At 34.9% G+C, this 72,089-nt stretch overlaps 4 protein-coding genes across 4 annotated transcripts; 2 read left to right on the top strand and 2 right to left on the bottom strand.

Annotated features, from left to right (window-relative positions):
- Nucleotides 1-28,693: 28,693 nt before the first annotated feature.
- LOC141717342 (uncharacterized) lies at nt 28,694-29,601 on the bottom strand. Its single transcript, XM_074519424.1, has one exon. It carries the CDS (start codon nt 29,552-29,554, stop codon nt 28,889-28,891), a length of 666 nt encoding a protein of 221 aa, XP_074375525.1. The 5' UTR covers nt 29,555-29,601; the 3' UTR covers nt 28,694-28,888.
- A 9,356-nt stretch (nt 29,602-38,957) lies between these two features.
- On the top strand, nt 38,958-39,347 carry LOC141720186 (uncharacterized). Its single transcript, XM_074522538.1, has one exon. The coding sequence runs from the start codon at nt 38,958-38,960 to the stop codon at nt 39,345-39,347; it is 390 nt and encodes a 129-aa protein (XP_074378639.1).
- A 1,089-nt stretch (nt 39,348-40,436) lies between these two features.
- Nucleotides 40,437-41,938, bottom strand: LOC141720187 (uncharacterized). Its single transcript, XM_074522539.1, has 2 exons — nt 40,795-41,938; nt 40,437-40,663 (listed from the first exon to the last, which is right to left on the bottom strand). Exons 1-2 carry the CDS (start codon nt 41,936-41,938, stop codon nt 40,437-40,439), a joined length of 1,371 nt encoding a protein of 456 aa, XP_074378640.1.
- Nucleotides 41,939-70,323: 28,385 nt separating this feature from the next.
- LOC141721792 (MFP1 attachment factor 1-like) lies at nt 70,324-70,976 on the top strand. Its single transcript, XM_074524908.1, has one exon. The coding sequence runs from the start codon at nt 70,396-70,398 to the stop codon at nt 70,828-70,830; it is 435 nt and encodes a 144-aa protein (XP_074381009.1). The 5' UTR covers nt 70,324-70,395; the 3' UTR covers nt 70,831-70,976.
- Nucleotides 70,977-72,089: the final 1,113 nt, after the last annotated feature.

A 72,089-nucleotide genomic window follows, 5' to 3' on the forward strand; every position in this document is an offset into this window, starting at 1 on the left:
ATTCACTATACTTTTTAAAATCAGCAGGTGTATCGTTGTGAAATGAAGTGTTTCTAATGAATGTTTATTTTATAGAATGAGTTGCACAATCAAGCATCAGAAGGTTCATGGACTCCACAAGGCCATGATGACTTATTAGCACGTGCACTTGGGAATAAAGAGGACGGAGGACGTGTTAGAGACATTGGTGGAGGCGTGAAAATAAAAGATGTATTTAAGTCAGGGCCAAGGAGACATAGTGGTCTTGTATCGACAGATGAATTGGCCACCATTACGGAAGAAATCAGAAAAAAAAGTTCAGAAAGAGTGCGAGGAAATGATGAATTCAAAATTGGAAGGCATCTTCAATCAGTTGAAGCAGATGGGTGTGTCACTCGAGGCTGATCAATTTGTAAATAATGCTGGTGCCCGAAAAGTTGATAATGCTTGAAGCAGTTGACACTCGGTGGATCCGGAAGATTATTTCTCAACTATCAAGGTATTGTCAACATAATTTTGGACTATTAAATCTCTTGATTAGTTGGGTTGAACCCGTCAAAGAAAGTTGTTCCTGCTTAAGATTGTGGACTTGTGATTCTTTTTTCATATTAATTCAACACTGATTCAGATCAAAATCCCGACTCAACTCGAAAATTAGTGAAATTTCTACCGTATAGATTCACAGGGGCCAGTGAATCAAACATATAGTACTTACTATACGACTGAATTATTTTGTGCTCTCAAAAGACATGACTTGAACCTGATATAAAAATCTCTTTCTAATGAAAAATTCTTTTAAATATTGCAGGTTCCAACACTTTGTCGGCTATGTGTAATACATGTAGAAAGAGGAAAAGTTGTTGCAGCTAGAGGGACTCTTTTCCCAACCAATCAGGGAGAGATGATCCATAATAACCCGATTGCCCCTCAGAATGTTAGAGTATCAGTTGATGATGTTATAACTGAATACCAACTTACTTCACTTCCTGTTCCATGTTACGAACACGAGACAATAGGAAATGCAGCTGGTAGCTTTGTTCAATGTCCGAAGGACCTTGTGATGTTGGGACAGGTATATCTTATTTGGTTCAATTATGAAAAGTTTCCATTAAATATAACCCAATAAATATGTCTTTGATTAGGATCCTATATTGGAAAAGAAAATACTCCATGAGATGACGCCAATTCAAAAGTCATCAAAGGTTGAAAGTAAAGGGTCAGTGACTCCCCTGAAGCAAATCCCTCAAGTAGTTGGTGATGACATAAATTTGAGAGATCACTGTGCAGGTTTAAGTTTCTTACTCAAAAAGAGGCCCCCTTCTAAAAAATCTGATGCATTCATTTTTGAGGAAAATGGAGATGGTCCAATATATATCACACTCGAAGATGTCAATCAGTTTTTGAGAATGAGTTGGTTAAACATACCCATTGTGGAATTATTTGTAAAGTAAGACTCGGTCTTTCTTCCTAATTCACTTTAGAATCTATTAGCACACACATATATTATGATAAATAATATTCGTAGGTATGTTAGCAAGTTGTGCAAACAATTGAAGGACGATAAGTTTGCATTCATGTTGCCATCTAGACTAGCAATACCATATAATCATGAGCAGCAAAAATGCAAGGACAAAGCAACTGATTACATGGCAAGTCTTTTGGTTGCTAATAAGGATAAACGTTATATCCTAGCCCCTTACATCCAAGAGTAAGAATAAAATCATAGTAATTGTCATGCTATATATACTATATAATTATATTTCGGCTAATATATTATATATATTTTTATTGTAGAGATCATTGGATGTTGCTACTTTTTTGTCTCAATGAAAATGCTATATACGTGTTTGATTTGTTGAAAAAAGAAAGGAAGATACGGTTGACCACACCTGCATGAATGTATGTTAAAATTTCAAATTTTATGTTGTATAATTACTATATAAAACCTAGTCCTATAAGTGATGTGATGAAAGTATACGTATTTTATAGGGCATTTAAATTATATGTACCTCAAGGTGGATTGATGAATAACAGAAAAGAGTTTATTTGGCATCACACCGAGGTTCAGGTATAACTTACTTTGGTTTGTTTATTTCACTTATATTATATGCTCCTCACTTTTTAGTTATTATTTATAAATCTTATTTGTTTATGTGTAGTGTCCCCAACAAAAAGGAGGCACAGAATACGGTTTTTTCGTGATGATGTACATGTATGACATTGTCATGCTTTCTCAAAAAAATGCCAACATGAATTGGAAAGTGGTAAGGAAACTAAAACATCGTAAATATTGGTTTACAATTTTTAAAATCAAGTAGTAATATTTGAAGTTTGTTAAATTTTTGGTAGGGTCTTGGTTCTAGAAGCTATGGTAGAAAGGAAATTAGCGAGATACGAGAGATTTGGGCTCAATTTTTTACTCTTGAATGTCTATAGTCATGTAATTTTTTTCAGTACATGTCATTAATTCATGTTCATAATAAATATTGCCATTTATTCATGTTTTTTGAATAATTTATTCCATATATGATTTTATGTACTAATATGAACTTCTTTTTTCAGGGCATGGTACTGGGAGATACAAGAAGAGAGTGCAGAACAATTACAAGGAGTCTAGATATCATCAAGAATCGAGTTAGTCTGAGGGATTTGTCATGAAAATATTAGTTTTGGATGAATATTTGTAAATATTGGGTTATAAATTAAAATTATGAACAATTCCAAATTTATTTTAATATAATTTGTGAACCTTTTTTAATTTTTGGGTGTACCTCTGTTTTTAATATGTGTAGTAAACAAGTAAAAAATGATCAGGAAAAAAAAATTGATCAGGCAAAAAAAATGCAATTATAGACCTAAGGCGTCGGCATTTTAGGACCCGACACATTTGTTCTACAACTTTTAGCGTCGGCATTTTAGTGAAACCGACGTAATTGATAAGCACAATAGCATCGGCATTTTAAGAAGACCGACACAACAGGTCTAAGATTTAGCGTCGGTTGTTTAATTGACTGACACTGTTTGTAAAACTATAGCGTCGGTTTTCTTGCCTTCTGCGTGTGTTATCTAACCGACGCTAAACAGTTTTTTACGTCGACCATTTAACCGACGCTGTAGGCATTTACCTACAGCATCCCCTGCATTTACTACGCTAAAAAACCGACGCCTTAGGCCTTTTTTGACCGACGCCTTAGGTCTTTTATGTACTAGTGAGACATTATCTATATGGAGAAAAGTGTGAGATTTACACGGATCACCAAAGCTTGAAGTACATATTCACACAGAAGGAGCTTAATAGGAGGCAAAGGAAATGGTTAGAATTGATCAAGGATTACGACTGCTCAATTAATTATCATCCCGGTAAAGCAAACGTTGTAGTAGAAGTGTTGAGTCGGAAGGAAAAGTTAAATGTATTATCAGTACCCGAAGAGATATATAAAGAATTTCGGAAACTAGAATTGGAGATTAGAGTTTGCAAACCTGATGAAGCAAAAATATATAGTATGACCTTCCAGCCGCAGTTGTTAGAAAAGATAAAGAAGTGTCAGGAAGATATAATGGATCAAGATATAAATCATTTGGTAGGTGAAGAATTGTGCACGCAAAAGGACGATCAAGGTATTCTTAGGTTTTCTTCTAGAATTTGGATTCCACCGGTGACGGAGCTGAAGAATGAAATTTTACAGGAAGCTCATAATTCGAGGTATTCAATTTATCCAGGGAGTACCAAGATGTACAGAGATTTAAAGGAGAATTATTGGTGGCCAGACATGAAGAGGGAAATTGCGGAATGGGTTAGCAGGTGTTATACATGTCAGAGAGTTAAAGCAGAACATCAGAGACCAAGTGGATTGCTACAGCCATTGGAGATTCCAGAATGAGAGTGGGAACATATTTCCATAGATTTCATAGTTGGATTACCAAGGAAAAGGGCTAATCATGATGCCATTTGGGTTATAGTGGATAGACTTACCAAGTCAGCTCATTTTCTGCCTATAAATGAAAGATTTTCGCTCGACAAATTAGTCCATATGTACCTGAAGGAAATTGTAGTTTGTCATGGAGTTCCTGTGTCCATTGTATCGGATCGAGATCCAAGATTTAATTCAAGATTTTGGAAAAGTTTTCAGGAATATTTGGGAACGAGAGTGAATATGAGTACAGTTTACCACCCACAGACGGACGACCAAAGTTAAAGAACGATCCAGACGATTGAAGATATGTTGCGTGTTTGTACTATTGATTTCAAAGGATGTTGGGACGAGCATTTACCTCTGGTAGAATTTGCTTACAACAACAGTTATCATGCTAGTATTGGGATGCCACCCTATGAAGCCCTTTATGGACGCAAATGCAGATCTCTAGTGTATTGGGACGAAGTAGGAGAACGCAAAATACTTGAACCTGAATTAGTGCAGCAGACAAAGGAAGTCGTTGAAGTAATCCAGAAAAGATTGTTAGCAGCACAAGACCGTCAAAGGAAATATGCAGATCAATCAAGGAAAGACATGGAATTCGAAGAAGGAAGCTTAGTATTACTAAAAGTATCACCGTGTAAAGGACTAACGAGGTTTGGAAAGAAGGGAAAGCTGAGCCCAAGATATGTCGGACCTTTTGAGATTCTAAAGTGCGTTGGCAAAGTAGCTTATGAATTGGCATTACCTCCACACATGGAGCACATTCACAATGTCATTCACGTATCAATGCTTAAGAAGTATAATCCAGACTCCAGGCATGTAATAGAATATGAGCCAATAGAGCTTCAGGCAGATTTGTCATATGTAGAGAGTCCGATAGAGATTTTAGAGGAAAGAGAGAAGGTATTGAGAAATAAAGTGGTAAAGCTAGTAAGAGTATAATGGAGAAACCGAGAGGTTGGAGAGTCAACCAGGGAATTAGAAAGTGATATGAGAGAAAAGTACCCTCGTTTATTTTTTTAGGAGATTCTGAGGACAGAATCCTTTTAAGGGGGGAAGGATGTAATATCCGGGATATATCGTGTAATTATTTTTGCTAATAAATAATTATTATATGTGTTCAGTATCTATTCTGTGAATTATTTGTTAAATGTTAAATGTGTTTGGATGTTTAAAAATATTATTAATTGAGTATTTTAATTTTTATATGTCCAAATTAAAATATAGATAATTGTCATATCTTCATATTTATTTTTATGATGATTTATGAATTTATATGAATCATATGAATTTTATAAAATCTTTTTCCGGGTATTTAAAATCTATTTTATAAAAACAGGAACCAACCAACGTCATCCGTTTTTACGTTTTTAGAACCCGAAACTCTTCCGAGAACTCCTTCCTAACCTAATTGCAATATTCCGAGCATTTTCCATGTTTCGACTTTTTCGATCCGGCGTACGGTTTGTCCTGCGCGGGTCCCAGCGCAAGATTATTGATACAATATTTGTTTCGGTAAATCAATAAAACTCTTATTTTTGAGAAACGGGAGCTTTTTATTAAACTATCACAATTATCACCTCGTAATACGTGTAACCAGGCGCTGAGACCAAGACCGCAGTACAAATTGTACTGATTTGGATAATTATCTCGAAAACCGATACCGTTTGGATCAGTTTTAATAAATAAACGTACCGTTTTATATCCGGAATGATCCAACGGGATACTAATTTTCCGTAATTATAAATAGCCTTTTACCGTATTTTATTTCGTATCAAAATCATTTGCAGACAGTTAATTATATAATTTTTCAAAGAAAAATCCTAAATTCATAAAACCTTGTGAGAATCAAACTACCATTTCAAGGTGTTATTGAAATCAGTTGGAAAAGTTGGAGTAACCAAATTGAAGGTCTCAAGGAGTACTATCAGATTCTGTGTTCCATATCACTGCAGAAATCAAGGTTTATTTTCTGAAAATTTATTTATTTTCGAATTATTTTTATTAAAAATATGAATTTTTATTCGGATGATTGTTTGAATGATTTGATGATTTCATGTTGTAGAGCTTGTTTTCCTGATGATTTTCATATGTCATACGTCTGATTTGGAGTTCAATAACATGCTCAAAAGTGGGTTTAATTCTCGAATTTTAAAATTAGGGTTTATAACCCGTATGAATGTTTTCAATTGAAATTTGGGGCTTTTTGATTTAGGGGTTATTAGATGTTGATTTATAGTGGGTTATGTTCCTTATGAAATTTGCAATCGATTGGTATATAGCTCGTTAACAGAGGATTAATGAATCGAAGGGAGTTGTCTTTTTAAGTTTTCGATGTTTGCCGGAAACCTGCGATGTTCTTGGCCAATTTCCGGCCAGGACAGGGATGATTGATGTGTTTTGATTGCACGAATAGATTCCTGGTGTTGTGTAGTGTAAATCTGGAGCAGATGGTGAGGTGAGGGTGCCGGAATCGAGTTCTCCGGCCACTCCTTTATTTTCCGGCGACGGGGAGTGTAAAATTGCAGTTTAGTACTTGGACTTTTGGGGACGATGAAGTTTGGTCCCTGAAGTTTCCAGAGTTTGCAAATTTAGGATTCCTGTTTTAAAAATATTCAAAAATCATATTTCCTATTTATTTTTATTATAAAAATTTGTTCTTAATTTCTGAAAATTCCAAAAATTATTATTTTAATTTCAAAAATTATTTTTAATTCAAAAATAAATCTGAATTAATTAGTTAATTAATTTCAGTTAATTTTTAATTGATTAATTAGTTAATTAATTTGAAAATTAATTGGTTAATTAATTTAATTCATTATTAATTGATTTTAATTAATTATTTAATTAGATTTAATTATTTAAAAAATGATTTAAAAATTCCAAAAAATATTTTCGAGCTTTAAAATATTATTTTAAATTGTTTTCAAGGCTCGATAATTATTATAAAATTGTTTTGAAGCCAGAATTGGCCAGCTGAACCCTGTTTATTACTCCAAAATTGATCCAACAATTCATTTTAATTCCAAAAAATGTTTTAAAAATCATTTTAAATACCCAAAAACATGTTTATGACCCGAGACTTCTTTATAAATGTTATATCATTGATTATGTGACGTGTTATGTGCTATATGTGACTTGTTGGTTAACTGTCGATCTATATATTCGATCTTTACTTGTTTATTGCGTAACTTTCAATCCGTTAATCGGATTTGGGTAAAACGAAGGGTAGATAGAAGTATGTTTCGAATAGAATCATAAGAGTTGAATATTGATAAATGCTTATGATATGTGAGCAGAAGAGGCAAGGCATAAAAAAGGAAAACAGGTAGTCGAGGAGTAAGACAGTGGTGATTGAAAGTTAGAGAAATATAGCAAGCTAATACCAGGCAAGTGTTCTGAACTTTCTCGAGATATATTGTAGTGGATTGATAATCCTGTTTTATATTACAAGGGCTTTGAAGCCCTGAACCCAAAACCCTGATTCCAGTTATTGATCATGAGCCGTAAACCTTATTCTTTCTAAACCGTTGATTGTTGTACACCCAAATACGAACCACAAATATACGATACAACTCCACAAATACATACAAACTAAATACCAAACACTGAATCGAATTACTTATATACTCAAACCATTGTACCTTATGATTTGAAAGATCAATTCCTGGTAACCCTGAAACATTGATTCCTTGGTTATCCAATTCTTTCATTACCTAACATCCAAGCTTTGAAAATGCCACACTGATCCTTATGAAGATTGAAACCATTTCATTATTAAACGTCAAATGTTGTTAATGATTCTGTTTATTGCTTATTACTGTTTATTCTGTTATTATATTAGAATTGGATAATTTTTATAAAATTATGGACCAGATTTATGGTCAGACCATATGATGGTCAAGTTAGGCCAATGTGTGCCTTGGATCCAGTAGTTAGAGCAGTGTTGTGTGCTTTGCTCGGGGTTAGTGCGTGACTGATCAGCAAGCTAACCTTGGTTTTTAAAATGAAAGTATAATATCCAATTCTAAGTCATAATCTATTATTCACTTGATACCATAACCATTTTCACCTGATGATCATTATTCTCAGTTTTATCATTGTGACTTGCTGAGCTAGTTAGCTCATTTGTGCGATGTTGTTTATGTTCTTTTCCAGTTAAAAAGGAACCAGTTGGTAGCGAGGATCCCCAGTCCAGCGCGAGAGCTAGGGGTTCAGGTTGATCAAGTTGAGCTAGTGGGCTTCTTTTGGGATAATATAAGTTTGTAAAAGTTTGTAATAATATTTAACACTCAGTTCTGAGTTTGGATAATTAGGATTTGAACGTTTGTAATATTAGTAGGTGTGTTTGGCTTGTGTGCATACTTTAACCTGTTGCGGTCCGTGGTAGCTGGTAAGTAGGGTCACTGCATATTATTATTATTATCTTTATTATTGTTATAAGCAGATTATAAATAAGGTGTGTGTGTGGACCCCAAACTTCTGACCCGGGTTTGGAGGGCGCCACAACCATCATATCCCTGACCCGTCATATTATGAATGCTCAACTTATTCCGTGTAAGAACGTAAGTTTTTCTTTCTTAAGAGTTGATGAGGTAGTATCAGCTACATTAACAATATCAAAAAAGCGCTCATGAATAATACCATGAACATCAACAAACCGAATCATAATAGCCATTTATTCTTTATGTGATGCATTTGTTGATTCATCAATTAAAATGTAAAACTTAGAATCTCCTACTTCTTCACGAATTTTATTTCTTACTTTAGAAGCAAGTATATGCAAAATATCTTTTTATACCTTGGGATAAGTATATATGGCATTTTTTGGTGCATTTTCCAAGACAACATTTGAAATATCAACACTTAGTCTACCAAAAACTTTGATCATCTCAATAAGATTACCTATGTTACGAGAAGTTAATGATTCATCATGACCCTGTAATGCACATGCTTGCAAACTCAAGTATCAGACAGCCTCTATAGTAGCTCTCAATCGCAGTCTATTCTTCTTCACATCTTCCAACGATTGAGAATTTATGACCTTGTCAATATGTCTTGTAACATTGGTCAACCCGTCAAGAGAACTCATTGCTTTTTTATGCGGCGAATTACCTTTTCCAATATGCACCAAGAAAGGACATTTCTCATTATCATTAACTCTTTTCCAATTCTTGAATCCATCAATAGTAAATGCATGTTGTGAAGATGAATCCTTTCTAAATAGAAAATACAGAAAACAGAATGCAGCATCTTTTGAAACTGAATACTCTAGCCAGGGCCATGAGTTGAACCAAGATGCTTGAAATCGACCATGTTGATTCCCAAACTCGGTAGGCGGATATTGACCTTTGTGTAGTTTAGGTTGGCATGCTCCAAGTCTTATATATTCATGCCTAATATCATCCCGAACATTAGGTGGATACTTCCAAATAGGACGACAAAGACCAGGGTCGCGTTCAAGAGATGTAAGATCAATAGTACTAGTTGTATATGTAGGAAGAGCACTAGGAGTAGATGTAGTTATGGCGGGAGCACTAGGAAGATCATGACTAGTAATACGTGTAATATTGACAGTAGCTATAGGATCAACGGTAGCAGTACAAATAACTGTAGAATTAGGAGTAGTTGTGGGAGTAATATTAGGAGAAACATTAGAAGTAGCTACAGCACTAGGAGTATTTGCAAGAGTAGCATTGGAAGTAGGAAAATAAAAAAACAATGTCTTTCTTTTCTGACCTTGATTCCTGCAACAAAATTAAAATTCTTTAATAGAATAAATTTAAAATGTCTTTAATTTTAAAGAGGGCATAAATACTAAAATATATATTTTTAAATTCACCATGTCCATGTCTTAAATATATAATTTCAGGGTGTTAGTATCCGATCAAATTTAGATTTTAAAAAGCACCGGTAACTAAATTTTTTTCCAGCAACAATCACTCATTCCAAATGTTGACATTTTATCTAATAAGATTAACCTATTTAATTTAATTACATATGACGTATTGACAATTGGTTCTCACAATTAACTACTTTATTTCAATTTATACCTTATATAATTATAAACTAAAAGAGAATATATACATATAAATAAACTAATAGACAAAGTTAAACTATATAATTAACAAACTTACATTGATTTTGTTAAAGAAAAGTAAATCAGCGGGGGCGTGGCAGGGAAAAAAAAGAAACAAAAGAAGTCCTAATATTTAATCAAGGATGGTTTAATCAAGGATGGGGATTATTTTTAAAAAGTAGAAGGGTTTGTATTTTTTAAGCACGAGAGCAGTCACACCACGTGGTTCTGTAGTTGTAGTGCTTTTGCAACCCTTCTTCTGTTTTTTTAATTATTAAAGTGGGCTGCCATCTTTTATAAACCTGATTCTTAAATATTTGTTGGGTTGCTTATGTTTATTAACTGGGCTTTAAATAATTTTACCTGGGCTGGATATACAAGTATCTAAAATCTATATTAAAAATTAAATGGGCTCTAAAAATTTGACCTGGGCTGGAGCGAACCCCAGCCCAGCCCACGGTCCGGCCATGCTACCAATTAGTCCATCATCAAACAAAGTCTAGATCTCACAACTGTTATTTTTATATCCTCTCCCTCTCACTCTTGTTAACTTCTTTCTCCATTTCCTGGACAAACTAAACAAACATATGTTCATTCATTACTACTTTTATTAATTATATATACTTATAATCTCTTGTTTTATATTATTATTTGTATTCATAAGCTTATAATTTTCATTTTATTTTGTAGTATCTTGTGGTGTATTATTCACATGTATACCATATTAACTTCTTCTTCCTTATAAGTAATAATGCTTAACAGTTACTTATTTTCTTTTTACTTGACCTTATTTCAATAGCAATTGTTGAATATGATTCATCAAACATCTGTCAATCTTAAAATATAGTTCAGTTATTTTGGGATCCTCTAAGTACTACCGATAATCACATGTTATCTTATCTATTTCGGTTGATGTTTATTTTTACCTAAAAAAATTGGTTTTTAAAACCGAACATAATTAACCGATTTTTTTGGTTTGGTTTGGTTCAGTTTTTGTTACTAATACAGTTCTATTCTTTTAAAAAAAATCAATAATTTGGTTTTCGATTTATTCGGTTCGATTCGATTTTGGACCGAATCGATCGAATACTAATCCCTACATATTTCACGAAAGACTATGACGAATTGCGAACAAGAAGATGAAAGAGAATTCATTATGTTGAAAAAATAACTTTGATTGAAACTTTAAATGAATAAAAAAGTATGTAAAATAAAACTCATAGACATATATACCAAATATTCAAACTATAATTTTCTAACCAACTTAACAACTCATCTCAGTTCGATCTCATGGTGTTGTGCCCACTAACTACTTACAGAATAAAACTAAATTATATAATATGTCTACAAATATTTACAAACTGATTTTTTTACATAAATCATGGCTTGTAATATGTTCCTTTTATATTTAAGTAACTCGGATTTCATGACAATGGTTTTTGATTAAATTGCAGTAAAATTTTGAAGTGTCTCACTATAACAAATATGGTCATTTGTGAAAAAAATTTAGATTGAATAGCCCAATGCTCAATTGAAAATAGAAATTTTTTGTCGTTTTTGCTGAAATCTTAAGTTCATATTTTCGTTATTAGAAGCAATTTAGTAACAAGTAATCATTTTGTCAGAGGAATATATTTAAAAGTTCTGTATCAATTGGTTACATGCTTTTTCTCTTACAAATTTCAAGAAAAATTCAACCCCTTTGATGTATTCTTCCATGAAACCACAACCACCGAGAACAATTATTTTAGAGATCCAACTAGTAGCATTAGACATCTACAAATGTAGAAATAATTTAAAAATAAGCTACACAATCGTACACACATAATATGTTAAACATGTATTGAATTTAAATCTAAATTACATAAATGGATAAAAATAAAATATAGGAGAGTGGAACTAAGTCCTTACTTTGATGAATATTGTTAGTTGTTATGTGATGTTATGTTTGATTGTTGGATGTAGTTAGACTGCCTGTCAATCTTGAATCTTTTGTTTTTCTGTATGATGAGCATCATTCCGGGGATTCATCATCATCGTGAATTCTTCTATTCATCTTCATTGATTTAAGGAAGTCATTTTCCTTTATGAATTTGGAGGCCAAGGCATGGCAGATGCAAAACTTTGGGGATCTCTATAGATTAAGTCTTTGACATAGCATTCACAAGATACCGGGTTATAAATTTCTTCGGAAAATCTTCATAGCCTCCTTCTCTTCTAGGTTGGAGAGTTGATTAACCGCTTCCTAGAACATTTTGATAAATTCGGGGAGAGACTCTTTCCTCCTTTGTTGGATTATTTCCAAATGGCATATTTGTAATTCATTGACATGGTTGGACCAGAATATTTTCAAGAATATTTTCCAGAAGTCTTTCCATGAATCTACACTCTGGGACGGGATCCGGCTGAACCACTTCTAAGCTCCTACCATCAGTGTTTATGCAAGGAAACAGCACCTTGTGAGGTCACTATAGTCTCTTTCAAAATTTGTTCGAAGTAATTAAGATGTTCCTTTGTGTTAGGAATGTATGTGCATTAGTTTGATGATATGTTTAACAAAATACTTAAGTAGAAATTTAGTGTCTGTAGCCTCAACGGATAAGACCACTTTGGCTATCCGTTGATGGTGTAGCTTTACTTAGAAATAAGTCTAGTGTTGTAGCATATTTCAGTCTCTGTATTTAAAATGTAATTCTTAGAAGTTGAGAGAAACTATGAGTCATGTTGACTACTAGATGATATGCAGATAGGAAGGCCAATTGTAAATACTTCATGCCTTGTAATTTTGTATAAGTGAAGTGGTATCAACGGATGACTTAAAGACCTTCAACGGATGAGAAGCTAAGCTTCAACGGATGTCTCTAAAGCTTCAACGGATAAAGTCATCAACGGATAACATCCTTCAACGGATGAGTGCATCAACGGATGAAAGCTTCAACGGATAACATCCTTCAACGGATAAGTGCATCAACGGATGAAAGCTTCAACGGATGTTCTGATGATTAGCCGTTGATAAGTGGTAGTTGTACTTACAAACAGAGGCACATGGGTTGATAGAGACAACTGAGATGTGGAAGCCGAATTTCAGGAACAACAGAAAAAGCAGCCGTTCTTCTTTAGTACAAAGATGCAATAGTCAACAAAGTACTGGAGTGAACAGGAAAAGAAGCAAGTGAAGAACTTATTTTATTACTGTATTTTATATTGGTCCTCACTTGTACACTTGGTAATATATAAACCAAGTAGAAGCTAGTAATTAGGTGTGAGATTTTCCAGAGCTGTTTAGAAAAATATTGAGAGAAAATTCATCTAGTTTGTACTAGGATGCAGCTGTGATCAACATTGTTGAATCACAGATTTTCTAAAACACCATCTCTGGTGGAACAACAAATCCACCAGAAAAGTTTTTAAGGTCTGTTGTGTTCTTTACATTTGTGCTTGAATATATATTTGTCTGTATTAGCTTAAAGCAATTCACACACTTGTTCATCTTGAACACACAACTTTCATAAACTGCTCAAAACTTGAAAAAGTTTTGAGATTTACATTCAACCCCCCTTCTGTAAATCTCATTGTTAGTCCACTAGGAATAACAATTGGTATCAGAGCAGGCTCTTGACATACAAAGAGTTTAAAGATCTTGGAATCTAACAAAGATGAGTAAGAAGGATATTGGAGTAAAGATCCCAGTTCTTGACAAAGACAGTTATCACCATTGGAAGGTGAAAATGCACCTTCATCTACTCTCCCAAGATGAAGGTTATGTAAACTGCATTGAGAATGGTCCTCACATTCCCCACAAAGTAGCCACAGTTGCTACAGCCACAGTTGCTGTTGGTCAATCCATTCCAAAACCTAGAGCAGAATGGACAATGGAAGACACAGAAGAAGTCCACAAGGATAAGAAGGCTATGAACATTTTGTTTAATGGTCTTAACATGGATATGTTTGATAATGTGATAAATTGCACAACTGCCAAAGAGGTTTGGGACACAGTTCAACTACTGTGTGAAGGTACAGAACAAGTGAAAGAAAACAAAATGCAGCTTCTCATTCAACAGTATGAATACTTTCATTTTGAAGAAAATAAATCTTTAAATGAAACATTCAATAGGTTCCAAAAGCTGTTGAATGGACTGAAGCTGTATGGAAGAGTGTACCAGGTGAAGGATTCAAATCTTAAATTTTTAAGATCCTTGCCAAAGGAATGGAAACCCATGACTGTCTCCTTAAGAAACTCTCAAGATTATAAGGACTTCACTCTTGAAAGATTGTATGGAATCTTGAAGACTTATGAACTAGAGCTGGAACAGGATGAGGTATTGGAGAAGGGGAGAAAGAAAGGAAGCTCAGTTGCATTGGTAGCTGAAGATGAGAGGAAATGCAGACAAGAAACTGTGAGATCTACATCAAACTCCAAAGATGGTATAAGAAATCAGGAATCAAGCAAGGGGAAAGAGCAAGTTGCTGAAAATGAAGACAACTCCAGCCAAGATGACTCAGATGGTATTGATGAGCATCTTGCATTTCTGTCCAGAAGATTTGCAAAGATGAAATTCAAGAAAAACACTAGAGCCACTAAACCTCACAAAAACACTGTGGACAAATCCAAGTTCAAGTGTTTCAATTGTGGTATAAGTGGACACTTTGCAGGTGAGTGCAGAAAGCCAACTTCTGAAAAGAAGAAATTTGAACAAGTAGATTACAAAAAGAAATATTTTGATCTGCTCAAGCAAAAGGAGAGGGCTTTCATTACTCAAGAAAAGGACTGGGCAGCTAATGGAGATGAAGAGGATGAAGATGTGGAGTATGTCAACCTTGCTCTCATGGCTGATTCTGAAGAAAATGAAGTTAGTTCATCAAGCAATCAGGTAATCACTACTGACTTAACACAGCTTACTAAAGAAGAGTGCAATGATGCTTTTAATGACATGTCTACTGAATTGTATCATTTGCGTGTGTCTCTTAAATCTCTTGCTAAAGAAAATAGTAGGATTAAAGAGAACAATCTGTTTTTAAGTAATAGAAATGCTTTGTTAGAAGATAAGTTGATTGACCTAGAGAAAACTAAGTTGCATTGTATATCTGTTGAAAATGAACTAGCTGAATCTGTTAAGAAAGTAGAAATACTTTCCAATCAATTAGAGAAAGAGCAAGAGGTGATTAAAGCCTGGAAGACATCTAGGGATGTAAGTGCTCAAATTGCTAAGGTCCAAGGAATTGAATCATTCTGTGAAACTGCCTGGGATAAAAATAAAAAGAAACTGGAATTAATTGATGGGCTGTCAACGGATGTGGAATCAACGGATGATGAAAGTTATCCGTTGAAGGAAGAAAAGGAGCATCCGTTGAAGGTTCCTCAATCAAAACAGGCAAATGTTTCTAAAAAGGAAAATCTAAAGAAACTCAACAAAAAGTTTGGTTCAACTTCAAAGAACTTTGTCAAAGAAGAAGCAAGCACATCCAAAGATGTCAGTAAGGTGAATGTAGGGCACATGACCTTAGAACAGTTAAATAATAGGCTCAAGATGGTTGAGGATAAAAAGGAATCTAAAAGAAAATCCAACAGAAATGGGAAGGTAGGAGTTAATAAACACAACAATTACACACCTGATAGGTATGCTCCTAGAAAAAGCTGTGTGCATTGTAGTAGTGTTAATCATCTATCTGCAAATTGCAAATCCATTAAGAAGACTCCCATAACTGTACCCTCTTCCATGCCTAATATGTCTGCATCACCTCTGCATGCTATGCCTGTTATGTCTCAACAAAATCCTTATGCACATTTTGCAGACATGCCATATTTTAACAATCCTTATCTTGCTGCATTTAGTATGCCTCAAATGCCATACAATATGCCCATGTGGAATAACATGTTTGCACAATCAATGCCTAATAATTTTACAAATGTGCTAAATGATTCTGTGACTAACCCTACACCTCAACCAACTACATCTAAGACCAAGGTTGACTCAAATTTACCTAAGTCTAAAGATGCAGGAGGAATGAAGTCTAGGAGAAAGGCTAACAAGAATGGACCCAAGGAAACTTGGGTACCAAAATCAAATTGATTGATTTTATGGTGTGCAGGGAAATGGAAGAAATCTATGGTACTTGGACAGTGGTTGTTCAAGACACATGACAGGAGATTTCTCCCTGCTCACAGAGTTCAAGGAGAGAGCTGGCCCTAGCATAACCTTTGGAGATGACAGCAAAGGGTTTACTATGGGATATGGCTTGATTTCAACAAGGAATGTCATCATTAATGAGGTTGCATTAGTTGATGGTCTCAAGCACAATTTACTGAGCATCAGTCAACTATGTGATAGAGGGAATACAGTTTCCTTCAATTCTGAAGCCTGTGTTGTCACCAGTAAGAAAGACAACAAAGTGGTTCTAACTGGAGTTAGAAAAGGAAATGTGTACATAGCTGACTTCAACTCTACAGATGCAGAATCCATTACTTGTCTCTTCAGCAAAGCAAGCACAGTTGAAAGTTGGCTATGGCACAAGAAGCTATCCCACTTGAATTTCAAGACAATGAATGATCTAGTCAAAAAGGACTTAGTTAGAGGAATCCCTCTAGTTGAATTCTCAAAGGATGGTTTGTGTGATGCTTATCAGAAAGGCAAACAAAGGAAAGCATCATTCAAAAAGAAGCTTGAAACAACAATTGATGAACCATTACAGCTGCTACATATGGATTTGTTTGGACCAGTCAATGTATTGTCTATTGCAAGAAAAAGATATTGCTTAGTGATTGTAGATGATTTCTCAAAGTTCTCATGGGTCTATTTTCTTTGATCAAAGGATGAAGCAAGTGAAATCATTATCAATCACATCAGGCAAGTCAACAATCATCCTGACTTGAAGGTTAGAAATATCAGGAGTGACAATGGAACTGAGTTCAAGAATTTGACATTAAGGCTGTTCTGTGAAGAAAATGGAATCATGCATGAGTTCTCAGCTCCAAGAACACCTCAGCAAAATGGGGTTGTTGAAAGAAAGAACAGATCTTTAATTGAAGCTGCCAGAACAATGCTTGAAGAATCAAAGTTACCAACATATTTCTGGGCTGAAGCTGTTAATTGTGCCTGCTTCACTCAGAATATTTCTTTGATCAATCAAGCTAAAGGCATGACTCCTTATCAGTTGTTCAAGAGAAGAAAACCAACTCTAAACTTTCTTCATGTCTTTGGATGTAAATGCTTTATACTGAGGAATCAATCTGACCATAAAGGGAAGTTTGATGCAAAGGCTGATGAAGGGATATTTGTTGGTTACTCAGCTGGAAAATCTTATAGGGTCTACAATCTAAGAGCCAACATTGTTATGGAATCTGTGCATGTTGTGTTTGATGATAAAAAGATTGATGGACTAACAGATGAGGGACATAATGAGAGACTCAAATTTGACAACATTGAGATATATTGTGATGATAGTGAAGAGGAGACTGATGGAGATGACACTTCAAAAGGGATTCAAAACATGCCCTTGGATAATGCACAAAATACTGCATCCATTGATAGAGGTAATGCAGTATCCGTTGAAAGACATAGTGCATCATCCGTTGAAGTACAAAATGAAGCATCCGTTGATCATAGTTCATCAACGGATAATCGATTTACATCATCAGTTGATAGAACTCCAAGTTCCCTGCAAAGGACCAAAAACTCAGGGGGAGTTTCAACTAGTCAACACTCTGTCTCACATCATGACAATACTGAGGCCACCTCATCTAGAGCACATCTTCCACCACAAAGGAAATGGACCAAGAATCATCCCTTTGAACTGATCATTGGTGATGCATCATCAAAAGTGCAAACAAGAAAAGCTACTCAAGATGAATGTCTGTATAGTAGTTTTCTGTCTCAGGAGGAACCTAAGATAGTGGAAGAAGCTCTATTGGATCCAGATTGGATATTAGCTATGCAGGAAGAGCTGAACCAATTTGAGAGAAACCAAGTATGGAAGCTGGTACCCAAACCAAAGAACAAGAGTCCTATTGACACAAAGTGGGTATTCAGAAACAAGATGGATGAAAATGGCATTATCATAAGGAATAAAGCCAGACTGGTTGCTAAAGGCTATTCTCAGCAAGAGGGAATAGATTTTGATGAAACATATGCTCCTGTTGCAAGACTTGAAGCCATCAGAATATTTCTAGCCCATGCAGCCCATGCCAATTTCAAAGTCTATCAAATGGATGTCAAGAGTGCATTTCTAAATGGGAAATTAGAGGAAGAAGTCTATGTAAGTCAACCTCCAGGATTTGAAGATCCAAATTTTCCAGACTATGTGTATTATCTGTTGAAAGCACTCTATGGACTGAAGCAAGCACCTAGAGCCTGGTATGAAACCTTATCAAAATTTCTTTTGGAGAATCACTTCACTAGAGGTACTGTTGATAAAACTCTCTTCTTTAGGGATGTTAATGGCTCTAGTATACTTGTTCAAATTTATGTAGATGACATAATATTTGGTTCTATAGATGATAAACTTTGCAAAAAGTTTGCTAAGCTAATGCAAAGTAATTATGAAATGAGCCTAATGGGAGAACTAACATATTTTCTTGGTTTACAAGTTAAACAAGTTAGTGATGGAATTTTCATTAGTCAAACTAAATATATTTATGATCTTTTAAAGAAGTTTGACTTAATGGAATGTTCATCTGCAAAAACTCCCATGGCCACTGCCACCAAACTTGAATTAAATAAGACTGAAAGGTCTGTGGATATTACAAGTTATAGAGGCATGGTTGGTTCACTTTTATATTTAACTGCTAGCAGACCAGATATAATGTTTGCTACATGTCTATGTGCTAGATTTCAAGCTGATCCTAGGGAGTCTCACTTAATTGCTATCAAAAGGATTTTCAGATATCTCAAGGGTACACCAAATTTAGGTATTTGGTATCCTAGAGAATCTGGCTTTGATCTAATTGGTTATTCAGATGCAGACTATGCAGGTTGCAAAATAGACAGGAAAAGTACAACAGGCTCCTGCCAATTCCTGGGAAACAAGCTTGTATCATGGTTTAGCAAAAAGCAAAATTCAGTCTCTACTTCTACAGCTGAGGCTGAATACATTGCTGCTGGAAGTTGCTGTTCTCAAGTGTTATGCATGAGGAATCAACTCCTTGACTATGGACTTCATGTTGATAGAATTCCTATCTTTTGTGACAACACAAGTGCCATAGCCATAACAGAGAATCCTGTGCAGCACTCAAGGACCAAGCACATTGATATCAAGTACCACTTCATTAGGGAACATGTCATGAATGGTACAGTGGAACTACATTTTGTTCCAAGTGAACAACAAATTGCTGACATATTTACCAAGCCACTTGATGAATCAACATTCACAAGATTGGTAAGTGAGCTAGGTATGCTTAATTACTCTTAAAATTCATGTCTTTATTGCAATTTGATTTGAAGCCTGAAATATATTAGTTGCTAGAACAAATTTGACTTTTAACATAGTTTATTCCATCAACGGATGTTCCCTATCCGTTGAAAGTCAAAATTGCTCTATCAACGGATAGTCATTATCCGTTGAAAGACAAATACATTTCTGGAATTTTTATCCGTCAACGGATAAAACTGAAGTACCTTTCAACGGATGACAATTTGCCTTATCCGTTGAAATGTCACATCAGTCGATTCAGGTGTTTAACAGCCGTTGATTCTATTCTCTTAACCGTTGATACTCATACATACATCTGTATGTATTGGTTTTAAAGGTAGTTTTTAGAATACTTACAGTTTATTCTTAAACGGCTGAAATTCACTAACGCATATTTATTGATAAATCTTTCATTTATATTTTTGTTTATTTGAGAAAGCATATAAGTCCTTCTGATTGTTCATTTTTACTTTACGCTTTCTTAAAATTTCAAGCATTTACCATTTTCTCTCTGCAAAAACTTCAAGTTATTCTCTGCAATTTCTACTCACAACAATGGCACCAGTCGTGAAGATTATGTCTCAATCTGGGTTCATCTATGAAAAGAACAATTTCATAGCTTTGGTAGAAAAGAATGAAGCCCACTCAGACTATCACAAAATGATGGACTTCATCAAAAACTGTAAACTTAGCTATGCAATGCTGGAAGCCCCAACAATTTTCTGTGAAGTAGTTGAGGAGATTTGGACAACTGCTGAGTTCAACTCCATGGATATGACTATCTCCTTCACTCTCAAAGGTAAAACTCACTGTATTAACTGTGATGATTTACAAGCATGTTTTAAATTGCCTGAGAACAATGCCATGACACCACACACTGATAGTGATGTATCCAGCATGTTAGATTCCATAGGTTATTCTCTTAACTCTGCTAATTTAGGGAGTATTAGAAGAAAAGGCCTTAGGAAAGAATGGAGTTTCCTTGGGGATGCCTTTATAAAGGTTTTCTCTGGGAAAATTAGTAATTTTGATGCCATAACTTCATCTCTGGTTAATATGCTCTATATGCTTGTTTCTGATAGGTATTTTAACTTTAGCAACTACATGATGCTAGAATTAGGTACTAGATTAGGTAACAAAGCTAATAGACCTAATAACATCTATTATGCTAGATTCTTTATGTTATTGGCTAACCATGTTGCTGAAGGTTTAGTCATAATCAATGAGAATAATAAACTCAAGTGCTGGGCACAAGAGAAAAGAGTTCTTGCAGACTTGATGAGAATGGATCTTAACAGCAGTGTGCCATTGGTATATTTACCAATCATGAATGCACCTCAGGTAGGTGAGGTAATTGCTTCTACAACTCCTACTTCTTCCAACCCCTCTATTTCTTTATCTTCTAGTGTGGCCATGAAATCTGTGATGCCCCAACAGATTTCTACCAAGGTCACCAAAACTAAACTTTCAAAATCAAAGACAAAGAAATCCACCTCTGTTGTTTCTCAAAAGACAACAGTTGTAACACCAACTATAAACCCTGAGGTGAGTGAACAGGGTGTGAGTGGTGAGGGGAGGGGTGAACATCAAAGAAACCCCCAGGATAAGGAAGGAAAGTTGAGTGCTTCCCAAGCTAGCCAAGCCACAGTTTCTCAAAAAGCTGTGGTGGTTGAAAAGGTATCTAGCACATCCCTAGTAGCATCCTCCCAAAAGGATGTTACTATTGAAAATAGTTCCCAACCAGGAACACAGAACAAACGAGGGAGGGACACTAAAGCCAAACACTCACCAACAAAAGCCTTTATTAGAAGAAAGAAGGCTAGAACCCAATCTTATACACAGGGTGCACACACTGCACAGATACATCCATCTGTATCTATGCATTCTCAAACTCAGTTTGATGTGACTCCAATAAATGTGGAGTCACAGCCCCATTCTCTCACAATAATCACACATCAATCACCAAACACTTCATCACCATCTCTGGATATGGATATGTTATTCCCATCAATTCCTGATTCTCCCTCTTTACAACTCAGGGAGAAGCCCCACTCAAATACAGGTGATCATCATCTCTTAGATGATTTGTTGGATCACCCGCAAATTCTTTCAGATATAATTGAAGGATCTGTGTCACCACATCTCAAATCAATCTACACAGATTCAACAGTTATATCACTTTCAATTTCAACTTCTTTTCCTTCTTCAACGGATATCACTCATCCGTTGACAAGTGGTTGTTCTTCAACGGATAAGCTTAACAGCAGTTATCCGTTGATAACATCAGTTTCACCTTCAACGGATATTCCACATCCGTTGACAGTCTCTACACAAATAACTGAATCAATTCCAAGTGTAGAAGACATGAATACTGTGCAATCACTCTTAGGATTGAGGGAAGGGAGTGACAATTTGAGTGAGAGGCTGGGTTGCTCCCAGGCAAAAGGAGAGATTGAGAGCTCAAAAATGCATGTTATTTCTTCCAGCATGGCAAAAGTAAGTGAGTGGAGTACCACCTTAGTAGGTGAAGGTGAGGGAGTGAGTTGTGTGAGCCAGGGGGAGCCCCTGATGCAAGAACATAGAGAAAAAGAGAGAAAAGCAGGTACAGTAGATACAAGGGTGGAACCAGCCATTGCTAATGAGTCAATGATTGTGGATGATGCTGAAAAGGAAAGACAATTTCAGCAACATTACAAAGCTGTAATTGATAACATTTCCTTGGATGCTGACACTTTTACTCATCCTGTGACAGCCTATCAAATGTTGGCTGCTCAGGGCAATGAGGAGGCAGAAAGGTCACTACATCTAGTGCACACAACAGAATCTCTTCAAAGGGATAAAGCTGCCATTAACAAAATGCCTTCTACAGCTGGTGAGCCATCTGAGGAATTTGGAGTAAATTCTGATGATGATGACTCTATTTCTTTTGATGGAAGCATGAACTTAGGGGGAGATGAAGGCCCTAGTTCAATTCCAAATCTACCTAAATGGGCCTTGACTAAGGAGTATAGATCAGGGGAATTCAATGTCTCTTTAGTCAAACAAATCAACACTATTCAACAGGCCATTCAGAATACTTCACATGCAAGTATCAAGGCTATCCTTCAAGCTCACCTGGACTCACTGCATCTCATGAAGCTGCAGCAAGTGAAGCAGAATCTGAGTATGGATGATCTCAGGAAGGATATTGCTGACTTGAAAACCTACACTTCAGAAAAATTGGATTCAGTCATGCCCTATGGTACATTGCAGGACTTGGTTTTGAGATTGAAGAAAGAATCTGTTACTGAAAAACGGTTGGCCAAGTTAGAAGACAGAGTTCAAGTTATTGAAGATTCTGTGGCCACCATTCTTCACAATCAACAATCTCAAACCAGTCTCCTAATGCAGCTGGCAAAAGCACAAGGCTTGACCCCTCTCCTTGCTGATAACAAAAAGGGGGAGAGTAAAAGGGAAGGGGAAGGAGAGCCATCTACAAAAGTCAACATATCTAAAGTGCTAGTTTCTGCCATCACTACTTCTCCAATCATTCAAATCAAGGGCAAGCCTGATGGAATTGATTTGATTCAGCTAGCAGCAGCTGAAATTCAAGTGAAAGAGCAAAGGAGGAGAATTGATGAAAGGTTGCAACTGTTGTTTGGTTCTACACAAGATAAATCAACATCTGTGAAATACAGCACAAAGATTGAACCAATCAACATGGAGCTCAAGCCAGTAGGGAGTCATAAGGATGGAGAAGCTTCTTCCAAAGAACTACAAGCTATAATTCTCAAGCCCAATGAAAGATCCAATAAGGACTCAACAAAGAATCCTTTAAAAGAAGTGGACTTTCCTCCTCCAAAAGCTGATGAGAACAAGATTTTAAGCAGGAGTATTGCTTATCTCAAAAAGACCATGGATGAGGCTGTAAGGAGAAATAGAGCTATTATCATTAGAGAGGGAAAGAGCATATGTGTGATGCAAGGACATCCCAAATTCTCAATAGCCAAGAAGGAAGAAGCCAAGCAATTAAAGGCTGACAAAAGAGCACAAGCAAAGCTTGAACAACAGCTAAAGTCAAGTCTAGTTGAAAAAGAAAAAGGGATTGAAGTCAGGGGTCAAGACAAGACTACAAACCTAGATGAGGTTTTAGGGAGTATATTTGGTGAGAGTATGGAAGAAAGAGAGGAATGGCAGAAGGGAAACAGAAGAAAGGCCAAGGCACATAGAAGGAGTGAAGATAACACTGAAGTAACCAAATCTATATCTAAACCACTACCTTCCATACCTGAACCCCTTGTTGCTGATCCCACAATAAACATCCATGGTGAACCAATCATTCCAAAAGAGGAACCTATTGATTGGGACACTATCAAATTGCCTACCTTTCTAACCACTCTTCCACTACCAAAGAAACAGAAAAGAAAACCAAAATCTACACCTCCCATAACCTCTAAGAAATTCACTCAAAAACAAAAACCTAAGCCTAAGTCACCCATTTCTAAAGATGATTATGTTCACATCTGTGATATAAAAGAAATTTCAGACATTGAACTCTATCTGGATGAGCTGGAGGATGTAAGGGGAATAGCTGCCTACAGACAGCTACCAGAGAGATTAGTGTTCAGATATAAAGGAGCTGGGGAAAGAACATGGCCTCTCCACAGGATTCTGGATGAAGGCTACTCTACCTTGATTAGAGTCTTTTCAGCTATACAAAAGGATTCTGGCTTTACCAGAACTGCCAAGACTGAAATTCTCAACAAGATAGCCAATATAAGGAAAACTTGGAGGGAGCCCAATGCTTTACCCAGGACTTTACTCATTCAAGAAAGGGAAATGAAAATTCACAAATCACCTCATTGGTTGATGGAATTTAGAGATGATAAAGGAGTCAGAAGATTTTTCAGACTTGAAGACCAAGTCAAGATTGCCAGCAATGAAACTCTCAAAGAAATGCAATCTAAGTTGGATGTCAGTGTTGAAGATGAAGCTGAATTCTTCAGACAACTCCAACTCCAAATTGAGGAAAATGACAAAAGGCTAGGAAAGAAAACCAGGGAACAAAGAAGGAAAAGATGATTTGCTCAGACTAAAGGAGTGTCCTTGGAAACACTGTAAATCTTCAATTACCTCCTAGTACATACACTTTTGCAGCATTTTTAAATTTCTACTTAGTTTCAATTCATATATCTGTTAAGTGTTTTGTTATCATCAAGTTAACCCTGAATTTATGCCTACAATTCTTATAGACATAAATAGGGGGAGATTGTTAGGAATGTATGTGCATTAGTTTGATGATATGTTTAACAAAATACTTAAGTAGAAATTTAGTGTCTGTAGCCTCAACGGATAAGACCACTTTGGCTATCCGTTGATGGTGTAGCTTTACTTAGAAATAAGTCTAGTGTTGTAGCATATTTCAGTCTCTGTATTTAAAATGTAATTCTTAGAAGTTGAGAGAAACTATGAGTCATGTTGACTACTAGATGATATGCAGATAGGAAGGCCAATTGTAAATACTTCATGCCTTGTAATTTTGTATAAGTGAAGTGGTATCAACGGATGACTTAAAGACCTTCAACGGATGAGAAGCTAAGCTTCAACGGATGTCTCTAAAGCTTCAACGGATAAAGTCATCAACGGATAACATCCTTCAACGGATGAGTGCATCAACGGATGAAAGCTTCAACGGATAACATCCTTCAACGGATAAGTGCATCAACGGATGAAAGCTTCAACGGATGTTCTGATGATTAGCCGTTGATAAGTGGTAGTTGTACCTACAAACAGAGGCACATGGGTTGATAGAGACAACTGAGATGTGGAAGCCGAATTTCAGGAACAACAGAAAAAGCAGCCGTTCTTCTTTAGTACAAAGATGCAATAGTCAACAAAGTACTGGAGTGAACAGGAAAAGAAGCAAGTGAAGAACTTATTTTATTACTGTATTTTATATTGGTCCTCACTTGTACACTTGGTAATATATAAATCAAGTAGAAGCTAGTAATTAGGTGTGAGATTTTCCAGAGCTGTTTAGAAAAATATTGAGAGAAAATTCATCTAGTTTGTACTAGGATGCAGCTGTGATCAACATTGTTGAATCACAGATTTTCTAAAACACCATCTCTGGTGGAACAACAAATCCACCAGAAAAGTTTTTAAGGTCTGTTGTGTTCTTTACATTTGTGCTTGAATATATATCTGTCTGTATTAGCTTAAAGCAATTCACACACTTGTTCATCTTGAACACACAACTTTCATAAACTGCTCAAAACTTGAAAAAGTTTTGAGATTTACATTCAACCCCCCTTCTGTAAATCTCATTGTTAGTCCACTAGGAATAACACTTTGGGTCGGCCAACCTGTCAAAAGAATCAAAGTTAAAGTTTTTAAGTCCGTACTTCCGGGGAATGGACTCCAGCTTCCTGGTGAAGGGGGTGGCAGCTGCACCTACTTCCATGTCATCTTCAACTTTTCTTTTAAGGTCACGTAGGACCCGGGAAAACTGTTCTTGCTTTGATTCTTTTTCGGGCTCGGAGTCCGAAGAAACATGGATTATGTTGGCTTTTTTCTTCAATTTTTCTTCTTCATCCTGAATCCTATTTTCAATGATAGCTGCACCTACTTCCATGTCACCTTCAACTTTTTTTTTAAGGTCACGTAGGGCCCGGGACAGTTAATCTTGCTTTGACTCTTTTTCGGGCTCGGAGTCCGTAGAGACATAGATTATGTGGGAATTTTATTCAATTTTGCCTCTTCTTCCTGAATTTTCTTTTCGATGATTGATTTGGCTTTAGCTTCCTCCTCTTTCTGAATCCGATCCCGGAGAGTGGCCCTTCAAATTTCATCTCAGGCATCATTAGTTGACATTTTCATATTTTTGGCAATTTGATTCAAAACAGAATCGCGAGTTTCTCCGTGGTGTTCTTCTTCCTGATCTCTGGGTCAAGTTTCGGGTTCCGGATGGTTCTTTTCTTTTTACATGTTCATTGCAACTTGGATTTGTTCCGGGATCATGTTTCCCCAAAGATTTGCAGAAGTTTCTGCATACTTATGAGCTTCCTTTTTAATAGTTAACTTCTGATCTTCTGGTTGGAGAGGTGAGCATGAGGTATGGGTTATGGGGATCCCTTCCTCAATATAATCTATGTCACCGTCCCTGGGCGGGGCGATTAGAGGAGGAACCAGGAAATGGCAGCTTTGCTTTTTCTCGTAGTGATCACTCTCAATAATATGTAAGAGTCACAGCTAAACACGGTGTGTACTCGTGCAACAATACATAAGGCCAGATCTAAATATGTGGTAATCACAGCTATAACCCACTATATGCTCACCTATTATGACAAATATGGCTAAACAATATCAACTAACGACACGCTAAAAGCTTAAGCATAGAACAAAGTAGATCTAAAAAAATCAAAATAGTAATCTTACGGGGGTGAAGGACTCTTGTCTCATGTGAGGAGTAGAAAGATCGAAAACAACAACATCATTGAGAGGAGGTTCGGCCCCTCCTTCTAGCGCCAATGATAACTCTAATCTCTACAAGGGCTCCTCTCGCCTCCTATCTGAATCGAGCCTCCATTTTAAGCAGGAAAGAGTGAACAAGTTGTTAAGCTGTAGGTGGGGCTCCTGCAAAATAGAATCAGAGGGGAGTGGCGTCCCCTCGGCACCTCTGGTGTGAGAATGATGTAGGATTTTTGAGAAGAAGGGTACGATAGAAATTATACGGGTATGTGTATAAGTGTGTAGCTGAATAAAATTCAGTCACCCCACAACACCTTTTGGTTAGTTATTTATAGGCTTCCCATTAGGGTTTGAGAGTTTGTACTTTAAATCTTGACCGTTAGTGTGTACTGGATTGAGGAAGGCGTGGACTTCAGTGATGGGCCTACGTGTCTCCGGATTTGGATCGTTAGAAGGTTCCAGATCCGGGAAACGATCCGGGAAACGTGGACGCTGGAGATGTTGCCACTTGTCCGGGTGTCCTTCCTCTACTGTTATTCGGGCCTTGGGCTCTTTTTATGGGACTTTTTCCTCGGTCTAAACTGATATGGACTATCAGTTATATTAAAATTTAGTCTTTTCATTCAAAGAAATTTATCCTCTTATTTTGTAGAGCCAAATTATAATTTTATTGTAGTGCCTAATTATTCGATAGAATTGTGTTTTTCATCCGATGAAATTTAGTTCTATGTAATCGGGTGATTGCTGAACCTAAATATATAACAATAAAGAACAAAAAAGAATTGATGAACAAAACTGTATGTATGATCCTGATCTTCCAAGCTAGTAATAGTCCTACCGAACAACTGAAAAGTTTCTGTATTTATCAATAACAAAGCATAAATATTCGAGCACCAAGTAAAAATAATAATTGTAAACATAGCTAGTAACTAGTGTCCTTCCCCTCCTGGTGCTGGTCCTGACTCTTTCCTCTCCCCAAGAGTTTCAGCATTGGTAAATTCATGTCCTTCCCCTGCGTTAGCTCCGTCAGATGGTCCGATATCGCCTGGAGTTCCCAGGTTAGGAACTTCATGTCCAACCCCTCTTTCACTTGGACCTCCAACAGCTTTTATTCCAGTAATGTATAAACCACTGGACAAATCATCATTAGTCACCTCGTCAATGTAGTGCGCAAGGTTTACATCGTTAAGAGGATGAGCATCAAGAGTAAGAAAAACTGCGGCGATGAAAACGAGAAAAACTATTGCGAGAGAGCTGAGAGTTCTGGTCTTCATTTTGATAATTGCGAGAAAGCTTGAAGTAATTTGTGTAGTTTGTGTATTCTGCCAAAGGACTTGAGGTAGAAAACATATTTATAGGACTTGATTGCTAAAGTTAAGATGGAAAAGAAGCGGCCGGCAAATAAGACACTGTACAATTGACTGAACCTAATATAGAATATCGCATCTTTAGCTAAAATCAGCAGTACATGCCGACGGTTATTAAATACAACTACAGGTTTTTGACATGTGTCGAAGAGTAGTAGAATATTCTTATAGTTATTCAAAGTTTCAAAGTTGGAGCCGTGCAATTGCTTAGACTAACAAAACTAAAAATTAAAACATAGATTAAGAAAAAAAATGCTCTTCTTGGTGCCAGAGAACAACACAGCAATAGTTCATATTTATATTATTATATTAAATACGAAACATTAAAATTTTGTTTGTTGGTCCCCTAGTCATTCAATCTAGAGCGGTCATATCAAATTCTTGAGAATCGTTAGATATAATTTTAAAAATTATTAATCCAGTGATATAAAATCGAATCCTACAAGAAACATATTGATAAAATTATAATTTATAATATATAATGATAAAAACGACCGTGCATCACACCAGTAATACAATATGAATGAACATTGACATACATATATTGTAGAAGAATAAATTAATATAGACAACACTTAAGTTCTTAACGAATAAATTAACTTAAAAAATTAAAAAATATTAATTAAAAGAAATCAAAAATGAATATTGTACTCCGAACAAGAGGCATGCCTACTAATGCTAAGGACAAAGTATCAGTGTCCTTTGCCTCTAGGAGATGGTCCAGCAGTGTTCTGCTCCCCCAAAGTCTTGAAATCGTGTCCCTTCCCTCCCGCTGAAGGTCCGGAATTCTTAGCCCCTTCTATTTCGGAATTCGGAAATTCATGGCCTTTCCCACCAGCAGATGGTCCAGAATGTTTCATTTCTTCTGTAGTTTCTGCATTTACAAATGCATGTCCCTTTCCTCCAGCAGATGGCCCAGAATTTTTCCTTCCTGTAATTTTCGCATTTATAAATGCATGTCTTTTCCCTTCTGCAGATGGTTCAGAATTCTTCATTTCTTCCCTAAAATTTGCGTTAATGTCTGCATGTCCCTTTCCTCCGGCAGATGGTCCGGAATTCTTCATTTCCTCTGTAATTTCTGCGTTAATGTATGCATGTCCTTTTCCTCGAGGAGCTGGTCCGGAATTTTTAATTTCTCCGAAATCTACACTGGTTGTAGAACTGTGTCCTTTTCCTTTAGGACTAGGACCTGCAGTTTTCACTGAATCTATGTAGAAGTCCGAGAACATATCTCGAATCGCTATGTTCAAAAAACTCTCCCCCGGCTTCGAATCAACAAGGGGCCTAGCTTCACTAACATAGCTTAATGAGGTGACTAGTGAGAAAATAACAAAGACTGAAATACAATTTGTTGCCATTATATTTTAAAATTTGATTATGAGTGAATGTGAAGAATACTTGAGATGTAGTTTGCAGATGAGAATGTGCTTAAAACTGGAATCAGAATATCTATATATAGTGCATGCATGCAAACAGAGCTAGTGACGTTTGGATTGTTTGACAAGGAGTTAAAAAAGTGCTAGAGTCAAATTTGCTGGTCAGATCGAAGCAGCCGCCTTTTATAAGCACGCAGTTTTTAATTAGGCAAACCTGGTCAGGTGTTTTGAATATCTGTTTACTCAATTTTTTTTACAGTGTTTTGGCATGCCATTTCTAAGTGTTTTGATTGTGTGATTTAAATATTAATTTTATTTTTTTTAATATATTATTTATAATTTTATTTATTAAAAAAAATTAAAAAAAATTATTTTTTATTAAAAAATACAGTTAAAATAAAAGAGAGGGAGTATTCCACTTCATTATCATTAACAGTAGTAACTGAACCAGTTTTTTTCTTTTTACCAAGTAAATCAATTCTGTTTGTTTATAGAATTATTAAGAAATGAAACTGATAAATTTTATACATAAAAAGAATTAGTGATTTCAATGTGAATTAAGATCACTGTCACTTTGTGATTTGCGTAAAGTTTAAGTAGTCAACTCACCTATGCTTAATAAATAGCATATGTAGATTCTTCTTAAGATTATTATTATTATTAACTAAGGTATTTCATTATTATTATTTTACTAATATTTAATTCTAAAAAGCCTCAAATAATGCACATGTTTGCCTTTGATCAGTCAATAGTCGTATATATTGGATTAGTTACGGAAAAGTCTAATCAAATTTTGAATCATAAAAGAGACTAAATTGAAATTTATACCGATATAAATTAAGCAGACTAAATTGAAATTTTTATTCATTTTTGTTGATGGACGTGTTGCTTGGAAATATCATGTGTTCTAGACATCCAATATATGCTATACAAGCTACATTTTTGAATTTTTAAAGTGAAAAATATAAAAATAATTTTCAAGTATTAATGGTAAAATAAAACCAATATATACTTTCATCACTGACACTCCTAATAAGAAACTTTGTCCGTATAAACACGAAATGAATTTGCGAAAAATGCTTCATTCTTAAAGTGTGAGTTGAAGTAAAAATGCTTCATTTATATGCCTCATTATGAAAACAAAATTTCTGTGATCAACTTATATATTATTAATTTGAACTTTCTACCGTTGATGTGAATAAGTAGTACTCGAACATCACCTATAATTGAGATTGAGATATAGGAGCATACTATGTTTAAAATTGTCATGATATAAGAGATTGAGGTATGCTCCAATACTATTTGGTCCTACTTTGAATATTTTTGTATAATGATATATATGTCGAACACACTCGACCTTGCTTCTCGGTATGAAACAATCAAATTGTTTTTAATATTTTAATTTTTATTTGTATATGTATATTTAATACAAAATTAAGTTGCTGATTCAGTTACATATTAGTTATCATTTTTGTTCTTCTTTTTGTTTTGTTAGGATTTTAAATTCTCGGTTGATATTTTATCAAATACAATTGCAAACATATTTGAATGTCAGTAGTTTCATTTTTGTGTAAATAACTGAATTATTGATTGAACTTTAAATGAATTAAGAAATAATTAACATGTTCAACATTTTGGATAGTGTAAGCCCATTCTTGTCTGAAAACGGACTGGGCTTTATCATTTTTTTTTAAAAAGGTATGTTAATAGGTATAGTATCATCCATATTGAACCTTTTCAGGACCCGTTCAATATAAACCTGATGTGATAACCACAACTTCCAAGATGTTCTGTCACGAACAATCTTCAACCCTAGGATTTGCCTTGCTGGTCCTTCATATTAAAGAACTTGGACAAATCATCTTTCAGTTTGCGGTCATGTTAGCATCTTGGACGACCACTAACATATCGTCAACATAAAGCAGCAGGATAATGAAGTTACTGTGAGGAAACCTTTATACATAAGCACAGTGATCGGATGCAGTTCTCTTGAACTTATGATTTCTCGTGAAGGAATCAAACTTCTTGTACCACTGTGTACCGTTGTCTCGACACTTGCTTAAACCCGTATAAACTCTTCTTGAGTTTACACATCATGTGCTCCTTCCCTTTCACTTCAAATCCCTCCAGCCTGTTAGTTTCATTTTTGTGTAAATAACTGAATTATTGATTGAACTTTAAATGAATTAAGAAATGATTAACAATATGTTCAACAGTTTGGACAGAGTAAGCCCATTCTTGTCTAAAAACAGACTGGGCTGTATCAAATTTTTGTTGAAAAAAGATATGGTTGAACTCTCGACTAGCCGGCCAACTAAAATAAAGTTTGGATCAATCCATGGTCCTAAGACTAGCATAAACCAAAAAGTGCAATTACCAGAATATCTTCTAAAATAATATTTTTATGATATACGGGTCATGTTTTAATTAGTAGACTTATCAGTGATATTTCTTGTATTTATGAAAAAATAATCAATATTTCATCGTAAATTTACCCAAGGTCCTTTTCGTACAAACACCACTACGCCACCACTATCGTCGGTGGTGGTTTTTTCCAATTGAGATTCATTTTCAATATAAGAAAATAAGGCTAAATATCATTGTACAAATACAACCACAGTAAAATTCGACTACTATTGATTGAGTTTAAGAACACGGCTATATTCAACCACATGCGGTCGTATTTATATACGATCATATCTACACGGTTGAATTTAGTAACAAATTCGAGCATATATGTTAAATTTAGATCTGCTCCTAAATTCAATCGCATCCGGTCGAATTTAACCTTACCAACAAAATGGAGGGCATTTTTCTGCTAGGCAATTTTTTTGACACTCCTAAATTTAACTGATTTCGGTCGAATTTGATATTTGAAAAGGGTAAAACATTTTGAAAAATTAGTTGCAAAAGCAGGGGGAAGGTTTCCCGCACTTCTGTAAATTGTAATTTCAGTATAAATGGATTGTATTTGTCTATTATGACCACATTTAGTTGTATTTAGTATTTTCAAAAATTTTCTTTTAAAAAAATATTTAAAGGTTAGAAAAATATGTATATAATAGAGAATAAAATTTATACAAATATTAAATTTTAGTTCTTGCAAAAAAAATATCATGGTAAGAGCATTTCCTAATTTCTTTTATTTGTTGCATAATAAAAATTGGAAATTATCAAATTAATTTGAAAAACTGTAAAAAAAATGAGAGTACAATGAAGACATAGTACATCAATCATATATATTTTTTAGATAGTTTCAACGAGAAATAAAATATAAATTATTAAATTGTTAAAATAACTATATAGGGATTAAAGGTTAGGGTTTAAGGTGTTTAATATTTTGCTTCTGTATATTTAGTTGGTGGAATTGTTAGTGAAATATGTAATGCTTTTACGGGTAGAAAACAACTTGTATTATCTTGATAGATTGAAATTAATAAAAAAATTGGTCGAATTTGTCGGTTTAATGTTTTCTGTCATAGGTTTATTACCGCTTTATCTAGTCATAGAAGCTATAGACCTGAAATTTGTTAAATTAGTTTTCCATTGTTTGGCTTCTTTGTAGTTTAATCTGAAATGTAAATCAGTTGAGTTATCGATGCTGCTTTTAGTTTATTTTTTTGATTCTGCGTGACTGATATTGTGTTTGTGTGTGTGGGTAGGGCTGGGCTTCTATGGTAAGATATTTTAAGTGTCTTACAAAATTATAGCCTACTTCTGGGTCTTATCTAGCAATTCTACATTTTTTTTTGCTAAACTTTGTATATTAGAGAAAAACAGGAAACAAAAAAGGGAAGATGCCTAACTCTATGACAAGCCATACATGGGACTATCTATGATCAATTAAAAAAAAGATTGAAAATAGAAAGTAAAAGGAGGCGCCACCCTCAAACAAGCTAACTAGCTATAGTATCTAAACAATCATGTTTTACAAGTCAACTAGAGTTAGTAATACGAGTTTTAATATCTACAACTATGGCTGAGATGATCTTCGAAGGGCCAAAATTTCCTTTGTTATGAGCTCTTGTATTCCGTTCTCGCCAAATATGGTAAGCAAATATTTCAGCTGTCAGCAAGGCTAAGGCTCGATGACCTGGATGTTAAATGGTGCCCCAGTTACTTAAGAAGTCAAGCCAGGTAACGCCTCGTATACTTGTGTGGATAATGACAGATAAAGCTTGAATAACATAGTTATTGTAAGGGCACTGGAGAAACAAATGATCCACATGCTCAGTCCCTCCAACACACAGGAAGCAAGCAGTAGTGATGGGCAAACCAAACGCAACAAGACGGGTTAGAGTAGGAAGCTTGTTAAAGCAAACCAACCATTCATAGTGAGCATACCTAGTGACATGAAGCTTATGCCAGACCCATTTAAACCAGGGAATTCGAAAAAAGTCTGAATCTGATGGAATCCCAGATGTGACGGGCCTTGAGCTTGGAAACCCTGAAGTCATTCCAGTAAATGGCATCTGATGTGTTTAAGTCAAAAATGGGGAGGTCGAAGTTTTTTAACCAATAAGCCAAAGAAACACTAAGGTGATGAGTTCTCGAACTTGATTGAGGTAGGAGCCAACTACCATTAAGGATGATGGCAGAGACTTTAGCCGAAGAATGAATACCTGATTGCGTGATGATGAGATTTGTGCTGATAGAAGCAAGACAGGAGTTGTGCCACGAAGGGTCAAACCACAGGGAGAAAGCATTACCATTCTCAACTTTAAATTTAAGAAACTGCTGAGCTAGGGGTCTGAGTTCCACAATCCGTCTCCAAATCCACGAACAGTCAGTAGGGACGTCCATAGTCCAGAAGTGACATCTTTTGAGAGTTGTAGTATTGATCCAGTTTCACCACAGAGATGAGTGACCTGAGATTTTATGACATATGTGAAGGAGGAGTTGAGCTTTATTACAGTCTCTCGGGTTTTTAATGGCCAGGCCACCCTCGTTACGAGGAAGACACAGGTTATTTGTGAAGAATCAAAAGGTCCCCATGATGACGTGGACATACCAGAGAAGAAAAGGCAAAAATAGGAGGAAAGAAAATGAAGCAGAGGAAATAAATAAATAAAGGAAAGTGAGTGGGAGGGACTAGAGGGTAAAAGGGTAATTATAGAAGGGGAGTATAAATAGAATGAGATAGGGTTAAGGGAGGCAGGGAAAATATTGTTAAGAGAAATATCAGTAGGAGGCGACCTCTTCCTCGAATTGGGGCTAATCTGTAACCTAATTAAGCAAGCTGTTTGTTAACTGAGTGCAAGATTGTTATTGTCAACTTGATTTTCGTGATATTGAATACCTAATTTGTTACAAAGTGGTATCAGAGTCGTTCAAAAGATGGGTCCACCGTCGGGAACACAGCGTCCAGAGGCATGGGATGAGCAGTGGAATGCAGTACATACAAAGATAAGGGGAACGGTAGCGGAGGAAGTTGCAGCAGCGATTAAAGGGGCACTTGCGGCGATGGAGCAAACATTGACAAGTAGGTTGGTGCATAGTGTGGAGGAGACCATCCATCAACAAGATGCTAAAATGGAGGAGGCAACATTGCGATTAGAAGGTAGGATTAATAGATCGAGAGAGCATCAGGAGCAATTGATCGCAGCCATGAAAAACGAGCAGGTGAGATTCCAAATGGAGATTCATACCAATCTGAAAGAGTTATTATTGAATAATAAGGCACAAATGAAACAACCACAGGTACCCCCAAACGAGAGTATGGTGAAAGATGTGGACAGATTTGGAGAAATAATAACAGGGGAGAACAGCAGCCACAGTAAAGGGGTGATTTTAAGGGATTGTAGCCACGGAGGAAGAGGGTCGGGTGGAGGCCCGGGGGGAGTAGGAATGGGTTATCAGGTGGGAAGTGGAGAAACAAATTGGAGGTTCAAGATGTTGGACATGCCCTTGTTTGATGGAATAAATCCAGACGGCTGGATTTTAAAAGCAGAGAGGTATTTCCAGTTCTATCGCTTGACAGAGGAGGATAAAATCGAAGCAATAATTGTAGCATTGGAGGGGGAGGCATTGTTATGGTTCCAATGGGAACACAGATGGAGACCGATTCAGAATTGGGAAGAGATGAAAGCAATGATTCGATGATAATTTAGATCAACTGCCACGGGTACATTACACGAACAATGGCTAGCTCATAGACAAACCGGGAGCGTAGTGGATTACCGGAGAAAGTTCATTGAATTATTGGCACCGTTGGAGCGTGTTCCCGAAGAGATAGCAAAGGGGCAATTTCTAAATGGGTTAAAAGAGGAAGTGAAGGTAGAAGTTAGATTGTTGGGTCCAAAAAATTTAGACAATGTCATGGATTTGGCCTTGATGGTGGAGGATAAATTACGGGTGGTGAATAGCAGGAAAGATTTCAATCGAAGTGGCGCAATGACCAGCTACAGGGGAAGTTCTAACCAAAGTACCCCCTCCTTATCAGCACAGGGAAGTTCAGCGAACTATTCAACAGGGCTAAGGTCATAAGGAATGCAGTCTACCAACAGCCAGTCAGTAGTGTCAACTGGGGGAAGCGGGCATGTAAGGAGATTGAGTGACAGAGAATTGCAGTTGAAACGAGAAAAAGGGTTGTGCTATAGATGTGATGATAAATGGTCCATCGGCCATCGATGCAAGCGAAAGGAACTCAGCATCTTGTTAACTAGCGAAGGAGACGAGGATGAACCAGAATTAAGCCCTCATAGCCATGTTTCAGATGATCCTAGCGAGGTATGTCCAAACTCCCCTCAACCAGAAATATCACTAAATTCGGTAATGGGGATTAGTAGTCCACAAACACTGAAATTGATGGGTCAAATCAAGGGCAAGAACGTAGTTATTATGGTTGACCCGGGGGCAACCCATAATTTATTTCAAAGGCAACAGTGGAGAATTTAGGAATTCAAATAATACCCTCACCAGAATTTGGGGTGTCATTGGGAACGGGGGATGCAGTGCAAGGCAGGGGGATGTGTAAATCAGTGGTTTTGGAGGTACAAGGTATGGTAATAGTTGAGAATTTTTTGCCATTAGAGCTTGGAAATTCATATGTCATATTAGGTATTCAATGGCTGGAGAAATTGGGTACTATGACGACGAATTGGAAAACACAAACACTACGGTTTCAAATGGGGGAAGAAATAGTCACCCTAAAAGGAGATCCTTCATTAGGGCGTAGTGGGATATCCCTAAAAGCCATGATCAGGCACCTAAGAAAAGAAGGGCAGGGGTATTTGATAGAGTTTAATGTGCTGGAAACACCAACTAAAGAGGATGAAAGTAGAGCAGATTGTCCAGAATTTTTTGCACCAGTTTTGGAAGAGTATCAACAAGTCTTTGTACTGCCATCAGGTCTGCCCCCACAGCGTAGCCGTGACCATGCCATCATTTTAAAAGAAGGAACAAACCCAGTTAATGTTCGTCCTTATCAGTACCCCCAAGTGCAGAAAAATGAGATAGAAAAGTTGATTCGAGATATGCTGCAAGCCCAGATTATTCAACCATCAAACAGCCCGTTCTCAAGCCCAGTCCTACTAGTTAAAAAGAAAGACGGTTCATGGAGGTTCTGCGTAGATTACAGGGCTTTAAATAAGGTGACTGTTCCGGACAAATTCCCCATTCCGGTTATAAACGAATTATTAGATGAATTAAGGGGGCAGTGGTGTTTACAAAACTGGATTTGAAGTCGGGATATCATCAAATACGTATGAAAGAGGAAGATATCCCAAAAACTGCGTTTAGGACGCATGAGGGGCATTATGAATTTTCGGTGCTTCCCTTTGGGTTGACAGATGGCCCGGCTACAGTTTAAGCGATTATGAATGAGATATTCAGACCATATTTACGAAAATTCGTGTTAGTTTTCTTCGATGAGATTCTCATTTATAGTCACATCCGGGATGAGCATGTGCAGTAGTTAAGAATCGTTCTACGGCTGTTAACAAAACATCAAATGTACATCAATCAAAAGAAGTGTGAATTCGGGAAGAAGGAGGTGGTTTATTAGGGCCATATCATCTCGGAAGCAGGGGTGGCAGTAGATGGATCCAAGATACAAGCAATGCAGGAGTGGCCTTTGCCTAAATCCAAAAAAGAGCTCCGTGGGTTTTTAGGACTAACCGGATACTATCGTAAATTTATACGAGACTATGCTAAACTAGCAGCCCCATTGACGAAACAACTTAAGAAGGACAACTACCACTGGACGGAAGCCGCAACAAAGTCCTTCCAAACACTTAAGGAAGCAATGATGCATGCTCCCATCTTAACACTACCAGATTTCAACCAAATTTTCGTGATAGAAACCGATGCATCAGGTTTTGGGGTCGGGGCTGTATTACTGCAAAACGACCACCCAATAGCCTATTTTAGCAAACTTTTGGGGCCGAGAACCAGATTGAAATCAATCTACGAGAAAGAATTAATGGCCATTGTTTTGGCGGTTCAAAAATGGCGTCATTACCTAATGGGATGCAAGTTTGTGGTGAGGACTGATCAACAAAGCTTACGTTTCTTGTTTGAGCAAAGGGAGATCGAGACAGATTATCAAAGATGGGTGTTTAAGCTAATGGGGTACAGATTTAATATCCAATACAAACCTGAAGCCGCTAATAAGATAGCTGATGCCTTATCACGGGAATATGTTAGCCAAGCAGAGTTAACAGCATTGGGAACTTCTTGTGGGGCTCGTTGGGCAGATTTCATGCCTCAAATTCAGCAAGATCATTTCATCCAGAAGGTAAAGGAAGATATTAATATGGGGACACAAGTCCCCAATGAGTATGAGGTGGATTAAGGCATTATACGTTACAAGGGACGCATTGTCATCCTAGCCAAATCTGTAATAGTACAGCAACTACTAGAAGAGTACCATGATAGCACCTTGGGAGGTCATGCAGGGGATTTTAAAACATACATGCGGTTGGCCCAAGAATGGTTCTGGCCAGGGATGAGGAAACGAGTGCAGCAGTACGTCCGGGCATGTGCGATTTGTCAGCAAAACAAAACATCATCCTTAAGTCCAGCAGGACTATTGCAGCCATTGACAATTCCATCCAAGGTTTGGGAGGATATATCCTTAGATTTTGTAGATGGATTACCCAAGTCACAGGGAGTTGATACGGTGTTGGTAGTGGTGGATCGTCTATCAAAGTATGCACACTTTATTGGCATCAAACACCCTTATACAGTGCAGTCGGTTGCAAATACGTTTATCAGGGAGATTGTCAAACATCATGGGATACCCTCAACCATTGTATCAGATAGGGATCGTGTCTTTCTCAGCATTTTTTGGCGCGAACTGTTCAAGACACAAGGCACGAAACTTCACAGAAGCTCGGCATACCATCCCTAGTCTGATGGTCAGACGGATATTGTGAACAAAATCATGGAGAATTATCTCAGGTGTTTTAAACTACAACCGTACAAACAAAAGTCGTTGGCAAGAAGACTATGTGAAAAATTAGCAGCACGCTTTTATGGGCCTTTTCCCATACTAGAGCGCATTGGCCAAGTAGCTTACCGTCTGGATCTACCACCGTCGTGTAAGCTCCACACTGTGTTTCATGTATCACAACTTAAAAAAGCAATTGGTCAGCAACCACACTCACCGACAATACCACCACAACTCACAACTGATTTGCTTTTAGAAGTGGAACCAGCTGCCCTCTTAGACACCAGAATTGCATCTGACCAGAGTGGAAGAACAGAAATTTTAATTCAATGGGAGGGCATGGCAGAGTGGGAAGCAACCTGGGAGGACTACAAACAGATGTAAGAACTGTTCCCTGCATTTTACCTTGAGGACAAGGTGAAAGTCTGGGCCCCGGGTAATGTGAAAATCAAAAGGGCCCCATGATGACGTGGATATACCAGAGAAGAAAAGGCAAAAATAGGAGGAAAGAAAATGAAGCAAAGGAAATAAATAAATAAAGGAAAGTAAGTGGGAGGGACTAGAGGGTAAAAGGGTAATTACAGAAGGGGAGTATAAATAGAATGAGATAGGGTTAAGGGAGGCAGGAAAAATATTGTTAAGAGAAATATCAGTAGGAGGCGACCTCTTCCTCGAATTGGGGCCAATCTGTAACCTAATTAAGCAAGCTCTTTGTTAACTGAGTGCAAGATTGTTATTGTCAACTTGATTTTCGTGATATTGAATACCTAATTTGTTACATTATTCCAAGCCACTCGAGCACCACCTTTCTTTGTGATGTCTCCTTTCCCCAAGAACCTCGTGAAAACAGTTTGAATATGCTTATGAACCAAGGAGGGAAATAAGAAATGATTGGTCCAGTATGCTAGCATCGAGAAGAGAACTGCTCTAATCACCTTAACCCGTCTAACCAGGGATAAGAATCTAGAGGTCCATAAAAAGATTCTAGAGGTCAATCTTTCAATGAGCGGCATAAAATTGTTTATGCTAAGCTTCTTGGAAATAAGAGGAACTCCAAGATATTTAATTGGAAGATTACCTCTAGTGTAAGCATAATTCCTGTTAAACCAGTTCATAAAATCCTCCTGACAATTACAGAAAAAAATGATGCTTTTTGTAACACTCGGCTTTAAACCACTCATGCCACCAAATTTATTGATACAATGCATGATGTGAGTTAAAGAATCAACATCTCCTTTAGAGAACAGTAACACATCATCCGCAAAAATGAGATGAGTAATCTTGAGATCTTTGCATTTCTAATGAAAGGAGAAAGAACTGAGCTAGCATACAAGACAACATATTCATTCCAATAGTGAATAAATAGGGAGACAATGGATCGCCTTGTCGAAGACCTTTTTTATCAGGAAAGTAACAGTGAATTACCCCATTTAGTTTGATGGAGTACATAGGAGTAAAAATGCACTGGAAGATCTAGTTGAGGAAAATAGCAGTAAATCTCATTCGACTTAAAGCTTGCATGAGAAAACTCCAGTCAATCGAGTCGAAAGCCTTGTAAAGGTCTAATTTAAGAGCACACTTTGGAATGCCGGAAGCTCTGCCATAACCCCTGAACAGCTCTTGGGAAACTAGCACATTGTTAGAGATGCTATGACCTTTAATAAAAGCTGACTGAGATTTGTCAATAATGGAATGATTACCTTAAAAAGATTAGCAAGAGTTTTTGCTATACATTTGTAAGGTTTGGAACAGAGAGATATGGGCCTGAAATTACGCATGTTGGACGGGGTCAGCACTTCAGGAATGAGAGCAATACTGGTAGAATTTATACCTTTATTCATGATTGAGGTAAGAAAGAAGCATAAAATCGCAGCACAAAAGTCCCGCCCTACGATGTCCCAGACTTCCAGGAATAAATCAACCGGGAACCCATCTGGTCCCGGGGCCTTATTAAGTTTCATAGATTTCATCGTAGCGTGAACAAGCTCCAGGGTAACAGGTTGTTCCAGCAAAGAAGCTTGAGTATCAGAAAGAGTTGGACAAGGGAAGTCGAAGATGCACGGATTGTGAAAATTACGAGTGCCAATAGAGTTAGAGAAGAAATCCAAAGCAACTGTAGCCACTTGTTGTTGGTCAAACACTGTAATACCATCACTGTTTTCAATAGCTAGAATTTTATTCTTATTCCAATTGGATTTAACTTGATTGAAGAAGAAGGAATTGTTAACATCACCCTCTGCAAGCCATCTAACCCTGGATTTCTGTAATAGAAAGGATTCTTCAATGATAAGAAGGGCTTCCAACTTATTGGTTGCAGCTCTTTCCTCAATGATCATAGAATTATTAATGGGACCCATTCTCATTTTATCCTGGATTCGCTTCAAAACATCTCGAGCTCTGCTAACATTACTATGAGCATTACCTTGTTTTTTGTTGAGAGCAATCAATCCCTTCTTAACCCTCTTGAGTTTGTCATTTAGAATATTCATAGGATCACCATTAGGGGAGTAGGACCAAGCTGCAGCAACCGTATCTCTAAACCCTTGAATTTTACTTAAAAAGTTGAAATACTGGAAAGGTTTAGCATTAATTTCCACATTCAAAGGAACTGTTAAAAGTAAAAGGCAATGGTCCATAATACCTATGTTTTTAACCTCGACAAATCCTTCCGGAAACGAGTGTAACCAGTGTTGATTGCTAAGCATACGATCAAGACGTTTCTGAATGAGATAATTTGGTTTGTTGTTCCACCAAGTAAACAAAGAACCCAAGGTTGGAATATTATCTAAACCAGATTTACTAACACAATCCTTAAAAGCAGTCATGTCTGGAGACCATTGTTCTCTGCCTCCTAAAACTTCATCAGTATGGAGAATGCAATTAAAATCACCTGATACAACCCAAGGCAAGGTGATGAGGGAGCTAAGCCGAACTAAATCTGCCCAAAGAGTCTCTCTCTGGTGAGGTTTACGCATAAACAAAAGTCACAGCAAAGTGAACCTGTTTTTCCAAAAAAGTAACAAAGCATGTCATGTGTTGTGCTGACTTGTCATGGATATTGACAATCCAAACTGAGGGATCCCAACCCACCGAAATCCTGCCATTATCATGATGTTCATTATTATAGGCCCAAAGCCAATGATTATTAATACGTTTAGAGATATGCACATCATTGTTAGACTTAAATTTAGTCTCAACACAACTCATAAAAGAAATTGAGTTAGTCTGAATGAAATTCATGAGTTCTCGTTGATGAGTACTCTTATTTTATCCCCTCACATTCTAGGAGGAGAAATTCATTAGAGACGTCTCAGAGGGGCTGTTTTTCCTGCTAGCCTCATGTTTTTCTTGTGTGACACTTGAGTGTAGCCATCTTCATTAATATTAGGGGCCAAGGGTAGCTCCGATGTATCATCATTATCATCATCATTATTAACAACTGCTCGATCAAAATTTTCAGTCACATTCTGTCTAGATGGCAAGATGAGGTGAAGGTGATAGGTGAAGGTGAGGTGAAGCATTATTTTTCCTTTTCCGGTTGAAAGTAGGAGAGTCGGGAATTTTATTGCATTCCTCCGAGTACAAAGTTTCAAAGGCATTATGCATTGAGATTGGTTCTATATCCACATCTGTGTCCCTGTGATTGTCAAAATTAACCATGTCAATAACAAAATTAGCTTTGTCAAATTAAACAAGTTCAGTTCATGTTCCTGCATTATCTGTATTTTCCTCAACAGTGCTAGCCCGATGGTCGTCCTCATCTTGAATCACATCACAGCCAAAGAATTCTCCGATGACTCTATGAGTGATCCTCTGGTTCAAAATCATCCAAATTCTGATTATTATCAACCTCGGTAACAGTGTTTCTGATAGTCTTGTTTTGCTGGTTCTTCCTAGCATAAGCTTCTGGTCTATTTTTTGTTGCTTCCAGATTATTGACACATCTAGCCAAAGAGTGACCAAATGCCTTGCAGAGGCTACAAGAGAAAGGTAGAGGGGAGTAGAGAACCTCCACTTTCATTTTTTCTACTTCCCCAATGCCATTGATAACCGGCACCCACACATGTGTTGGCCTAGGAGCAGAGTATGCCATTTCCACTTGCACTCGCGCAAACTTCAAGGGTTCAAAATGGCTGGTGATTTCATCGAATCTAGTCAGAGTGCCAACAAGTTTAGCAATTCTAGTTAATCCTTCACGGGTCCAGTGTGAGTGAGGAACATCAACAAGTTTAATCTAGCAAGGCACTCTATGAATAACATTACGTTTAAAGGTCGAACCTTCCATCCATGGCATTAAATAAAGAGTCTGACCCCCAATTGGACTGAGTTTAATGTCAAAGCAACGTCTTTTTCTCTAATAGAATTGAACTTAAAGGTGTAATAACCTTTAGAGCTATAGTAATTATATGTATTTGTGTTCCTTTGAGTCTGACGATATGCATCAAAATAAATTTTGGTTAGCTTCTATTTGCAAATAGTTTTATAGTAATGTTGGGTGATTAGAGATTAAGGGTGGAATTCTCTGATTAGACGATCATAATTTAACGAGGATTCCCTTATTTGAGATGTCTAGCTTGGCATCATTCTATGCGCATAGCAATTTACCCTCTAACTTTCAAATTGACCACCTAATATTTATATTAAACTAATTGTAATTGTTAATGGGTTGCTCGAGGTGGTAGTAGCTGTCATGAAAAGTGTAAGATATGAATTATGTAGTGTGGATTCATAGATTCAAAATTTTCTTGATAAGTTAAATGTAGTCCTTTAATTTTCTTAATATTTTACCTTTTCTTTCAATAAATTTATCATCTTGATATTCTCTTAAATTTTCTTTTTAATATCATATTTTCTCGTTCTCCTAAATTCAACTTAGTATAATATATTTTACTAAAAAATTTCTTTTAATTTATAGGCTATGGAATATTACAAAGATAATTATGTATAAATATTTATCATATTTTGTAATATTCTCCTAAATTTATTACAACATTTTCCTTTAAGCCCGAAAGGGTTGTTTCAGTTTGTTAAAGAATGCATAATTATTCTCTTGGTCACAGGTTCGATTAAGCCTATATATCTTGGTTCACGTGATTTGCAGGTTATAGCATGAACTCGTATGGTTTACCAGTGAATAGTAGCAGTGCGAGTTTGCTGTGATGAAAAAACACATTTTGTTTAAGATTGTGTGTTCTACTTAATATCATAATATTCTTCTAAAACTTTTTCTTTATTTTTAAATCAACTTATCCAAAATTTTTGGAGGAGTCAACCCCGTGAAAAAACATGGATAGACCACATCAGTTTTCAAAACGGACCGGGCCTAAACAAATAACTTTTTGGAAAACAGGTCATTACTAATTAGGCCTTAATAAACAGCATGAACGTCCACGGAAGCAACATGAACAATAAACAGCAGCTAACTAGCTAACACCTACATAGTTCATAACACAACCGAGCTAAAAAAGTTCAGATCAATCAAGAAAGAAAATTCATATAAATCCATGGAACTCAATTCATTTTCCTCGATTACTAAATTTCATCTTCTCAAAATATCGAATTGACAACAATGACAGCGACAAATTCACCTCATCCTTTCCCCAACGAGGCCTCAGAGCCACCACACCAGACTTTATCACTGAACTTCCAACCTTCTGTTCCGCTGGCTTTGCAAGTAGCCATAAATAATGCGCATGAAGTTTCCTAAAACCACCGAGAGCAAGCACCACAGACCGAAGCTGTTCAATACTGCATCCAATATTCGCCCATTGTGCAGTACAAATAAGCTCCCATAGCCGCTCATCTCGAACCGTCTCGTTCCACTGCTTGTTAATGCATGCCGCAGCGCCTAATGTGCGTGCATCCGCATGTTTCAGTATCTCGTATAACAAGTTTTCATCTGTTAACACAATAATTGCATGCTCAACAAGGGTTGATTCATCTTCGAGCTTAATTTTCTTTACTTTTTCGTCCTCGTTGGCTAGAAGATCATCACTGGAACGTTTCATTGATGAATAATTCGATGTCATCAGATATGAGAAATGTGAGTGTGAATGAAAAAATGGAGACGTTAAAGTAGGGAGATGTTAGGTTCTGGGGATAAGGTTATGGACTTATGGGTATCCACCTGCTTCGAGTTTTTACGAAGAAGACAAGGTGAGCGACATGAATGCCCTTGTGAAATGACCGCTTTCCCTGCAATTTTCTCGTCTGCTTTCTCATGCCTATCTCTTTTTTTGTTTTCTCTGCAAAACAATTGTCAAATTTTATGTACAGAATATATGCCTAATAATTTGTTTGAAAAGTAAATTCAAATTCTTAAGAAACTAACATATAACCCAATAGAAGTTAAAAAAATGACAAATGAACTTCAAGTTGTTGGAACTCCTAATAAACCAATCAGTGTCAGGGAAACCCCTTTGGAGGATCTTATATTATTCTAATACTCCCGCTAACTCGAAAGGTCATTTACGGGTCGAAGAGTGAGCTTCAAGTTGTTGGAAAAAACCCAATAGAAGTTGAAAAGAAATGACAAATGAACTTCAAGTTGTTGGAACAAACCCATGTTCTCTTTCTTTTTTCTTTGCTCTAAAAATCTGTTATGAAGGTGACACCTTTTCTGTCATGTAATGGCTTTTTCCTACTACAAGACAATGTTTTCAATTTCTTTGACAAAAATTAAGTGTCTCACTCCCTGCAATATCTCTTTCAAGAAATTGTTCATATTTGAAACAAGTTACCTTTTTTTGTCCTTGTTTGCTCTTTAAGCAAAACACCAAATTTCGATAGTGGTTTCAGTACTGTATTATTTTTTTATTAATCGATTCAAATTAATTACATTTTACCCGAATATATACATTAAATATGTTGTAATTAGAGCAAGATTGTACTAAGAAATATGCTAGAGGCCCCAAATATTGTTACAAAAATTGTTCCCAAATACTTTATAAACGGTAACTTTCCTAGTAATAATATGGAACCCCGCGTGCATTCATATGTACCCACGAATTATATTTAAACACGTGTCATGCCACATCACTTTGTAACTATTTTGGTAAGAATTTTGGGTTACATAGCATTACTCTTGTACTAAACTATATTCCCTCTGTTCCGTTCATTTTTATGCGGTTTCCTTTTTGGACGTCTTTCTTAATTGTCTACATTCCAAAAATAGTAAAATTTTGTAATATAAAAATTAACTATATTCAATTACATCCATGGCTTTCTCCCATTAGTTGGTCACACCAATTACCCACTTTTCTGACCTTAAATCATTATTTTTTTTTAACCTCCGTCTCACCCCATGTATATAACTCAATGGTACGGAGGGAGTATTACATATCATGTTTTGTGAATCACAACCACAGTTTGGATATGATATTAAATTGTACAGTAAATATTGAACTTCTTAACAGTGAAAAAATTTAAATGCATCAAGAGGAGAATCTGTTTTAATGTGCTACAATTTATTTTTCCAGAAAATAGTAAATACAACATTCACAAATTTTCCAACATTTTTTGGGCCACCATGCATATATAGGGGAGAACGTGTCCACCTTATTAAAAAACAAACCTAATCCATGAGGCCCAACACTGTCCAGTGTCCATTTGTGACACAGTCATCGCAAAAGCCCACATTGGGCATCATGAAAGCAATGGACTGTCTGCATGCAGATTATGTAAAATTACGAAAAACAGGCCTAATTGAGGTCGGGTGGGTCGACCCGAATAGCTAATAAACAAGTTTAGGAGTTCTGGTATTTTTGAAAGAGTTGAATGGTTCGTTTAATTTAAACGAGTTTAAATTTTTGACTGAACTCGCGAGATAATCAATTCAAGTTAAACGAGACAAGTACACTAGCAAGCTCATTAATTTAAAAATTAACAAAGTTAAACAAATTAAAATTTTAATTTATTAATAAGAAAAAAATAATTTAGTATAATCATAAACGGGTTCAAACTCGAGTCCCCGAACTTTTGAATTTGCCGTCAAAATTATTCGAGTTTGACACAAATTCGAATGGACTCATTTAAATAAAAGAACTCGAATTTCAGTTTGAATTCAACGTGTTTATGATTTCGATTGACCTTGATAAACAAGTTCGAGTTGAAAGAGACTCATGAGCGGCTCAGCTAGAATTACCGCTAAAGTGAGGGGGTGTTTGGTACAAGGTATTCAACAAAGGGAAAAAGAAAGAATTTGGGTCATTCCTTTTGTTGATGTTTGTTTAGTGAAAACAATCATTCTCTTTCCCCTTTTTTAGTTGTAGGTTTACCTTTTATTCCTCAAACTCCATTCCCCACCTCTCACTAGGTATTTGAACACCATTTCCCACTTTTATTTTCTTATTTCAATTATAATTTAAATCTTGGACCAAAAATATACATCAGTATGCAAAATTAATTTTAAAAATTAAAAATATTTATAATTTAGTTTTTATAAATTAAAAATTATTTTGATATAAATTTATATGTTAATTTATTAAAAAAGTTAATAGTGCTATTAAATAATTAAAAATATCTATTTATTATAATGTTAATATATTATAATGTTATAATATAAATATATTTGACTATATTGAGATTGTTTAATATTAAAAAATAAAAAATAAATATAATCATGTAAATTTTCATTCCGTTTCCGGATCTGAACCAAACACTTAAAACAATTCTGGGTCTTTACTTTCCTTTCTCCTCCTTTCCTTTTCTCGATTACATTCCGTTTTCGCGAGATGAACCAAACGCCCCCTGAAATAAATTTATTAATAATTCAAAATAGTTCTTTTAACTTTTTTTACAAAGAGCTAGAAATCTCAAAATTATTATAATATATTTAGAAAAATGCTAGGACACAAAGTTAGGTATTTCATACTCCCTCCGTCCCACTAGATTGTTTATGTTACTTCTCAGCACGCTTTTCTATGTTCGTTTAAAGTATAGTTTCATAGATTTTTTTAAAAATTTTTGTTTTTTGAATAAAAGTTTTATGTTTAAACTTTTATTTAAAAAAAATTGAAAAACGCTATGAAACTATACTTTATAGAAGTCTCGAAATGCGTGCCGAATAATAACGTAAACATCATAGTGGGACGGAGAGAGTATGTGGTATTTCATTTGGCTGTAAATCAAATAAATATAATGCACCCATGTGCATTAATACCAGATCAACCAATAAACATACTTCCAGATCAACCAATAAACATACTTGATAATGTCACGTCACTATTTCATAATATCACATTAATAGGATTATATTATTTGATACTCCCTCTATTTTTATATATTTATTATTTTATTTTTCTGCATATATCTTAAAATATTTTGACCGGCTAATAAAAATATTATTTTTAAAATTTTATTTTTCTGAATAAAAATACGTGACTTATTAAAAAATTCACAATTTTTTTTTAAAAAATAACCAATTTAACTACATGATTAAATAACTTTAAACTACGTGCAGAAAAGTCAAACGACAAATATATAAATATAGAAGTAATAACAATTTTAATAACTTTATATAGTTATCGATACTCGTGTTTAAGTTGCAAAATTTCATTTAACAACTTATGTTTACATGGACGAAGAGCATCTACAACCATGTTCACGTGTTAGGTAAAAAGTCTAGGTGGCAACATGATTTAGATATTAGTTATAAAATATAGCACTCCAACCATTAGACCTGTTAGCAATAATTTTAGATATCCTCCGTTCCGTCTTCTATATCTGTTGATTCTCTAACCATTAGCTAAAACATCCACGCTATGGTGCCTTATTTAAAACTTAACTTACTCTGCACATTAATATATACATATATTTATATTACACTTAATATATATATATATGAATCAAAATATATTAAAATTCTTATTTTATATTTAATATTTTAAACTTTATTATATTTATTTTAATATACAATGCATATTTTTATGAATACAAATAGAAATAATATAATATAATATAATTATATATTTTATAATATATATATAAGTAATGTTTATTAATTATGTTTGATTATATTTAAATATGTTAATATATTTCAATTGAAATAATATTAAATTGCTATTATATTTAATATATTTTCACTAAATATATTATTTATATTTTCACATGTATTTAACTAAATATATACTAAAATTATTTTAACATATAAAATTTTCATATATATATATACATAGTAAAAAAATAATTTTATTGAAAATAGCTAACCACTATACCTAGTACCACTGAAATAAAACCTCCTACAGATTCAACAAATTTTAAGATAATGATCATTTAGCTAACTATTTTAGCTATTAGTCTTGGAGATGCTTTAACCGTCTAGTGTGACTATTAACTAATCTCGTTTATTCTTAATGAATTGAGTTGGTGAGGGCACTGTGAACCTTTGTGTATATTTCAAAATATTTTAATTGTTAATCTTGATTGGCTTGACTAATTAGACAATTAATCGATCGACATACCTGTTAGACATATATGGATAAGATTCGTATCTTTTACTGTTATGAATTGTCGAATGAAATGTCATTCGAGATTATAATTAAATAAATATAATACTATATTAAAGCTGGCTAGATTTTAGTCAAATAAATAAAATAAAAGAAACTTTGTCAAACTACTTACCTAATTCATGATTTTAGACTTGTGCTGCCTAGAATCAAGGCAGCAGTCCTGCTTCCTACGGTCAAACCTAATGTGGAGGACGGCGTTGTAAGCATACGTTACTCTCGTGAGTTTTGGTTGTAGTTTAACGGGATTAAAATATTAATTTTAATAATTTAATAAATTAATAGTTTTGTTAGTGTCTAATATTATTATTTTTTATTTTTAATAATCAATATAAAAAAATAACTGTTAAATCAAAATATATCGTATTTCGATTATTATAATATAATATATAATATATTTGTTGTGCTTTTAAGTTATGATCGGTTACAACTTACACAATTTATGGGCATCAAAAGCTCTAAATTCTATTTTTTTTGATAAACTGTGAACACTTTTGAAGGTTTTTTCCTAATTTCAGCTTCTAATTAACCTAGTGATAAAACATAATTCATATGTTTTTTCGATCTTTTTGTTATAATCTAATGATACTAAGGGCCTGTTTGGCAATTCCGATAAGCCAACTTATTGGCTTATAAGCCCGTAACAGCTTATTGACGAGTGTTTGTCGACCCAACTTATAAGTTGAATTTACAACTTATAAGCTGATAAGTTGAATGTTAGTAACGACGTACTTTTTCTCAACTTATTTTTTATTTTTCATTTTTTTTTATCAATTTTAGTTTAAAAATATACTTTTAAAATGTTAATCAAACTTTAATTTATATAAATTAAGATAATTATATTTAAAAATTATTTATTTTAGTTCATTTAAATAAAAAAATTTGACTTATAAGTTAAATTATTCAAATACTTATATAACTTATAAACATTTATTAACTTATCACTTATCGGTCACTTATTCGATTTAAGTCAAAAATTACTTATTTTAAGATTTCCCAAACGGGCACTAAATACGTATACTCCTAACGTTAACTAGCTGATTTTCAAATAATTATTTATATGAATCCATGAATGACACTATAACTGCATAATTAAAAAAAATATATATCATTAAAATATTGTTCTGAAATCCGTACTTATAATTACCTTCCTTATTTAACTTTTCCAAATACGTATTTATAAATATTTTACTCTTTTGTAATTTATATCGTTCTCATGATTCACCTGGTTAATAAACATACAAAATCGTCAACGACACCGAAAAATATAGGAGCAAGATTTAATTTTTTGTTTCTGTATTTATTTAACAGGGTTCGTTTGTATTGCTGTTACACACAGCTACAACAACTTTTTGCTGAAAAACTGTCAGAAATGTGTTTGGTAAATTCTAAAAACTGCTTTATAAAAAAGGCGTTTTTGGTCTAAAAGGTGCTGCTAGCAAAACCATGCTCCATGCTTTTCGAAGAAGGTGTTTCATCTTTTGTAAGAATTAGCTATCAGTTTCACTATCAAACTTTCTCAAAAATATTATTTTTATATACTATATCTCAAAAAATGTATAAATTTAAAAAATTATCAAACAGCACGTTTTTCACCAACACAGCAATTTTCAATAAACACTCCCAAACAAAGTGTAAATTTCTAAAATGTGTGAGTTGCTATCACAACTGAAACATAATTCTTCCCCAAACAAAACACTGTCCAATGTGTTGGGAAAGTATCAACAATAGTATATAACTACTATACTAACACAATGAGACAGTTATATAATCAATAACAAGAACAAGGAAATAGTACCAATAATGAAAACAAAACACGAAGGTCGTAAATAAAATATAATCAGCAACTGTAAAAGAAAATTAAGAAGGGAAATAAAGCTTAGCGTAATGAAGCTTTCAATCACAGCTGAGTCGCCAATCCCTCGAGAGGAAGAGGTTGTTCTTGAAGAGTTTATTGCCCTCACTTACTGTGTTCAGAGACCGCAATAACCCTCCCAGGATAAAACAGCAACAGCACATCGGTTCACAGCAACTCGATGTACAAACAGCGATCAGACCTCAGTCGCCAAAAAAACCTATGCTAATCTGTATAAGTTTGGAGGAGAGAAAAAGAGGAAGAAGATGATAGCTAGGGTTTTACGTATGTATATTTCAACGTCAATCAACCTCTATATTCCACAATGTTTTGTTCAGTATATATATTACATCCCAAAACATAACTGAATATATTACATTAATTAAAATAAATATTCTGACTTAAATTCCATTTAATGAATATTTCCAGAAACGTAACAGTCGGTATCAGGATTTAGCCCATCAGGATTTAGCCCATCAGGATTTACACTTAGCATCAATGGATAATGCACTCAGCAATTCCATCAATGGATAATCCATTTTGTGCATCAATGGATAATCCACATTGTACATCAACGGATAATCCACATTGTGCATCAACGGATAATCCACATTGTGCATCAACGGATAATCCACATTGTGCATAAACGGATAATCCAAATTGTACTTTAACGGATAATCAAAATTGAACTTCAACGGATAATCCACATTGAGCATCAACGGATAATCCAAATTGAACTTCAACGGATAATCCACACTGTTCATCAACGGATACAATATTCACATTAAAAACAATATAATAAGTCAGTAAATATTTTATTTAAACATTTCAAGCTACTAACTTAAACTCAATTTCTTTATGGTTTACACTAAGAAAATGACTTAGATCCAAACATGAAAGTTTAAGTCCTCATAACAAGGAACTACTTCCAACAATTAGTTTTAGGAAATTACATCAAGAACATGTCTAAAACATGCCTCAAACTTTCCATTTTCTAACAATCCCCCACAAATCCATACAGAATTGCATATCAGATTTTATCATGACTTGCTTTTCAGAGTCGGTACCCTCCCGGGTTTGAACCCTCCTAAGTCCTCTACTTCGATGGCTACCGGATATAGATGGAATATTTCACCTTGAATCTTTATCCGTGAAGTGTAACCACACTCCATAGACGACGATAAGTCAAAGGCTATGGTCAGATCTACGGCTTAGAGATATTATGGTCTTGTCTCGATCCTGTTACTCGAATGCTTCAAGGAATAACCCTTTCCTCTAATTGCGACCACACAATTGCATTCGCTTAGCTGGGCATCTCCAAAGATGTACTGCTAACATCTCGTCTTTCGACATGACTCCATTCAGAGTTTACAAATTCTGACACAGTATTTGGTCCATCAGAATTTATTAAATCCTGATCCAAAACTGTTACAATCAGAGTTTGTTTAAAACTCTTGCTAACTAGCAGTCTAAGTACCTCTAAAGGTTTACAGGGGATAGACTTAGATACATAAGTATCTAAATGTATATGGTAGAGATACTACCAATTCATCCTTACAACTTGTTATTACCACATTGAATACACTTCGAGGGATCTCCTCTCAGGTGTATTGGGTTCCCGCTGTTGATGAATTATGATGGGTTTTCAGTCCCATCCCCAACCTAGACTTAAGGACTACAGCATGCTCAAGCCCTTTAGTCAGCGGATCAGCTATATTATTCTGAGTTCCTATGAACTCTATAGCAATAATCCTATCAGACACAAGACCCCTTATAGACTTAAGCCTAACTTGGATGTGTCTCTTTGTTTTAGCATTATACTTAACACTTCTGACTTTGTCGATAGTTGTACGGCTATCACAATGAACAGAAATGGCAGGAAGCGGCTTGCTTACTACAGGTAACATGCTCATGAGTCCATGTAACCATTCAGCCTCCGTCCCCGTGGCATCAAGTGCACACAACTCAGCCTCAAAAGTAGACCGAGTAATCAAAGTCTATCTAGAAGACTTCCAGGACACTGCTCCACCCGCAAAGGTAAACACATATCCAGTCACTCCATTGGAACCAGATTTCTTAGCTATCCAACTTGCATCACTGTATCCCTCGAGTACCCCCGGAAATCTTCGGTAATGCAAGCCAAGAGAAATTGTTCCCTTGAGATATCTAAGAACTCTATCTAGTGCCTCCCAATGAGTCTTGTTCGGACAGCTTGTATATCTAGCTAACTTAGACACGGAATAAGAAATATCCGGTCTAGTCACATTAGCAAGATATTGCAAACTCCCAATAATCTGAGAATACCTTAACTGAGACACATGAATACCTGAACTATTCTTGATAAGGCCAACTTTAGGATCGAATGGAGTACTAGAGATTGTACAATTTGAATAACCATACTTCTCAAGTATAGATTTCTCTATATAATGAGACTGTGACAAGGTTATTCCATCGGTTGATCGAGTCAACTTGATCCCAAGAATCACACTAGCTTCACCCATATCTTTCATCTCAAAATGCCTTTTTAAGAAACTCTTTGTCTCATTAATAATCTCAATATTGGTTCCAAATAACAAAATATCATCCACATATAGGCACACAATCACACATTCATTTCCTCTAACCTTATAGTAGACGCACTTGTCACTTTCATTAACTAAAAACTCAAAGCTCAAAACAGTTTCATCAAACTTCTTGTGCCAGTCTATAGGAGCTTGTTTTAGGCCATAAATGGATTTGACTAACTTACATACTTTCCTCTCGTTACCAGAAGCAACAAATCCCTCAGGCTGATCCATATAAATCTCTTCTTCAAGGTCACCATGAAGAAAAGCTGTCTTTACATCCATCTGATGGATGATAAGACCATGTACGGAAGCCAATGCAATAAGCAATCTGATTGTTGTCATTCTAGCAACAGGAGAGTATGTATCAAAATAGTCAATCCCTTCTCTTTGCCTAAAGCCCTTAGCAACTAGCCTAGCCTTGTACTTATCTATTGAACCATCAAGGTTTAACCATCAACTAGCCTAAACTCTTCAAGATTGTTGGGAAAGTATCAACAATAGTATATAACTACTATACTAACACAATGAGACAGTTATATAATCAATAACAAGAACAAGGCAATAGTACCAACAATGAAAACAAAACACGAAGGTCGTAAATAAAATATAATCAGCAACTGTAAAAGAAAATTAAGAAGGGAAATAAAGCTTAGCGTAATGAAACTTTCAATCACAGCTGAGTCACCAATCCCTCGAGAGGAAGAGGCTGTTCTTGAAGAGTTTATTGCCCTCACTTACTGTGTTCAGAGACCGCAATAACCCTCCCAGGATAAAACAGCAACAGCACATCGGTTCACAACAACTCGATGTACAAACAGCGATCAGACCTCAGTCACTAAAAAAACCTATGCTAATCTGTATAAGTTTGGAGGAGAGAAAAAAGGAAGAAGATGATAGCTAGGGTTTTACGTATGTATATTTCAACGTCAATCAACCTCTATATTCCACAATGTTTTGTTCAGTATATATATTACATCCCAAAACATAACTGAATATATTACATTAATTAAAATAAATATTCTGACTTAAATTCCATTTAATGAATATTTCCAGAAACGTAACAGTCGGTATCAGGATTTAGCCCATCAGGATTTACACTTAGCATCAATGGATAATGCACTCAGCAATTCCATCCATGGATAATCCATTTTGTGCATCAATGGATAATCCACATTGTGCATCAACGGATAATCCACATTGTGCATCAACGGATAATCCAAATTGTACTTCAACGGATAATCAAAATTGAACTTCAACGGATAATCCACATTGAGCATCAACGGATAATCCAAATTGAACTTCAACGGATAATCCACACTGTTCATCAACGGATACAATATTCACATTAAAAACAATATAATAAGTCAGTAAATATTTTAATTAAACATTTCACTACTAACTTAAACTCAATTTCTTTATGGATTACACTAAGAAAATGACTTAGATCCAAATATAAAAGTTTAAGTTCTCGTAACAAGGAACTACTTCCAACAATTATTTTTAGGAAATTACATCAAGAACATGTTTAAAACATGCCTCAAACTTTCCATTTTCTAACACAATGTCCATGTGTGTCCCCGGTGGGATTTTAGGAAACTCGAAATTTAGTTTTGCACCGTCTTTTCTGAATTAAAAGACATATATATTTGACTTTCGTTTGCACCGTCTAATCGTCTGTGAATAAAATAGATATATACAGTTCGAAAGAATGCCTTTTACAATATAAAAATTTGCCACTTTAACCTCTTATCGTTAACTACCGATGCCAGCTAACTAACTTGCATTTGCATGTATTCAAAAAATAAAAAATAAATATACACACTAGCTAGTTGCATGTTGTTCAGAAAATACCAGGAAAATTATACAGGACAACTGAGACGCGTAACAGATGTATTTACACACGCGTTGATCAGCCAGAGCCGTAGGTTGAACATCTTTTTCAGAAACGAGGATATGGAATAAATGTCCAAGCTACCCAATGAATTACGCAATATTAAAATGTTATTTAGATTTATATGTCTTAAAATGTTATTTCAGCTAAAATTTGTAATTATCAATCGAATTTCAAAATTTGAATCACCTTGTTGTAAAAATTAAACGGAGAGTAATCTACTACATCACGGTTTTAAAAAATCATGAAATCAAGATATAATTTCTTAATTTCTGCGCAGAAGAATAACTCTTGTGTTACATTTGACATTTGACTTGATTTTTTTGGCTATGAATTCAATTAAAATAATTTTTTTTAATAGAGATATAGTACTACTTTATTGAATTTGAAATACCGACGGTTTTTCCTTTTGTTTTTATGCTAATTAAAAGAAATGCAGTGGTATATGGAGCTTTCTTCAAAGACAGAACCCTTTGTAATGGAATAATTCTGGATAATTGTGATTTTTACATAATCACTTTAAATTGTCTAATCAAATTTCAATAACTTTTTAAATGAAAAACATTGCGCGAGCTTAATTTTTAATTTGATTATTAAAAATACAAATAATTTACGGTTTATATTTGTTACAAAACTTGATATCAAAGCAGATAAGAAAAAAAACAAATGCAGCGTGATTTAAGTTTTAAAAAAAAGTATAATAATATTCCGGTGACATCATGAGCAAAAGTAGTACTATTTTAATTTGTCTTGTACAAAATGACATGACAATTAATGTGAGGTGTTTTAATTCGCCTTGTTGACGTGAATAAGGAGATATTGTGTAAGTTTTAAAAAAAAGTATAATAAAATTCCCGTGACATCATGAGGAGCGAAAGTAGTACTATCTGCACACAATGTCAAAATGGAACAACAGCATAGAGTCAAGAACACACGATTTTCAAAGTGAAAGATTTGCCTGCAGATTCCAACTTATTTGGTCCTTGGTTTTAGCAGTACACACGTGCACCTGCCGATATAGGAATTTTCACATCATGTAACTGCTTGCTTCCCAAGTCAATACTTTCATCTTGCTCCCTCACCTGCCCTCCCTATAAAATACCATTATCAACATTCCATTCTTCATCATCTACATTTCACATTCTCAAATAAACACAACTACAAATATACAACATCAAACTACACAACTACTAAAGAATTTACAATGGCAAGGAAGAGTTCCAGCTTCTGTCTAGTCTTCGTGATCATGTTCTTGCTCACTAGCTCACAGCTCAACGTTATCGAATGTCGAGCCTTGCGAGCAACGGTAGCTACTGCATGTGATCAAGCAGGTGAAGGAGCTGGCTCGATGGGCGTGGCTCAGTTCGGTGTAGCTTCCGATAATAATTCGAGTACTAATGGAAGCAGTGGTGGTTCTGCCATAAGGAGCTTGATGTATAAATTGGCTTCTGGACCTAGTAAAAGGGGTAAAGGGCACTAGTTCGCATTTTCACAACTTCTCTTTCAGATTTAGGTACAGAAATTCTATATACATTAAATTAACTCAACATATATACAGTCTTTGTTGCTCTGTGGAGTGAGGGTTAGAATGGAAAAAGATATTACTCCGAGGAGTAATTAGCATATTGTTCTTTGATTAAATCATAGCTTTCCGGTTTTTTCATTATACATCATGTATATTTTATCCGGTTCTTTAGTTTCATCATATATACGATTGAAATTTTTACAATTTTATAAGTATGGTTGAATAGTTTATTTCACATGTGCATGTGAAATCGTCTATGGTTTCCGTGTGAAAGAGAATAAATTTAGAGTAATATATTTGAAAACTGAAATTGTATTAAGAATTTCAAGTGACGTGTAGATTGGTCACAAAAGTTCTATTAAATTAATTATTACCTTCCTAAAAGTTCATGACGGCGATTTTTTTGATTAATTTTACAAATGATTTTTAATTAACTTCCACTCTTATTGTATATCTATAATTAATGTAATCTGTAAATTTTTTTGATTATAGTCAATTGAAATATCCGCACTATAGTAGGGGTGAAAAACCAAAATACCCATCATTTTGGAAAATTTGTCCAAAATGCTGATTGACGGGGAGTTCCGCTCTAAATACCCGCTGAATACGCATTGCTTACATGCGGATTTTAATTTTTTTAAAATTCGTAAAGAACACGCATTGCAAAAATGTGTGTTTCTTTTTTGATTTTTAGCGAATACGCATCTTCAAGATGCGTATTCTTACTAATTTCAAAAATATACACGCATTGAATGCGTGTTCTTTACATTTTTTGAAAAGCCGGAATAAAGAAATTTATATAAATTCACATTTATATAAAAAATTTGTACAAAATGACATGACATTGATGTGAGATATTTTAATTATTCTTGTTGATGTGAATAAAAAAGTACCGTCTGAGTTTTAAAAAAGAGTATAATAAAATTTCCGTGACATAATGAGGAGCGAAAGTAGTACTATCTGCACACAATGTCAAAATGGAACAACAGCATAGAGTCAAGAACACACGATTTTCAAAGTGAAAGATTTGTCTGCAGTTTCCAACTTATTTGGTCCTTGGTTTTAGCAGTACACACCTGCACCTAGTGCTGGCCACTTGGGCGGTCCGGGCGGGCCGGGCCGGGTTGTATGCGGGTTGAACTCGTTAAACATGAACACTGAACCGATACATAGGATTCACGAACCGGGCCGGCCGGGCTCGAATAAAGAAAATAAGACTCGTAATCGGCACTGAGATTCGCGAGCTCACGTGCTCGTGCGAGTCGTGCGGGCCGAATTTAACGGTTCATACGGGTTGAATATTGTTTGAGTAGTATAGAAGCAGAATTTGATTATTTAAATGGTACAGAATGATTAAGTAATTCAAGCCTAAGAGCTTATAAATCTTATTATCTTAATTCCTAAAACTGCATATTCGATTAATTCTCAAATTCCATATTCGATTAATTATCATTTCGTTGTCCCCGAAATTTTTACATTTTTTATTTTATAATGTTATTTTTGATGTTTTTCTTTAATTTTCCATTTTGTCACGTAATAAATTTTTAACAGATAATTAAGAAAGTTAAAATTTACAATTGAATAAAGTACTAGAAAGAAATTTATAAGATTAATTTCAAGATAACTAAATATTTTAATATCCATGAAAACAAGGTTACGTGGTTTCCCCTGTAAATAACCAAATCTATACTCTAGTGATTTACTTACTGGGCTGTGCGGGCTGCGGGCTGCGGGCTGTGCGGGTTGTACAGCTTGTGCAGCTCGCGCGGGTTGCAGTCGTGTCGGGTCAGTGTTGTGCGGTCCGGGCCCGGTTTGTCAATATTGGATTCGTAATCGGTTCGGGTAATTTAACGAATTGTGTGGGTTTGAACCGGCCCGTTTCGGGCCGAATAATTACGGGTTTCCGTACGAACCGGTCCCGAATGTGCGGTTCAAACCCGCACATTTGGCCACCTCTACTTGCACCTGCCGATATAGGCATTTTCACATCATGTAACTACTTGCTTCCCCAAGTCAATACTTTCATCTTGCTCCCTCACCTGCCCTCCCTATAAAATACCATTATTGTTAGGGGAACACACAAGTATAAAACCAAACAAACAATGCAAAACACACACTAAATATATGACGCGGAAAAACTCACGTCCCAACTTGTATTATTAATCAAAACAATTATCAATAATACAATCAATCTCACCAAACGGTATTCACTCAAGCGATACTTAAGTCAAACAATACTCAAGCATACATCAAAATAATAACATGACTATGTATATATAGCCATCACAAACTTAGCAAACAAGACATACCTAATCTGATTACAATAATAATTGTCTACCCATACAATTATTACTCATTCCCATTATAATAATAATTGTCAACACATACAATTATTACCCAACTCAATTATGATAATAATTGTCTACCCATACAATTATTACCCAATTCAATTATGTTTTCTATCACCAAGACCATACTACCTATTGGGTTTAACCCCAACAATCCTCCCCTTCAACCCAATATGATTTCATGCACAACCGAATTAACGGTCACCATCAAGCCATCGACGTCGATCGCCCAATACATTCCCTCGAACAATAACCCCTCTTTCTAGTACAAAAAGATTTCTCTTATCTTTTCGAACTTTGAGTATCTCTAAATCTCCTTTAGTGACTTTCAACATATTGTTCTTCATCATAACAGTATATCCCAAATCAACTAATTTACTCAACGAAATCAGATTTTGATTTAACTCCGGTATGTATCTTACTTGAGTTAACTTCTGAACACGGCCGTTGTGACATTTAATTGTTACCTCACCAATGCCAACAACCTTTACCGTTTTACCGTTCGGTAAAGTTACAATCTTTCCCTCACACTTTTTATAGGACGAGAACCACTCCCTCCTACCACATATGTGATGAGAACATCCCGAGTCAAGCACCCATTCTTCTTTTGATCCCTTCTCTTCTTGAACCAAAAGAACATTTTCATCAGCTTCTACAAGCGAAACACTACCCCCTCGATTTTTTCTTCAACTCTCTCAAGTCTTCTCTTGCCTTTGGACACATAAATTGTATATGACCTAATTCCTCACAATAAAAACACCTGATATTAGGGTTATGTTTCTTAGCATACTTCTTTTCCATGTCACGCGAACGTACCACAAATGCACTTCCATCAGATGTGTCACTCGATTCTTGTTTCATCAATCTTTCGGTCTCTAGAAGAACAACAATAGTCTCATCCAAATCTCACTTCGTTTTCCCAACAAATAAAGAAGTCATCACAGTATTATACTTCTTCGGTAGAGACACTAGTAGTAGAACAGCTTTGTCCTCATCCTTTAATTTTTCATCCAAATTATTTAGCTGGTTGATTAAGCCATTAAAACGATTCAGATGATCTCTTAAATCTCCGTCTTCTTCCATCTTGAGCCCAAACAAATCTTTCTTGAGAAACAGCTTGTTGGCCAAAGACTTTGAGTGATAAGTCTTCGTTAACTTCTCCCACAAATTCTTGGGATTGTCCTCTTCAAGAACATCATACTTGATTTCCGGTGCAAGGGCCAACCGGATCGTTGATGCCGCACGTAACTTCATGTCTCCCCACTTTGTATCATCAACTTCAGTAGGCTTCTTCCCTCCGAGAGTCGCATATAACCCTCGTTGAATTAACAGATCTTTTACCGTACTTTGCCACAAGGTAAAATTGTTTCTTCCATTAAACAATTCAATTTCAAATCCCCCAACCTTCTCCATCATAAACCTTGGCTCTGATACCAATTGTTAGGGGGAACACACACAAGTATAGAACCAAACAAACAATGCAAAACACACACTCAATATATGACGCGGAAAAACCCATGTCCCAACTTGTATTATTAATCAAAACAATTATCAATAATACAATCAATCTCACCAAACGGTATTCACTCAAGCGATACTTAAGTCAAACAATACTCAAGCATACATCAAAACAATAACATGACTATGTATATATAGCCATCACAAACTTAGCCAACAAGACATACCTAATCTGATTACAATAATAATTGTCTAACCATACAACTATTACCCATGCATTCCCATTATAATAATAATTGTCAACACATACAATTATTACCCAACTCAATTATGATAATAATTGTCTACCCATACAATTATTACCCAATTCAATTATGTTTTCTATCACCAAGACCATACTACCTATTGGGTTTAACCCCAACAATTATCACATTCCATTCTTCCTCATCTACATTTCACAATCTCAAATAAACACACAACTACATATAAACAACAACAAACTACACATTACCAAGAAGAGTTACTAAAGAATTTATAATGGCCAAGAAGAGTTCGAGCTTCTATCTAGTCTTCGTGATCATGTTCTTGCTCACTAGCTCACAGCTCAACGTTGTCGAATGTCGAGCCTTGCGAGCAACGGTAGCTACTGCATGTGATCAAGCTGCAGGTGAGGGAGCTGGCTCGATGGGCGTGGCTCAGTTCGGTGTAGCTTCCGATCATAATTCGAGTACTAATGGAAGCAGTGGTGGTTCTGCCATAAGGAGCTTAATGTATAAATTGGCTTCGGGACCTAGTAAAAGAGGTAAAGGGCACTAGTTCGCATTTTCACAACTTCTCTTTCAGATTTAGGTACTGAAATTCTATATACATTAAATTAACTCAACATATATACAGTCTTTGTCGCTCTGTGAAGTGAGGGTTAGAATGTAAACAGATATTACTCCGAGGAGTAATTAGCATATTGTTCTTTGATTTAATCATACTTAGCTTTCCGGTTTTTTCATTATACGTCAAGTATTTTTATCCGGTTTTTTAGTTTTGTAATCAACTTCTTGCACATAGTTGCAATTTATCGTATATACAATTGAATTTTCACAATTTTATAAATATGGCTGAATAGTTTATTTCACATGTCCATGTGAAAATCCTCTATGGTTTCCGTATGAAAGAGAATAAATTTAGATTCATATATTTGAAAACTGAAATTGTAATAAGAATTTCAAGTCACGTGTAGATGCCTCGGTGCATGGTATACGTATGCAAGATGTACATATAGTTCATTTTCGGGAAGAACATTTATTACAAGAAAAACGTCCATAGACAACGGTTCTGTACTGATGTAAAAAATGTAAAAAATTAATATTTTCGAGGGTGTAGTAAAAGATTCATGTTTTTCACAAATATATAGGTTCTAAATAAAACTGATGTATTAGATATACAAATATATCGATTAGTAACTGATCCGAAAAATAAGAAATGATGTTAATTGCATATGTACAACGCTTCTGTAAATAGAAATGATTTTTTTTGCGAAACATAGCATCTACTAAGCATTCAAGCACTCTTCAATGCAGCTCAACCAAAACCGGAGGCAAATAACCAAGGCTGATCAATGCAAGGTCGTCCAATTTGACGCAACAATCCATATGCTTTGCCCAACCCAAACAAGTTACTCAAGCTTGAACTAAGTTGGGCCAAAAAACGCAGATATGAAACCTTAATTAAGCAGCATTAGATGTTTTAACATATCATACAATAAGCAGCACTGGCGACCGAGAACCATGTCATTAGAAAATTCTACCAAATTAACAACCCTATTTGATTTTATTCGACCAAGGTGGCAAGGCTTGCATCCAAAATAAAATGAAACGGGATAATGTGTTAGGAGTTAACCCCAAGGCTCCAAAGTGATAATGTGCCATATAACAAAAACCCCAAGCTTGATGTTCAGCTGAGCGAATACTTAACAACAGCCCTTTAAGCCCAAACATAATGAATCAAACAACTACTAGGCATTCAAGCACTGTTCATTGTGAATCCCGAATGTAGGAAAAAAATGGCAGGAGCAAGTAATTGAGCAGCGAGTTACTAGCCCAAAGAAACAAGAGGGCCCCCGAAAAAAATCCAAAACACACAACCAAAACCCAGTAACCAAACCGCAACCAAGACAAGAAACTCAAACATGTATGAAAACCTTTAAAGTGGCGCAAGAAAAACAGCCACGCGGCGCATAATTACTAAGCATTCAAGCACTCTTCATTAAGAACCAAGAAGAAATGACAAGGTGGAATAGGGTAGGCTGCTAATAGGTAAGTGATAACTAAAGGCTCAAGTAAGCTGCTTGAATAAAAAAGCTGAGCTGGTAAGAACAATATAATTTTGAATTTTGGGGGGGGAGTGGAAAATTAAAAATTTGGGTGGAGGGATATTTGAAATTTGAATTTCAAAATTTGAAGTTTGAAATTCAAAAATTTGAAATTTCAAAAGGCGGGATCCCAAAAGGGTAAGAAGCTTGAAATTTGAAATTACCCAAAAAGGAAATAAATTTGAATTTTTTGTGAGGGGGAAATTCAAAATTCGAAATTTATTGGTTGTGGGAATTTGAAATTTAAAAAAGGCAGGATCCCAAAATGGAAAGAAATTTAAAATTAGGAGAGTACCAATTTGATGAGTCCCCAAGCTGAACTGAGCCAACCAGGTCGCTAGAGCCCAATAAGAATTCAGTTGCAGACGGCGACAGAGTAGTCACTGAAACCGACGGTGACACACCAGTCGCTGCAGTAGTCGTCGCGCCTCTCGCCCAAGAGGCGATAACAGTCTCCAAAGCAGCCACCAACGCCCAGGCGGCGATAGCCCAGTCGTTGGAGAACAAACCAGCAAACTACCATAATCCCAAAGAACAAACTACCTGAAGAAGTTAGCTCAACCCAGACTAAAAACCCAACATGGAGATGAGATAAGAACCGAGAAAAACAAGCAGTAGCAGGTTTATTTATGGACAAAACGACCAAAAAGGTGAGAAAACCACATTTTGAAAAGAGGAGACTCAAGAGAATCCCTCAAACTATAATAGGTAATCACAAAATCATGGAGAAAACCAAGAGATTAGAGGAACTCTTGATTTTTCTAGGGGCGAAAGTGTGTTAATTTGGAGTGGGGGAAGAGAGAGAACAGAAAAGTCGACTCTCAAAATCGCAACTAACCGATGTATATGGTTACACCATATATAATTTAACTATTATATATATATATATGCACCAAAAATGATAAAAATAAAAACAAATGGAATCAATGAAATATAAGAGATCATAACTTTGATTATCATTATCAAACCAATACAAAATATCCCAATATACAACATAGATGAAATTAAAAACATACAGTAATTCTCAGATGTAAAACATAGACCAAAACTTTCTAGTTGCTAGTGAGACAACCACAACCTTGTGGAAAATATTGGACAAGTACTAATACAAGAACAGAAGATAGATACTTGACATATTTACCAAAATCTCATCTTCTTAGGTCATTTACAGCTTCTAACAGACTTTTTCCCGTGGCCAAGGTTCGGTAAATCTATGTTCTTAATTCCAGCATCAGAAGAGTTACAATAGGATGCGAAAAGAATGGTATTGGCAGTAACAAGTGGCGGCTCTTTCTTTGGATCAGCAGTAGAAACAAAGATATATACACTAGGAAGATCCGATTTTTCAGTAGGATTTCCCGGACTTCGTGATTTAAGCTTCTCTTTTAAAATGTTAAGGTTAGTAGAACGATTAACAGGCAGGGCTTTGGAAGCTGGTCAAGTAACCAAGAAAAAACAAACCAAAGTTTACAAATAATTGACATAAGCCAGAGCCATCTTGCATCATCATTTGGGTTGACAATCCTCCACTGAAGAAACAATGCCAGGACAACCATCCTCAGAATAATTAGTAGCCTAGACAAACATAAGCATGTAAAATACTCTTAGCATGATTTTTTTTTACCTTACTACTCTTTTTCCTTTATAATTGTTATACTCTTTTATACGTTAGTACTAAATTAAGCGAACTGCTATTAATTTAATTACAGGAATTCAAATTAAACCAATTGCAACATAAAAATAACCAAAATCATAGGCAAATACTAAAACTGAAATAAAAAGATACTAAATTTCTAAAAAAACAGTATTATAAATGTACCAAAACTATAATTTTATCACTAGAAGAAGCGACCAGACGCAAACTTATCGAATCATTCGAAACCTAAAATACATTAAAAAAGAAGAAAGCTCATTAGTAAAATCCAATTAAATTCCCACAAAATAAATATCAATTCTCGAAACTATAAAGCTATTTACTCTGCTGGAGTCTCTAAGGTGAAGCATAGCACACGCAATCAAAATGGTAAGACATCGATGATAAATGAGATTCATTTCCATGTTTTACAGGCCCTGAAACATCAAATTACACAAAATTATTATAAAAATCGAATCTTGAAGCTGGAAGTACAAACAAGATATTAGATACACACAGAAAAGATAATCAATACCAACACCCATTACAAGAAAAAGAGACTTATCTACTACAGCCATTCAAATTGAACAATCACTTACTCTGTAGATAACCCAAAGTGAAGAATCAACCAATATGTTTAAAAAAAGATCAACTAAAGTCCAAAAAAAAATTGAATTTCAAACGAACTTACCAACAATTTACTAATTTCAGATGATTTGATGCAGATAATTACACAATCCACCAATCTTGAAATAGACTGATAAATAGAATGAGGGGATGTTAGAATATATATATATATATATATATATATATATATATATATATATTAGGGTAATTTTGATATTTAGCTTATATTAATTTTCTATATAAGTTCGGACATGTATTATAAATTCTGTTTTAATTGTAATAAAATTTTAAGTTCGTATTATATCTCTAAAATTAACAATAAAAATGATTATAGTCATCTTTGGTCATATATAACAATAAATGACTAAATATTCATTTATGTATTTATTCAATTACAGATAATTATAATTTAAGTTGAATTTTATGATTTTGGTTTATATTATAACTATATGAATTGGATTTGCATATGAATTGGATTTGCTTGGAAGTAATTTTTCGAGGATTTACGTGTAAGGTGTTGAAAGTTGATAGCGATCAAAGAAACGAGCGTCCGGATTGATTTTTTATAGGACCACCCCCTGTATCCTGATTAGTGTGTGATAATTATCTAAATGGACTTATGTTATGAGATTCCTTGATAGTATGTTTGGTTACCGGTCCATTAACCAATATTTACCTTTCTTTTTTCATTTGCACATTACAATCTTGCATATTTGAAAACAAAACTAGGGCAACTTTTTAATAGGAAGCGTCAAATACTTATAAAAAAACTATTCATATATAGTGGGATCAACTGTATATTTTCAATCTCGCATTAAGCAATCGGCAGGTATTATAGTTGTTTGCGATATACTGTAATATATACCAATAATGATACTCGTGTTGAGAAATCTAGAACCTGTATAATTTCCCCCTAGTGTTTGAATATGAAACTGAACAAAAACACAAGATGTACGTACTGGTCTATCTTTCATTATAACCAGAATTACAAAACAAGTAGCCAAAACCAAAACAGACGTGGCTAGAAAATAGGAAACTACAACTATATCTCCTAACTTGACTCTAACACTAACGTTTATTCTTAAAACTCCTAAAAACTATCTGCACCAAAAAATTCTAACATTGCAGATTATTAAATATGACAAAAACAAAACATTAAAATAAAACAAGTTTAGAATAAAACCAACAACTCGCTGGGTTGCATGCATATTTCGATATTTCTATAAAATATAATTTTATAATATTTTATAATTTTTTTTATATTTAAAAATAATTATTTATTCATATTTTTTTATAAAATTATGGAGTTAAGATGTTTTTTCAAAAAGTAATGTATAGAATTTAATGAGATACAAATAGTCTCTCGGTCCCACCCAATTAGGAATAAATACTCAGCACACATTTTAAGGTTATTATAAAATGTAGTTGTCTAATTTTTTTTAAAATTTTCATCTTTTAAATAAAATATAATGTTCAAATATTTATATTAATTTGTTTTTAAAATAAATAAATTATGAAACTATACTAGTAGGTTTAAAATATGGGAAATGAGATTTTTTTTTTTTAAAATGAATGAAACCGAGAGAGTAATTACAAGCATGGGATTGGGGAAAAATGGCATACATCAATTTCATGCGGTTTTAAAAATTACGGAAGACACTACAATCCTACATTCTAAAATAGTTGTTGAGCCGTGTTGTAATGCATGATTTTGAAAGCGCATTAAATTACATGTCTGAGTGTATGATAAGCTGCAATATAAGTACATAAATTAATCCTACCTGGTATTATTGTTTTCTGTGATTGGGTAGTTTACATAATTGAAAATTGTGGTATATAGTACCGGATATTTAATTGCGTGCTGCATTAATATATAATTAAGGTATTGGAGTAATCTAAATATATTTAATTAATTAGTTTAATTTTACAGATAGTAAAGTACGACATTTGAACCCCATATCCATAGAGGTAGGTACACCGTAATATTTTGCTGCGAATCACACCTTATTGACAATATCTGACTTTCCTCTAACCTTTGGGAGTTATTTCATTGAATTTTTCTGTATTTTATATATTTCTACAAAATTTATTTTTAAATGAAACTAATTTTAAAACAATCTTTATATTTTTTGTTTCACGTCCGTTTTAGTCATTATGAAATTGAGAAAAAAATATTACAAGGCAATTGCTCAAAGCTTTTATTATTTTAATATAATTTGAAATATTACCACTATTTTGATTTTGTTTTTAAAAAAAAAATCAAATTTCAACTTCTAATTTAAAAAGTTTTTAATATCACAATCATTTTTAAATTCTTGCATTATATATAGTTATTCCAAACTACCACCTTTCATTAAACATTTTACCTCCAATAAAGCGCTATCTTTATTCACATATCTAATATTTTAAAATTATATCTCTGTGTTTGTATTTGTTAATCATAATTAGAGAAAACTTACAAAAAATTACTAAAATTCTCAGGAGGAGCGTAAAGAGTTCAGTATGACGTTAAGTAATGAGTCGTCTAAAATTTTAAGGTGGTAGATTAAGGTCTGAACATGATCTTATTTTTTTAATATTTTCCTCAATCATATAGTACTTTTCGCGACAATTGACAATGACAAATGCAACTAATACCACTACTAATATCAACAAACAATATTTAAATTATATAAATGAGAGTGAGAAGACTCGAACTGTAAACCGAGTTCTGATATCATATAAAATCTTAATATGGTAGAGTAAAGGCCGAATAAAATCTTATATTCCTTAACACATTGAAACAGTGAAAGACAAACAATTTTCAAAGCAAAAGATATGCCTTTGTCCAAATTCTGAGTAATGGGCATTAATTCGCATATCCTCAACTTTTGATTAATAGATTTTCAACCACTAGTTTCATCAATGTTATTTTAAGAAAGATGATTTAGACCCAATTTCTTAAAAAATATTTTATAATTTAAAGTTGAAAATTATCCTTTATGTGATATGAATAATAACTTATAAATTAAGCTGTTTAGATAATTTTACATATAAGTTGGTAATATATTTGGTAAATCATAATTTATAAGTTATAAATTTGTTTGAAATAAAACATGAATATAAAATAAAAAAATAAAAAAGGATAGTGACATGGGATAAAATTATATGATATACATTATTTATCTTGACTAAAAAATTATACACTATAAAATATGAAACACGAGATAAAGTAAAAATATAATTGGAAAATAATAATTATAATACATGAATATAAAAAAAGGAAAAAAAATTATAACTAGAAAGTAAATATATGTATGACTATTATAACCATGTAAAAATAAAAACATTATATATAAATTATTAAAAAATAAAAAAAGTAAAAATTTACAAACTTATTAAATACTAGCCATGCCAAGCATGACTTATAACAATTATTCATCAAAAATAAACATATTATTATTTTTAGATTTAAATTTGAAATCAGAAAAATTTAAAAATTATAAACCGGAAGGCACCCTCAAATGTTAAGATAGGATCCTTAACATTCATATTTTTTCGTGGTAAAAAATGGACGGAATGAAATTTTGCCAAACAGGCAGTAGTAACTTATTATGACCTCCACAAGTATACGTTCCTTTAAGTGAGAATCAAATTCAAGCACACAGACACCACATGGAAAAAGACTGATCTCGAAATAGAACACAGCAAATGACACATAAGATAATGATATTTGAAAAATATTTTTTTTTATTTATTTAATTAAAAAAATCTTATTTATAAATAAAAATTATTTAAACACTTATTAATCACTTATTTATTTTAAATCATATATGACTTATTTTAAATTTAGCAAACAAGCACATAAATTTAATTATAAAAAAATAAAATGAATCTTTAAACTATGAGGTAGGGGTGTACATACGAACCGCTCAACCGCATTCAACCGCTCGCAACCGAACCGCATTTTGCGGTAAATCGTGAACCGCGGGTTGGTTGCGAATTTAAATTTTAAAAACCACTTATTCGCGGTTTGGATGCGGTTTTAAATTCTTGAAAATCGTAAAATCACAACCGTAACCGCAACTCGCAACATATATTTATAATAAAATATTTTTCCAAAAAATGTAGTTGATATTATATAAATTAATAATTATACACATTTTTTAACTAGTCTCAGGTTAATGTTAAGATTTTGTTCATAAAATTCACAATCATTATAAGATATATAAAAAAAAATAAATTAAAAATGTAAACTTGCAATTTTATTTTTATCTTCTTTTTTTTTTCTCTCACCTCCATATTTTTTTATGTTTTTAATATCATTACTCCACACGGAGCATTAGTTTGTATTTTATTTTTGAATCTAAATTTATTACGTAACTTAAATTTGAATTTATTAATATTTAGAATTTATTTTTTTCCAAATTATTGATTATTTTAAAATAAGTGGATGAACCGCAAATTAATCCGCAATAACCACAATATTTGCAACCACAATTAACGCGATTAATCCACAATTTTGATTAATCCACAATTTTCTAAAACAACTATTCATAGTTTCATTCGACTTTTATCCAAAAACCAAGTCATTCCAAATTTCCAATTCCCAAACATCAATACATTTCCCCATCACATAAAAAACAATCTCTCTATTCAACCTTAAATCCAACACAAAAATGACCGACGAAGATTTCAAAACGCCCCCAACAATGGCCGAACCAACCCAACCGCAACCCACCAACCCAACCAAACCCACCGTCAGTTTCACCATTTGGCCCCCCTCACAACGCACTCGCGAAGCCGTCGCCAAACGCCTCATCGAAACGCTGTCGTCTCCTTCCGTCCTGTCCAAGCGCTACGGCACGATTCCCGAGGAAGAAGCAACCATCATTGCTGCGAAGATTGAAGGGGAGGCGTTCGAGACTGTTTCGGGCTCTGCGGGGCCTGATGATGATGGGATTGAGATTCTTCAGGGGTATTCTAAGGAGATTAGTAAGCGAATGCTTGAGACTGTGAAAGGTAGATCTGGCGGGGTTGTGGAACAACCGCAATTGCAGTCGGGTTACGGTGTGATGGATGTTGCGGAAAGCGGTGATCCGGAGACTAATTAGGGAAACTGGATTTTGCGATGTTATATATTAGCGGTTAAGATTTGATATGTTTGTAATTTACTATGTTTGTGCTAGTTGTGATGTTAACTTGTTGACATTGTTATGTATTAGCTATAACTATTATGTTTTAATTGCGTTTTAGATCACGGAGAATCGGTTTCACATTGATGTCTAATATGTGTTTGAGTTAGTTGTGATGTTTGGATTCGGAATGACTTATGGACATTGTTATAGACGAGCATTATGATTACATTATTATGCATTAGCTGTTAGATTTCAGTGTAGTATTTATTCTTGTTTGTAAGGTAGTTTGTGTTTTTCATCTGTTTGTGGTTGTTGTGATGCTTGAATATAGAGTAATTTGTTTATATTGTTTTTATGAGCTATTTCGTGATTATACTTGTATATTGTGGGATAGTAAATAGGGTAATTGATTGAAATATTTGATTTGGTTATGTCTATCATAAGGATTAGTTTGCTGGAGGATTAAGTATCTTGGAGAAACAAATTGAGCTTAGGTTATCGGATAGATATAACTGCCAAAGGATGCTCTGATTTTTTCGGTATTAGTCCTAGGATCGGTGAGATTGCATTTTAGACTAACCGACGAAGATCTGATTTCAGGATTTCGTGTGTGTGGTTGATGTTTTTAGCAAGGATTAATTTACTTTAAGGTTAGTTAAATGGTAGATAATTTGTGATAAACAATTGTGAGTATGATCCAATTCCGAGATACTAAGTTACATAGTTTGCATAATTAGGACAGATGGAAATAAAGTAATTGATCTTGTATTTTATGTGTTTGTTGTAATAGCTATGGAATGTCATTGTCAGGCTTATTTCAATTCATCGTCTGGGTCATCTTGTTTGGAATAACGCGTTATATTTCATTTTGTGTATTAGGACTAGCAGAGGGTTTGATCTTGTAAAGCTGTGGTAAGTTGTAATTTCTGGTATTTTTGTATCCGACAATCTTTATGAATATTAGCTTTGTACTTCCTCTCGGTTTTATACGCTGATATTATTAAGCTGTTAGGATTCGGTAGTTGATATTTGTTCTGTGTGTATAGCTTGTGTTTTTGCCCTGTTTTTGATATGTCTTGGTTAGTTTTGAGATTCTGGATACAGAATAACTTGTTAACATCAGTATGTATTATGATATGTGAGATTTTATGATACGTTTCATCATTATGTAGCTTATTTGTAGGGTAATTGCTTGAAATGTTTGATGTTTGCAATATGTGATTATCTACTTGTCT

The sequence above is a fragment of the Apium graveolens genome, chromosome 4, assembly GCF_009905375.1.
Source record: "Apium graveolens cultivar Ventura chromosome 4, ASM990537v1, whole genome shotgun sequence".
Classification (NCBI taxonomy): Eukaryota; Viridiplantae; Streptophyta; class Magnoliopsida; order Apiales; family Apiaceae; genus Apium; species Apium graveolens.

What these genes read in the sequence shown, in the direction of transcription:
- LOC141717342 (XM_074519424.1), bottom strand. Translation starts at nt 29,554, where the DNA reads ATGGCAACAAATTGTATTTCAGTCTTTGTTATTTTCTCACTAGTCACC.
- LOC141720186 (XM_074522538.1), top strand. Translation starts at nt 38,958, where the DNA reads ATGGAGAATTATCTCAGGTGTTTTAAACTACAACCGTACAAACAAAAG.
- LOC141720187 (XM_074522539.1), bottom strand. Translation starts at nt 41,938, where the DNA reads ATGCGTAAACCTCACCAGAGAGAGACTCTTTGGGCAGATTTAGTTCGG. An exon ending in TACCTCAATCATGAATAAAG is followed by an intron (nt 40,664 to 40,794) that starts GTATAAATTCTA and finishes AATCTTTTTAAG; the next exon opens with GTAATCATTCCATTATTGAC.
- LOC141721792 (XM_074524908.1), top strand. Translation starts at nt 70,396, where the DNA reads ATGACCGACGAAGATTTCAAAACGCCCCCAACAATGGCCGAACCAACC.